This window comes from Ranitomeya variabilis, chromosome 8, assembly GCF_051348905.1.
Source record: "Ranitomeya variabilis isolate aRanVar5 chromosome 8, aRanVar5.hap1, whole genome shotgun sequence".
NCBI classification, from domain to species: domain Eukaryota; kingdom Metazoa; phylum Chordata; class Amphibia; order Anura; family Dendrobatidae; genus Ranitomeya; species Ranitomeya variabilis.
In genome coordinates this window covers 51,922,310-51,994,398 of record NC_135239.1, presented here as the reverse complement: position 1 = coordinate 51,994,398, position 72,089 = coordinate 51,922,310, and positions in this window count along the sequence as shown.

The window sequence follows — 72,089 nt, the reverse complement described above, 5'->3', positions numbered from 1 at the left end:
GGCACTCTTCACAATTAGGTAAAACTTGTGGTCTGGACAGGAAGTTAGGCAGAAGCTGGCTGAGCTCCGCTCAGGCAGTTGCTATCTGAGCTCCGCTCGGGTAGTTGGTCCCTGACAGGGAGGGATCCTGTTAGAGGCCTAGACAGAAGGCCACGGAGCTGCGCCTGCCCCACGTGCGGCAGCTTCCAGAAAGAGACATGAACAGAGAATTGTATTGTAGAGAGTGAGAAGAAGTCATAGCAAAAGGAGAGGAAACCAGAAGGAGTTCTGCCCTACACAGGCTGCCTCCTTCTGAGGCGCAGGATCCCGGTAGCCGTAACACCGAGGGAGCAACAGTTCTCTATGCCTTGCTCCAGAGACCGGCAGGACAGCTAACTCCACGTTACCTGCCCACCCTATACCCAGGAGGCAAGGTGGCACCCACAAGAGGCTGGGGCGTGATAGAGTCCCTGTAAAAAGTCTCACGCCACCGGTCATATGGGTTTGTCCTATCCATCTGGGGGACAGAGAGAGACACAGCATCTAGAACATCTACAACAGTTGTGAGGATCTTATGAGAGGCTCAGCAATAAGTTACTACAACACCCAGGCGCTAGAGGAAGGCTACTGATTTCTACCTGGATAAGGGGACTCTGGATTTGCCTCCAAACCGGCCGGACTCTGCCTGCCCTGTGATCTTTGCTCTTGACTGTGGATGCTGAAGCCTTCAGTAAAAAGGTAAAGAGACTGCAACCTTTTGTCCTCGTTCTTCACTTCGCCTCACACCATCCACCATCTACACTCTGGGAAGCCCTGGGGACACACTTCACCTGTGGGAAGGTATACCATCTAGCTGCCATAACATCACCCCAGTGGACCCCTAAGCAGCGTCGGTCACCCTGACCGAATACCACAGATGGTGTCACGAACAATTCCCCTTTAAAGACCTTTCCCTTTCACAACGGACCTCCCGAGGGCCACGGACCGGGTCAACCACTGTGACATCCCCCTTGAGAACTGAAGGACCTGGTACCGAGTACCCCACTGCCCACGGGGGTGCTCCACAAGCATTAATTCTTTCATCAATGACTGACTCCTCATAATGTGCCCAAAGTAGGCTCATTTTTGTTTGGTTATCTTATCTTTTTGGCTTGACTTGGTCCAAGACATCTCTGTTGGTGATCCTCACTACTTGTACTAAACAGGACAAATAACTATCTCTACTGAAGCTTAGCCACAAACTGTTCTTCATAGGAGTTCAAAGATGGCAGTGACAGGGGTCAGAGATTAAAAGCTGAATTGGAGGTAACTCCGGTAAAAGCTAGAGGTAGGTGCTGGCTGTATGAAACAGCAAGCTTATACCCTGTCGAGAACGGGCTCAGCTCCTGAGCCTGCTCTGTCACCAACACCAAATATAGGACATACCAACCCATCCTATGCCTCGAAAGGGTTTAAAATAAGCTGCACTCCTATACAATTGATATCACAACATCAGAGACCCCTGAGTGCCCTTAGGGAAGCTGTCACAGTGGGTCCGCGTCTCCCCCACTCTTAATAATCTGGATCACCACAGGTTCTGCCAGGCACCTTCCCAGGTGCGCCTGTTACTGGTGCTAACACAGCACATTATAATATCATAAAACATTCTGCCATCCCTACTACAAAGACGGTGAAAAAAAAGCATAATATTATATTTGAAAACCTTACATTTGCTTTATTATTTTCTTTATTGTTATTTGTGTATTATAGAATGTACTCACATACTCCAAAAAGAAGCAAATGTGATTGCAGCAAATAATCTGATTGTTATCTTCTTTGAGATGCTAAGGGTACAGTATGATGATATAGTTGTACATTCAGCTTTCATCTGTAACCTTTGAAATAAATTGGAATATCCTCTCCCTCTACTTTAGCACAAATACTCACACACACACACACTGGGAGATCATAAACAATAATTCCAGAAAGGTCACTCATACAGGACGAGCTTGCAGCTTACAGCAATGATTGCACATGACTATTAAAAGGTCAGGTTTTGTGAATCATATTTTTTTGTATTAAAAACATATTGCAGGTAACATCGCTGTGTTTCAGATAAATTCACATTTAGAACATTAATTTGGCTAGATTTCTATTTTACAGATAGCAATTCAGCAGACATAGCAGGGGCTGTGTAATAAAGCATTGTATAAATGGGGAATGTTTTGTCACAAAATAAGCCATTGTTGAAATCAGGTTTGTATGTTGTTGTTTTTTATTCTAGATGTGTTTCTTATTTTTCATATCACTATTATATTAAAAAATAAACAATCTTGCAATTTTCGCACTGGCCACTAAAAGATGTGAGCAGATCAGGCCAAATTTGAATTTGTTTGTTCGCGCCAATTTTTCCAGGAAATTTGATTTGCAAAGAAGTTGGCTCAAGGAATGGAGCACCTGCTAGGGCCGTGGGGTACTCGGGCCGGGTCCGGCGGTTCTTAAGGGGGTTGTCACGGCAGCAGTGACCCAGTTAGTGGCCCTGGGCGTCCAATAAAAGTGAATTAGATGGGAAAATAAAGTTTATAGGTGGGTGTGTTAGTGACGCCACCTGTGGTGTTCGGCAATGGATGGCCGACGTTGCTTAAGGGGACTGCTGGTTAAGCAGATGGGATGGTTATGCTCCCCACAAGTGGAGCGAGGCCCCAGGGTGACCGGTATAGTTGGTAAGGGATCGTAGATGGTGGGGTGCAGGACTGAGGGTGCAGGAAATGACTGGAGGACACAAGGACTGCAGTTTCCTTTACCTTTACTTGCTAGTTGCAAGTGCAGTCCGGGGCACAGGTAACAGGTGATGATGGGGTCCGGGCATCCTGGAAGCAACTTGGGTTCCACCTAGCCAGGTGGGTTTGGAGGCCTTCTTTCTGCGCTAGTCTCTTAGGTCCTTGCTGCTTTAAACTCTGCTCAAGTTTACCTCCCCTGCGTGTTGCTTCTAACCTGTAAGGCAGACAGTGTGAGTCTATCACGGGCACTGCCTATTTACTGGCAACTCAGCTCTTGATCTGCTGCGGTGCCTCCAGGCGTTCAGTGTGGCCAGGAAGCTTGCAGTTCCCTTCACTTCAGATTCGGCTGTTGGGGTGTACTGCACCCACGCAGCCAAGGACTCAGGCATCCTATTTTGTCAGCGCTCTCTTCTGGGGTGAGCGTGGCTACAGCACTATTCCCCAGGTTCTCCTCGACTTGCCTCCTCTCCACTCACTCTCAGACTCCTCGCTAGACTGACTAACTCCGTTTCCAGGCCAGAACTTATAGGGAAGCTCCACTGAAACCGGGTGTTAGAGCTCCCCCTTCTGGTCTGGAGTCAGGAAGGTGTTGGATGCTGGTATTATCTGCTAATGGGACCCCTCCTTGCTTACAGGCATGTCATCACCCCCTGTGAAGGAAGCAATGCCACTGTGGCAACCGGACTCCTGGGTTGCCACAGGAAGGTTTTATGAAATTAAACGTTACTATTTGGGCTTAATAAAGTCCATTTTTTATTTTTGTCTTGTTTGGAGTGCTGCCTTGTATTGTTTTTTTGTGATGATAAGGAGACACCTGAAATGTCATCTGTACTGAACAGAAAGTTTCAGTCTAAATTTCTCAGTACCAGTGTAAGGAGATGGACATATTGCTCATGTCCCTCTTAAAGAAAAGAATGTTGTTGTAATGTGAATTGTGATGTGCATTAAATATGTTAGTAATGTTGATAATGTAAATTGCCTGACAATAGGGATAGCAAGAGTTAATGTTTGGGGCTATCACAGAGTGGGAGGAACTAAGTTGAGGGGAGAGTGACAGTTTCCTAATAGTGAGTCAGATAGGGCCTGGAATGCATAGAGAAAGGACCTAAAATCCAATGGGAGTAGTGCTGCATCATTAGATGTCTCTAAAGTGAACAGAGACTGAAGGTAAGAGATAGTATGATCTGGAGTGGAGCAGTAAAAAGGAAGAGTAACTGAGAGACAGAGTAATTCTCTGGAGACAGGTCCTGAGAGAAGATGCTTAGCAGTAAGGCCCAGAGTTTATCACTTCTGAAGATATCGGGCCTAGACAGGACTGATTATGCAAGATGAATAGAGTACCCCTGGCGGTAATTCCAGGGCATGAGCATTAGAGAAGATAAGCACCCGCCATACTGGCACCATAGCTCCCCTAAGGGGAAAGAAGACACAGAACTGCAGGTTGAGTTAAGGACTCTTGCTAAGATGAACTGTAGTGTTGAGCTGGGTTGTGGTGAAGTATTGAGAAGCAGAGAACACAAAGAGCAAGTAAAAAAAGTAGAGAGGAAGGAATTGAACATGTGTGCAAAACCCACTTTCTCCTGCATACTAAGTTCCCATTCTGTAAAAAGTTTATTTTTGAATGGTGGTCTCCCTGATTGTACTGTGAAACATCTGGCCCTGGCAAACCAGCATCATTGGCTACATGTGGCCGGTAAGAGTGTAGTGCCCTCACAGCACAAGTCCACACACCCAGCCAGGAACCCCATTTTTATGTAACATGACGGGGCGTACGAGATGAGTACTTCACCCACGACGACCGCCCTGTGCCACATTACACCAGCAACCTACACAATAAATTTTGAAGGCTGCTCCAAACTTACTGAAGGACATTATAAAACAACTAAAGTGAAATTTTTGTTTGTGCCAAGCAGAGGTGTACTGTAGCTACAGGTGGTACAGAGGTGGTGGATCGCCCCCACGTAAGGGCAATGGGGTACTCGGCACCGGGTCCTTCGGTTCTCAGCGGGGATGTCACGGTGGCCCGACCCGGTCCGTGGCCCTTTGAGGGGCGTCCAATAAAGAAGAGAGTTTTTATGGTTTTTGGGAAAGGTCTTTAAAGGGGAAGTGTTCATGACGCCACCTGTGGTATTCGGTCAGGGTGACCGACGCTGCTTAGGGGTCCGCTGGGGTGATGTTATGGCAGCTTGATGGTATACCTTCCCACAGGTGCAGTGTATCCCCAGGGCTTCCCAGAGTGTAGATGGTGGATGGTGTGAGGCGCAGTGAATAACGAGGACACTAGGTTGCAGTCTCTTTACCTTTACTGAAGGCTTCAGTGTCCTCAGTCCAGGGCACCAGATCACAGGGTAGGCAGAGTCCAGCCAGCCTGAAGGCAAATCCAGAGTCCCCTTGTCCAGGTGTAATTCAATAGCCTTCCTATGCGCACAATAACACTGTAGGTCCTCACTTGCATAATCTCTAATAAGGTCCTCACTGTTATTACTCCTCTCTCTGTTCCCCGTGGTCGGATAGAACAAAACCCGTATGACTGATGGCCTAAGGCTTGTTTATAGGGACCCTAGAGACGCCTCAACCCCCACAATTTGCCACCGTGTCTTCTTAGGCATTAAGGTCGGGCAGCCAACTTGGAATTGACTGTCCTGCCGGTCTCTGGAGCAAGGCTTGGAGACGGTTGCTCCCTCGGTGTTCCGGCCACCAGCTACGCGCATCAGAAGGAGGCAGCCTATTACAGGGCGGAACTCCTTCTGGTGTTATCTCCTTGTGCTATGACTTTGTTTCTCACTCACTGCAAAACACTTCTCTTCTATATCTCTTTCTTTGGATGCTGCCGCACGTGCGGCAAGCGCAGCTCTGTGGACCCTCATCCTCCTCAGACCGTAATCTGGATCTGACTGGAACTCCCTCCAGCCAGATCTGTCTGGAGACCTTTCTGTCTCGGTCCCCAGCCAGGAACTCTCTAACTTTCCCTCCAACTACCAGTTTTACCTAACTGTGAGGAGTGGCCTAGTAGATAGAACCTTTGCTCCCCCTGGTGGCTGGAGTGTGAAGTGTGTTGTGTGTGGTTGTGATACCTGGACAGAAGATCTCCTTTATTGCCTTCAGATGTAATATCGCTCCCCCTGGTGGAAGAACAACATTACTGCAACGACCAGGACTCTGGGGCGCTGCACTGGCACTCGCTTCTTGGCTCTGAAGTCTACGTCAATGGATGTTTTGCCACATAGGATGATACCTGTATTTCAAACGGTATATTTTTGGATTCTTTTTCAAATAGGGGCCCTTAGGCTTCCAAATACATCTTTTTGACTAAGTATGTGAACCATATAAACACATATCCTTAAAACCTTTGTGAATATATATATATATATATATATATATATATATATATATATATATATATATATATATATATATATATACTGTATATATATATATATATATATATATATATATATATATATATATATATATATATATATTTATATATATATATATATACGATACATATAGCATATTAGTTCTAAATACATAAAAACACTCTGTATAGTCACGTCCTGGCAATTTGTTCATAGTTACTAATAAAGAACCTTTCCAATTAGGTAATGAATGCACATCATTCTATTGTATAATTTAATGCGTGACTGGTACAAACAATTATTAATTATTAATAACTAGCTCCATAATCTCATCTGTTTACTTAATATCATTGTCACCAGCTTTGGCTCTAGGTGCACGGCATATTTTATTTCTAATTAAAACCGAATAAAAGCTTCCTGCTGACATCATCTGCTCTAATTGTATTTAATATGAAATAATCTCCATGCTTAAGAGTTGTAAGCGTTTCCTTGATTTTATATTTAGAAGAACGAAGTTCCAGCTGTTCGGGTCCCCTGCACTACATTACCTGTGTGGGTTTGTTGTGTCTTAAATTGTGTTATAATTGTTTCCGCAAGTGAAAAAATATGTAAAGGCTCCATGCTAAACAGAATATTTTATCAGGACGTATATTCGTATTTACAGTTAAACATATCATTGGGGATCACGAGGCAATGTTACATGGAGTTTACAACTCTGCACACTCAAATTTCATTAGACATACGTTAGTTAATATTTTATTATTTTCCTGAAGCTCTTTAGGCAAATCAGACAGATGAACGGTCGCAATCAATAGACCTTTTTAAAGGGATTGCATCGTCTTCAGGCTTCAGGAGTTCATAATTCCCCTGCCAACTCCCAGCTTTCTTCTCGCCGCCGGTGGTGCGCTCTTGCTTGATTGGCAGCTCAGACCAGCATCATGGTTACACCAAAGGAAAAATGTATATACAACATCAGCTCACCGCAAAACCGTAGGCAATATCAGCATAGCTTCAAGAATGGTGCTCGGATGTCTCGTGGTATCTGTGGTATCTCCAACAAACAAAAAGAGATGAATCAAGTAGAAGTAATCCAGATGCAAAACATATTCAAAAGTCTAATGTATTTCAATCCATTAAAATAGGTTAGTGAATTAAAATAAGAGTCAAAAATGGAGTTCCACAAGTGGAAACCTTGTGCATTGCGAACATACAAGTCTTTACACATAGGTATGACTAATGAGTAAGGACTAGTGTTGAGCATTCCGATACCGCAAGTATCGGGTATCGGCCGATATTTGCTGTATCGGAATTCCGATACCGAGATCCGATACTTTTGTGGTATCGGGTATCGGTATCGAAACAACATTAATGTGTAAAATACAACATTAATGTGTAAAAGAAAGAATTAAAATAAAAAATATTGCTATACTCACCTCTCCGACGCAGCCTGGACCTCACCGAGGGAACCGGCAGCGTTGTTTGCTTAAAATGCGCGCTTTTCCTTCCTTCCTTCCGTGACGTCACGGCTTCTGATTGGTCGCGTGCCGCCCATGTGGCCGCGACGCGACCAATCACAGCAAGCCGTGACGTAATTTTCAGGTCCTTCTAGGCATTCAGTATTTTAAAATTACGTTCCGGCTTTGTGATTGGTCGCGTCGCGGTCACATGGGCGACGCGACCAATCACAAGCCGTGACGTCACGGGAGGCTGGACACACGCGCATTTTAAAATGCGCGCGTCTCCTGCCTCCCGTGACGTCACGGCTTGTGATTGGTCGCGTCGCCCATGTGACCGCGACGCGACCAATCACAAAGCCGGAACGTAATTTTAAAATACTGAATGCCTAGAAGGACCTGAAAATTACGTCACGGCTTGCTGTGATTGGTCGCGTCGCGGCCACATGGGCGGCACGCGACCAATCAGAAGCCGTGACGTCACGGAAGGAAGGAAAAGCGCGCATTTTAAGCAAACAACGCTGCCGGTTCCCTCGGTGAGGTGAGTATAGCAATATTTGTTATTTTAATTCTTTATTTTACACATTAATATGGTTCCCAGGGCCTGAAGGATAGTTTCCTCTCCTTCAGACCCTGGGAACCATCAGGAATACCGTCCGATACTTGAGTCCCATTGACTTGTATTGGTATCGGGTATCGGTATCGGATTAGATCCGATACTTTGCCGGTATCGGCCGATACTTTCCGATACCGATACTTTCAAGTATCAGACGGTATCGCTCAACACTAGTAAGGACTTGTCCGTAATGCGCAAGATTTCTTCTTTTGAAACTCCCATGTTTTGTCTCGTTTTTAATATTCATACCTTGTGAAATTTTATGCATTTTATCATAATACAGCTACAAGGTCCAAGCAAAGTGGATGTGATTTCAAGAAAACCTCTGCAGACACCTTCAGAAAATGGGCTGAAAAAACAAAACAAAAAAAATGCAGTATTTATGCTATGTGTGAACACAACCTCAGCGTTACATTTTTATTAGAAATTTTTATGGGTATAATAGAGAAAAAAATAAATCATGCCATTTTCTTATGCCATTTACCAATCACCATGAATATATAATTGGATCACTGTATTGTACAGGTTGTTATGATTATAGGAACACTAAATATATCCATGTTATTTCCTGATTTGTGATTATTTTTTTAAAAAGGCACATTCAAAATTACATCTTTTTTTGTAATTTTATTGGAAGAAAAAAATGTATTTATTTTTTATTTTCCATCTAGAATTGAGAGGCATACTGTAGAAATACACTGCTATATAGAGATATATCCGTATACAGCACTACAATCTGCCTGTGGGGTCAGAGCCTGCAATGCAGCTTCAAGTATACAAAAGTCTTCCAGTCATGTCTGTGGTAACTGTGGCTCGTAGCTTAAGTTGTTGTTTGTCATCGAGCGTGTTCAGATAAGGTGTTATCTGAGCATGCTTGGATGCTAACCGAGTGTCTTTAGCATGCTAGAAAAATATGTTTGAGTCCCTTGTCAGTATTCTGGGTTTTCCAAGTCACATTGTTAATGATCTTGCCCTTTCTTAAGATGGAGTTTGCTGTTTTTGTCTGCCATACTTCCTGTTTGTTTGTTTAAAACCCGGCTCAGGTGTCAGCTTCCTTGCTGGAGTACTCTGCTTCCAATCCTCTTCAGCTCAGCTGCTTGTTCTACTGTGCTTCTACCCATGGCTCTGGACATTCTCTGTGTATGTAAGCTACACTCTAAGTTATCTTTAGTCTGTTGTCTTTGGAACTTAACCCTTGGTTCACTCCTCCTGGTAAGAACTCTGTTTCTGAACTGTGTTTTTGAACTATGTTGCTGACTGTGTTTTGCTATTTAATCCTTCATTTACTCCCTCCGGTGGGAGCTGCTGGAATCTACATTAGTATAATACTTTAATGTGAACTTGTTTCTGGACTTACCCATGTTTATGCCACAACTGAGATCAACCTGAGAACTAGTTTCTGGACTTACCTGTGTTCATGCCACACCTGGGATTTACCTGAGGACTTGTTCTGGACTTCCCCGAGTTTACTGCATACTTGGATTTGACTCTTTCTGTACCGACAGTGTTTTGGATCTGCACCACGTCACCTGTCACACTCGCCTTTTGATCACCTTGCTGAGGAAACTGCCTTAAGTACTCTGCCGATTTGCTGTATATGTTTCAAGGACTTGTTTTATTGCAGGTCACTGCGGGTAATCAGCATATTGTTTTGGGTGTTATTGCTGTGATACAAAAACACTATTTGCACTAAAGAAACCCGTCTCTGTTCATTGCCCCACGCTACCAGAATTCTCGAGTTCCTACAATAGCATTACATCCCTGCACCTTCATGTCTTATCGCTGTTTGACAGCTGCAACAGATGCAGGGATTGCCTGCTTGTTAGGCAATCCCTGTATGTCTTGCGGCTGTCAAACAGCTGCAAGACTTACGGGGACTCAAACATACTTTTCGAGCTCACTGAAGACACTTGGTTAGCATCAGAACATGCTTGGATAAAGCCTTATCTTAGCACGTTCGCTGATTACTCCTGGAGAGATCAGATCTTAAAAAAAGGAGATAAATGTTTTATTAATTAATGTAAGTGTGTGCAGAACAGAGATGCCCTGCCCCCGAAGAGCTACTGAAGTGATGGAGACACCGAGAAAAGACATTGCATGGAGAGAGAAGTGAATATTTGAAATCAGGACATAGGCCTGACATGCTGAAACAGCAGGAATGCCCCTTTAAATCAGGACAGTCCCTCTGAATCCGGGACAGATTGGCGACATGAAGTTACATACTGTATATTTAAAGGGAACCTGTCAGGTTTCCAAACGCTATTAACTTGCAGATGTGTGATTAATCTACATGTTAATAGCGTTTTAAAGCTGTGTGGTGCCCACACTGAAAGCCCAGTTCCTGGTAGGAAATCAACTTTATTTCTCCAGGCAGTCTCCGGATTTCAGTCATAGAGGCACAGCTGGTGCAGCTGTAAGCACACACCGACACTGGCAGCTGGCTTAGCATTGCACCAGTTCTGAGCTGGCTGTCAGTTGTGAGGCTTGGTTTTAGCCACCTCCCTCTATGTTCTGAGTGGTTACTGAAGCTGCACTGGCCACGCCTCCATGAGTGAAAGCTGGAAGCTGCTGGGAAGAATAAAGTTCACTTCCACCCAGTAGCCGGCTTTCAGTGTGAATGCAGCACAGCTTTAGAAAGCCATTAACCTGTTGTTTAACCCCATATGTGCAGGTTCACAGCATTTTTTGACATGACAGATTCTCTAATGTATTCTGATCCCAAGGTCCACTATTGCCTTTTTACAGACCCCTCTTATCATCTGTCTCTATGCTCCGGTCCCAGGCAGTGGCTGTCATCTACCACAATATTAATAAACCTCACATGGGATGAGGAGAGTCAGCTAATCACAGTATTTTCTATATAATGATAGCAGTACTCAGACACAATTGAACTGGAATAACAGCATAAATATATCATTATGGAAACCCAGTGGTCCCAGATTTTCCACTACGGCTTCTGATGGCAGGTGTTCTGTGTTGTCCTCCCTGTTATAGAATAATTAGAAAAACATCAGTTAAATTACATTAATCCATCCAGAGCTATTTAATTCTGCTGGACAGAGTATACCGCTGTGCATAAATGGTTTATAATAATAGTATGAGCTATATACTGTGGGAATATTAATAAAAAGTGCTTACGGTAATATGATGTGAAGAATTCTTATAACTTCGGAGTAGCTGATGCAGTGTGTACCTGCGTGATATCTATCAATGCTATAGAAGTAAATGTTACTAACTAGTTTTGAGTGATACAATTTATATTCATATACATAAATGTTATATTTTTTATAAGGATCTACTTCAGTAATATTTGCCCCTGTCACCAGGAACCACCACATTTACTCTATAGAACGTGCTGGTGATGGAGGAGGCAGCATTGCCAGTATAACTGGTACCTTGTTTTATGGTAGTTTTTTCAGTAATTTTTGAGCAATCATAATCAGTTTTTGAATAAAAGCTTGGGTTATTACGATGTTAAAAAGCAAGAATGGCGCATAAAAATTACATCATTTGACCATTAAATTATATAATGCCATTTGTCCCATTAAGTCGTAATGTGTTGTTCACAAGAGTTGTGTTAAACCAGAAGGGAACATATGCATTATAACTTGGGAACATATGCAGGTCTTTAAAGGGAATCTGTCACCCCATTTTTCGCCTATAAGCTGCGGCCACTGCCATCAGGGGCTTATCTTCAGCATTCTGTAATGCTGCAGATAAGCCCCCGATGTAACCTGAAAGATAAGAAAAACAAGTTAGATTATACTCACCCAGGGGCGGTCCCGGTGTGGTCCGGTCCGATGGGTGTCGCGGTCTGGTCCGGCGCCTCCCATCTTCATGCAATGACGTCCTCTTCCTTGCTTCCTGACAGCTCCGGCGTAGGCATATTTTATCTACCCTGTTGAGGGCAGCGTAAAGTACTGCAGTGCGCATGGGCTGGGCCTCTCTGACCTTTCCCGGCGCCTGCGCCCTGCAGTACTTTGCTCTGCCCTCAACACGGCAGATAAAGTATGCCTGCGCCGGAGCCGCGACAGGAAGCAAGGAAGAGGACGTCATCGTAAGAAGATGGGAGGCCCCGGACCGGACCGCCACACCCATCGGACCAGACCGCAGCGGGACCGCCCCGGGTGAGTATAATCTTACTTGTTTTTCTTATCTTTCAGGTTACATCGTGGGCTTATCTACAGCATTACAGATGCTGTAGATAAGCCCCTGATGGCGGTGGCCGCAGATTATAGGCGAAAAATGGGGTGACAGATTCCCTTGAAATCCAACTGGGGAATCTACAAAAACATATAAGGTTTAGTGATGAGCGAGTATGTTCGTTACTTGAGTTTCTCCGAGCATGCTCAGGTGGTCTCCAAGTATTTCGGTGTGCTCTAACAAACAGGCAATTCCTGCATGTATTCAAGCTGTCTAGCATCCACAAATCATGCAGCTGCGTCAACATAAACTAATCTCCGAGCACGCCAAAATACTCGGAGACCATCCGAGCATGCTCAGAGAAACTCGAGTAACGAGCACATCACTAATAAGGATGTTTCAAAAACTGCATTGAAAGATTAATATGTTCTATGTGTTAAGTAACTAAATTTTGCCACTGCTCTCAATTTTAGCAAATGCGTACTCACCTCCCTGATTATCCCACTTGGCAGACGGTCATACATAGTTTGTCCTTGCTTTTTCCTATTGTTTTGCTCACTTTCCAGTTCCAGCATTCTGCCATCAGCGCCACTAGGCCTTGTGTTACTTCCACCAAAGTGTACATGAAGGTCTAAATGGTCTAATTTATTAATTTTAATGTATTAATTTTATATATAAGGATTTCACTTCCTTAACAATTTATATGCATATAGGCCATGTAAAGGCTGGACTTGTCTTTGATAACCTCTATAATGTGTGACTTCAGGTAAAGAAACAGTCAGTCAAGCTGGAGACAGCGCTGGGCAAGGAATAGAGCTGGAGTGACAGAGGCTTCAAATCTACCATAGCCATTTGCATATCAGTTCAGATGCTGATTTCTCAGTAATGGAGGAACGGACTGGCCATGTAAAGCCCCCGTCTCACATAGCGAGATCGCTAGCGATATCGCTGCTGAGTCACAAGTTTTGTGACGCAACAGCGACCTCAGTAGCGATCTCGCTATGTGTGACACGTACCAGCGATCAGGCCCCTGCTGTGAGATCGCTGGTCGTGTCGGAATGGCCTGGACCTTTTTTTGGTCGCTGAGGTCCCGCTGACATCGCTGAATCGGTGTGTGTGACACCGATCCAGCGATGTCTTCACTGGTAACCAGGGTAAACATCGGGTTACTAAGCGCAGGGCCGCGCTTAGTAACCCGATGTTTACCCTGGTTACCAGCGTAAATGTTAAAAAAAACAAACACTACATACTCACCATCTGATGTCCGTCAGGTCCGTTGCCGTCTGCTTCCTGCTCTGACTGAGATCCGGCCGTACAGCGAGAGCAGAGCGCAGCAGTGATGTCACCGCATCGCTCTCGCTGTACGGCTGCTCAGTCAGAGCAGGAAGCAGATGGCAAGGGACCTGACGGACATCAGATGGTGAGTATGTACTGTTTGTTTTTTTTACATTTACGCTGGTAACCAGGGTAAACATCGGGTTACTAAGCGCGGCCCTGCGCTTAGTAACCCGATGTTTACCCTGGTTACCCGGGTGCTGCAGGGGGACTTCGGCATCGTTGAAGACAGTTTCAACGATGCCGAAGTCGTTCCCCTGATCGTTGGTCGCTGGAGAGCGGTCTGTGTGACAGCTCCCCAGCGACCACACAGCGACTTACCAACGATCACGGCCAGGTCGTATCGCTGGTCGTGATCGCTGGTAAATCGCTATGTGAGACGGGGCCTTAAAGGTATTGCTGGACTTGTCTTTGAAAGAGGCTGCATGTGCGTACAAATAATTGTGAGGATGAAATCCTGCTGACAGATTCCCTTTAATTACCATATTTTATTAACAGAAAACACAGGACATATACATGATTTTGCTCTGTAAATGTGACCTCCAACAGGGCATATTTTAAAGAGTGAGGTGTACTTCGAAATGCAGTTTAGAGTAGAGTTGTGAGCAGTCAAATGATCTGAAATGCTAGACTGCCAATTCTGCGTCCAATAAATGAAAGTATTCTTGATCTGTGGAAGGCAAAGGGAAATTAGCTGGGAGTTTGGTGTAGGCTAGAACATACACATTTTCTATTTAGCATTTTTGTGACATTCACAAAGTGCCATTTGTTCTTTACTAGCGCTTTTTTTTTCTAACGCCTGAAAAAAAATCTCATATCTGGAATATGTTGTGTATTGAAAAAAAATGTCAATAATGATGAAATTAGACAAGCACAACAAAAAATTGCTACAAGAAACACACTGTAGTGCCATTCAAATTTCCTTCTTGAGGAAAGCAGATTTTTTTGGGGGGAGCTAAAAGTAATTTGTGTGAAACCGCCCTACTAATCAAATATTACTGACCAGGGATTTAGACAATGCCCCAAAAGACCTATATACACATAATTGCATTGCATTACTCTACATTGGGTTTGATAAAAAAAATGCAACCAACTAGAGGAGCCCATAGGGCAGACAGACGTACCCATGTGCATGACAGAAATTGGGCACAATCTGGGGTGTAAATCATACAGGCCTGGAAAAAAATGTTGGTTGAATTTGCTATTTAATAGCAGCATTTTTTTTTTTTTCATGTAAAAATAAGTCAAATTAAAACCTAATTAGCTTATGGTAAGAATCACAAAAATCATAGAATCATAGAATGTTAGGGTTGGAAGGGACCTCCAGGGTCATCGTGTCCAACCCCCTGCTCAATGCAGGATTCACTAAACCAGGACCTCCAGGGTCATTGTTTCCAACCCCCTGCTCAATGCAGGATTCACTAAACCGGTGCCTCCAGGGTCATTGTGTCCAACCCCCTGCTCAATGCTGGATTCACTAAACCGGGACCTCCAGGGTCATTGTGTCCAACCCCCTGCCCAATGCAGGATTCACTAAACCGGGGCCTCCAGGGTCATTGTGTCCAACCCCCTTCTCAATGCAGGATTCACTAAACCGGGGCCTCCAGGGTCATCGTGTCCAACCCCCTGCTCAATGCAGGATTCACTAAACCGGGGCCTCCAGGGTCATCGTGTCCAACCCCTGGCTCAATGCAGGATTCACTAAACCGGGACCTCCAGGGTCATCATGTCCAACCCCCTGCTCAATGCAGGATTCACTAAACCGGGGCCTCCAGGGTCATCCTGTCCAACCCCCTGCTCAATGCAGGATTCACTAAACCGGGACCTCCAGGGTCATCATGTCCAACCCCCTGCCCAATGCAGGATTCACTAAACCGGGACCTCCAGGGTCATCATGTCCAACCCCCTCCCCAATGCAAGATTCACTAAACCGGTACCTCCAGGGTCATCATGTCCAACCCCCGGCTCATTGCAGGAGTCACTAAACCATCTCAGGCACATTTCTGTGCAGCCTCTGTTTGAAGACTTCCATTGAAGGAGAACTCACCACCTCTTGTGGCAGCCTGTTCTACTCATTGATCACCCTCACTGTTATAAACTTTTTTCTAATATCTTATTTGTGTCTTCTCTCTGTATTGTCTCCCTGTATCTTATGTACTTTGAAAAACAGAAAACATCCTCACAAATGTCCACCAGATTTTTTGATTTTCACAACAAATCATCACATTAAGTGCCAATTTATGAGTCAGTAGTCAGTGTGATTAGTAACTTAGGGCATGTAACACTGTTACCATACTGTATTCATTTATATGTCAGATTTGTCTGCCTAAAGTCTGTGCTTACTTGCCTGAGTGAATATAAAACCTAAATTAGCTGCTGATGCCATTCATAAAGGGTCCATCAGGAGGCACTACAATTCTTCAGGTCAAAAATGTTGAAATTTCTCCCCCAGCGTTCTGTGGTTTTACATCAATATACATTCAGAGTCAAGAGCTGCATATCAGTGGCTAAGAACCAAAAGGCAGGAAACTATGGAAAATCACGGATAAGGTCAAAACCCATGGATCTGATGACATTCCACCTGCATAAATGATACAGGGCCTGTCAATGTAATTTAGACAGTTTAATGTCTCAAAGTGGGTTTCACTAGAGTCAACAGAACTAACATGGGAATGTGAATCTCTAAGCAGAAGATAAAATCAACTTTTCTAACAAAACTCCTATCTATATGTCATTTCTAATAACCTGATAGTAAAAAAAAAAAAGAGCTCGAATTTGAAAACATTGAAAACCCTCAGCTGATAAACTGAGCTACGAAGCTAACTGCAGGCTGAAAATAATCTAATACCACATTTGCAAAACAACATAAAGGTTTTATAGATAAAAACAATAAAACAAAGCAGCTTTAAAATTCTGAAAGGTGAAAGTAACCGATATGTAACTGGAGGGTTAGATTTGCATGCGCTAGGCTTTGTCTATATTCAGAGATTTTCTTTTTGGTAATGTGATTTTTCCTATAAAAATAATAGTTAGGGCGTGATAAGTTCAAGGCAAGACTGACTGCCAGCACAGTGAGGTGTCTGGTTACACAGAATATTGAAATTTAAAGTAAGGGGATGGAAGAGGAGGAGTGAGGAGCAGAGAAATGAATTGTGCATATTCCAGCACATTTAACCCAGGGCTGGATTCACAGCGACACTGCTCAGTACTGCTGTATAATTCACTCTATGCTTTTGCTGTTTCTAGCTATTTGTATCCCTAGGAAAGAAAAGAGGAAACCCTTTTTTCTTTGTGTTTTATGTACAGTACAGACCAAAAGTTTGGACACACCTTCTCATTTAAAGATTTTTCTGTATTTTCATGACTATGAACATTGTACATTCACACTGAAGGCATCAAAACTATGAATTAACACATGTGGAATTATATACTTATGAAAATATGTCTTATATTGTAGGTTCTTCAAAGTAGCCACCTTTTGCTTTGATGACTGCTTTGCACACTCTTGGCATTCTCTTGATGGGCTTCAAGAGGTAATCACCGGGAATGGTCTTCCAACAATCTTGAAGGAGTTCCCAGAGATGCTTAGCACTTGTTGGCCCTTTTGCCTTCACTCTGCAGTCCAGCTCACCCCAAACCATCTTGATTGGGTTCAGGTCTGGTGACTGTGGAGGCCAGGTCATCTGGCGTAGCACCCCATCACTCTCCTTCTTGGTCAAATAGCCCTTACACAGCCTGGAGGTGTGTTTGGTGTCATTGTCCTGTTTAAAAATAAATGATGGTCCAACTAAATGCAAACCGGATGGAATAGCATGTCTCTGCAAGATGCTGTGGTAGCCATGCTGGTTCAGTACGCCTTCAGTTTTGAATAAATCCCCAACAGTGTCACCAGCAAAGCACCCCCACACCATCACACCTCCTCCTCCATGCTTCACGGTGGGAACCAGGCATGTAGAGTCCATTCATTCACCTTTTCTGCATCGCACAGGACACGGTGGTTGGAACCAAAGATCTCAAATTTGGACTCATCAGAACAAAGCACAGATTTCCACTGGTCTAATGTCCATTCCTTGTGTACTTTATCCCAAACAAGTCTCTTCTGCTTGTTGCCTGTCCTTAGCAGTGGTTTCCTAGCAGCTATTTTACCATGAAGGCCTGCTGCACAAAGTCTCCTCTTAACAGTTGTTGTAGAGATGTGTCTGTTGCTAGACCTCTGTGTGACATTGACCTAGTCTCTAATCTGAGCTGCTGTTAACTTGTGATTTCTGAGGCTGGTGACTCGGATAAACTTATCCTCAGAAGCAGAGGTGACTCTTGGTCTTCCTTTCCTGGGGCGGTCCTCATGTGAGCCAGTTTCTTTGTAGTGCTTGATGGTTTTTGCCACTGCACTTGGGGACGCTTTCAAAGTTTTCCCAATTTTTCAGACTGACTGACCTTCATTTCTTAAAGTAATGATGGCCACTCCTTTTTCTTTACTTAGCTGCTTTTTTCTTGCCATAATACAAATTCTAACAGTCTATTCAGTTGGACTATCAGCTGTGTATCCACCAGACTTCTGCACAACACAACTGATAGTCCCAACCCCATTTATAAGGCCTGAAATCCCACATATTAAACCTGACAGGGCACACCTGTGAAGTGAAAACCATTCCCGGTGACTACCTCTTGAAGCTCATCAAGAGAATGCCAAGAGTGTGCAAAGCAGTCATCAAAGCAAAAGGTCAAGCAAATAAGGCAGCACACTGTAGCGCTGAAACATGCAAACATGAAACACAAAAATTGAACTGCATTACTGCACTAGAAATATGAAAAATGAGAGCGTTTAGCGCATAAAAATGGCCAATTTTATGTGTACCTGGTAGCCACTTTACGGCATCTCTCTTATACCAGGTCCTACGCTTTTCTTTCCTCGCTGAGAATAAACGTCTCCATCTGAATGGGTACCTATGAAAACCTCTTCTTAGACTAGCAATCTCACTCTCTGTGGAGGGTTAATGGGCCTGCTGTAATTAAAACACCTCTGACTAGGAGGCGGAGTGCTCGGTCAGAAGGCTAAATAATACATTTGAAAAAACTGACTGTCACATCCAAACATAGACTAAGTGTGAACAGGTGCTAAACCTAGAGTCACCAACTCTTATATAGTCAAGCAAATAAGGCAGCACACTGTAGCGCTGAAACATGCAAACATGAAACACGAAAATTGAACTGCATTACTGCACTAGAAATAAGAAAAATGAGAGCGTTTAGCGCATAAAAATGGCCAATTTTATGTGTACCTGGTAGCCACTTTACGGCATCTCTCTTATACCAGGTCCTATGCTTTCCTTTCCTCGCTGAGAATAAACGTCTCCATCTGAATGGGTACCTATGAAAATCTCCTCTTAGACTAGCATTCTCACTCTCTGTGGAGGGGTAATGGGCCTGCTGTAATTAAAACACCTGTGACTAGGAGGCGGAGTGCTCGGTCAGAAGGCTAAATAATACATTTGAAAAAACTGACCGTCACATCCAAACATAGACTAAGTGTGAACAGGTGCTAAACTCTTATATAGTCAAGCAAATAAGGCAGCACACTGTAGCGCTGAAACATGCAAACATGAAATATGAAAATTGAACTGCATTACTGCACTAGAAATATGAAAAATGAGAGCCATTTTTATGCGCTAAACGCTCTCATTTTTCATATTTCTAGTGCAGTAATGCAGTTCAATTTTCGTGTTTCATGTTTGCATGTTTCAGCGCTACAGTGTGCTGCCTTATTTGCTTGACTATATAAGAGTTGGTGACTCTAGGTTTAGCACCTGTTCACACTTAGTCTATGTTTGGATTTGACGGTCAGTTTTTTCAAATGTATTATTTAGCCTTCTGACCGAGCACTCCGCCTCCTAGTCACAGGTGTTTTAATTACAGCAGGCCCATTACCCCTCCACAGAGAGTGAGAATGTTAGTCTAAGCAGAGGTTTTCATAGGTACCCATTCAGATGGAGACGTTTATTCTCAGAGAGGAAAGGAAAGCATAGGACCTGGTATAAGAGAGATGCCGTAAAGTGGCTACCAGGTACACATAAAATTGGCCATTTTTATGCGCTAAACGCTCTCATTTTTCATATTTCTAGTGCAGTAATGCAGTTCAATTTTCGAGTTTCATGTTTGCATGTTTCAGCGCTACAGTGTGCTGCCTTATTTGCTTGACTATATAAGAGTTGGTGACTCTAGGTTTAGCACCTGTTCACACTTAGTCTATGTTTGGATGACGGTCAGTTTTTTCAAATGTATTATTTAGCCTTCTGACCGAGCACTCCGCCTCCTAGTCACAGGTGTTTTAATTACAGCAGGCCCATTACCCCTCCACTGAGAGTGAGAATGCTAGTCTAAGAAGAGGTTTTCATAGGTACCCATTCAGATGGAGACGTTTATTCTCAGCGAGGAAAGGAAAACGTAGGACCAGGTATTAGAGAGATGCCGTAAAGTGGCTACCGGGTACCCATAAAATTGGCCATTTTTATGCGCTAAACGCTCTCATTTTTCATATTTCTAGTGCAGTAATGCAGTTCAATTTTCGTGTTTCATGTTTGCATGTTTCAGCGCTACAGTGTGCTGCCTTATTTGCTTGACTATATAAGAGTTGGTGACTCTAGGTGTAGCACCTGTTCACACTTAGTCTATGTTTGGATGTGATGGTCAGTTTTTTCAAATGTTTTATTTAGCCTTCTGACCGAGCACTCCACCTCCTAGTCGCAGGTGTTTTAATTACAGCAGGCCCATTACCCCTCCACAGAGAGTGAGAATGCTAGTCTAAGAAGAGGTTTTCATAGGTACCCATTCAGATGGAGACGTTTATTCTCAGCGAGGAAAGGAAAGCGTAGGACCTGGTATAAGAGAGATGCTGTAAAGTGGCTACCAGGTACACATAAAATTGGCCATTTTTATCCGCTAAACGCTCTCATTTTTCATATTTCTAGTGCAGTAATGCAGTTCAATTTTCGTGTTTCATGTTTGCATGTTTCAGCGCTACAGTGTGCTGCCTTATTTGCTTGACTATATAAGAGTTTGTGACTCTAGGTTTAGCACCTGTTCACACTTAGTCTATGTTTGGATGTGACGGTCAGTTTTTTCAAATCAAAGCAAAAGGTGGCTTCTTTGAAGAACCTAGAATATAAGACATAATTTAAGTTGTTTCACACTTTTTGTTAAGTATATAATTCCACGTGTTAATTAACAGTTTTGATGCCTTCAGTGTGAATGTACAATTCTCATATTCATGAAAATACAGAAAAATCTTTAAATGAGAAGGTGTGTCCAAACTTTTGGTCTGTACTGTATGGTAGACATAAAAAAATCTAGTTTGCACCTACTAACTCAGAGTCAATTGCAAATTAGAGTGTCATGATCCAGACCAGGTTTTAAGTCCTGTTTTCCCTTTTTCCCGGTCTGGTCATGTCCAGAGTTAACCTTTCCCAGCGTCAGTCTGGGCTCAGGTTGGCTATTTATCGCTGCTGCTGCAGGCGATGTCAGTTATAGTTTTTGCCTAGTGCTGCTGTAGCTGACTCCGATTGCTCTGATTTATCCTGCTGCATTTGCTGTCTGAACCCGTGTCTATGTTTTCCCCTATTCCCGTCTTGACTCAATGTTTCCCTTTAGTGTGCTGACTCCCTGGTTTTGACTTGGCTTGTATCCTGACCTGCTTCTGTCTTTTGTCTTCTGGCTTATCTGCTCCTGACCATTACCATTCCCCTGGCTTTTCTCTGACCGTGAGTTTGCTTATTCCTTTGGTACTGCGCTACAGTCTAGGATCTGACCCGGGTTGTTTTACTATTCTGCTGCCTCTCTGCTGCACTGCAGGCCAGCTCTGTTTAGGTGTTGTCCTGCTTCCACTCTACTGCCATCTAGTGGAGCCTGCACCTACCTGCATTGCAGCAGTGTGACATAGAGATTAAGCATGTGGTGGAGGGGAAAATTGGTGGCAAATTGACCCTTCAAAATATATAATGGCAAGAAATATTGACGTCACTGAGTTGCGTCATTATCCCCATGTGAGTTATTTGACCTCAGAAGCAAAATGGAGTTCCAAAAGAACAGCAGACAGCATGGAAAATTGGGGAGATGGGACAGACCCATAATGATAGGTGTGATTCTAGCACAAGTAAAGATAATGTATTTTATTAACCTATATACTGGTGTATAAGCCAAGATTTTCAGCACATATTTGCACCATAGGCGTGGTGTGCATATTCATTGTTTTAATGAGCAGTAACATGTGACTGTTCAGCATAGGAGAGCTGCCAGTGCCGCTCGGGGTCAATGGAGATGCAGGGACCTGCAGCAATGGACCAAGGAGGGTGAGTATGACGGGGGAGGATGGGGAAGCCACGCATACAACTGGGGTGGATGGGGGAGCCATGCATACAGCGAGGGGACCAGGAGAGCAATGAATATTACGGAGGAGGACGGGGATGTCACACATATGATGGGGCAGGAAGGGGGAGCCACACATATGATAGGGCAGGAAGGGGGAGCCACACATATGACAGGGAGGATGGGGGAGCCATGCATATGATGGGGGAGGTTGGGGAGCCACGCATATGATGAGGCAGGAAGGGGGAGCCACGCATATGATGGGGGAGGAAGGGGGAGCCACAAGTACAATAAGGGGAATGGGGAGCCATGCATACAATGAGGGGGCCGAGGGAGCCACACAAAGCAGGACAGGATGGGGGAGCCTCACAGAGCAGGACAGGGATGAGAGGACAATGCGTACCCGGCTTATACTCGAGTCAATAAGCTTACCCAGTTTTCCATGGCAAAATTAGGTGCCTTGGCTTATACTTGGGTCGGCTTATATTCGAGTATATATGGTATTGTTAACCCAATCCCATACATCTGTTTACTAATACTATGCTTTGTGCTCTGGTGATCAGAGTAAAATAAAATGCACTTTCACAAAAATTGTGAGACCTTCAATTTGGACCAATTTTATTTGGACAGAATCAAATTTTCCAGCCAAATTGAACTAATCTGTCTGAAACAAATTTTGTGAAATCCGTTTATCTCTTGTGTTGAAGTGATTTGGGAAAAATGAAGAAAAGGCAAATGGTGTTTTATCTGGTAGTAAAAAGCTTTGTTGCTGAAGTAATAAATTCTCACTACCACTGTTCTATCTCTGACATCTAATCTGTTATATCTGATTATTTGTTTACATAATTTTGCAGTTATTTATTAGTATCAGTATAGAGAAACTTGCATATTCATAATCCTTAATTTGTCTGTACGGTTGTGGCTCCCTTTAGCGGCCAGAGTTATGTTTGCAGCCCTATTTTCTATTTTTTATCTCTCATGTCTGGTTCTCCTCCCCTTTTGCAATGCATTATAGTAGCTCAGCCTCCATTTTCCTTCACTGAGCTTTCAGGAAGGGACATCTCCATTTTAGTCCCTCTTGCGATTGCATTGCCAGTATATATTATGTGTTCAATGGTAAATTTCTACTCTAATATTAGCCTAGCTTAGACAATTGTATCCCTAGGTCAGTTACTAGCTTTGTAAATGTTCATGCATAATGTACAACATGTGTAGTATGTATTTCTGCTGTACCATGCTCTTATTTGTATGTATTTGATTGTTTACAGTTTCACCGCACCATATACTATCACATTCAATAAAAGCACAGACTCAACCACAGTCTCCTTATTGGACTCCAGTATAGCGGTTTGGCTGCCTGTATAGCTACATGAGCCTGCTTCATTTAGTGAGGACAGAACAATCACTACTCAAATAATTACACTACTAAGCAATAAGTATAAAATTGATATCCCAAAACGTTAAATTCCAAAAGGATAACTGTCCAAAATTTTCACAATACAAACGGCATACTTATTAACCATATTTTCTCGACCTAATAAGGCTGGTGTACTTTTCATGATGGATCAGCTATATAATCTATTTTGAAAGCTCTATTGTATAATTAATGTTTTTATGTTAAATGTATTTTTTTTAAATGTTTCATTTTTCCCTCTATTTTTCAATATCACAATATTGCAATTTTCACTAAACAAAATACTAGACTCATTCTTCCTGAATACATTTCAGAATTATAATGAAAAGTAACAACTAGTGTTGAGCGATACCGTCCGATACTTGAAAGTATCGGTATCGGAAAGTATCGGCCGATACCGGCAAAGTATCGGATCTAATCCGATACCCGATACCAATACAAGTCAATGGGACTCAAGTATCGGACGGTATCCCTGATGGTTCCCAGGGTCTGAAGGAGAGGAAACTCTCCTTCAGGCCCTGGGAACCATATTAATGTGTAAAATAAAGAATTAAAATAAAAAATATTGCTATACTCACCTCTCCGACGCAGCCTGGACCTCACCGAGGGAACCGGCATCGTTCTTTGCTTAAAATGCGCGCTTTTCCTTCCTTCCGTGACGTCACGGCTTCTGATTGGTCGCGTGCCGCCCATGTGGCCGCGACGCGACCAATCACAGCAAGCCGTGACGTAATTTTCAGGTCCTTCTAGGCATTCAGTATTTTAAAATTACGTTCCGGCTTTGTGATTGGTTGCGTCGCGGTCACATGGGCGACGTGACCAATCACAAGCCGTGGCGTCACGGGAGGCAGGAAACGCGCGCATTTTTAAAAGTACGTCACGGCTTGTGATTGGTTGCGTGCCGCCCATGTGACCGCGACGCGACCAATCACAAAGCCGGAACGTAATTTTAAAATACTGAATGCCTAGAAGGACCTGAAAATTACGTCACGGCTTGCTGTGATTGGTCGCGTCGCGGCCACATGGGCGGCACGTGACCAATCAGAAGCCGTGACGTCACGGAAGGAAGGAAAAGCGCGCATTTTAAGCAAAGAACGCTGCCGGTTCCCTCGGTGAGGTCCAGGCTGCGTTGGAGAGGTGAGTATAGCAATATTTTTTATTTTAATTCTTTATTTTACACATTAATGTTGTTTCGATACCGATACCCGATACCACAAAAGTATCGGATCTCGGTATCGGAATTCCGATACCCGCAAGTATCGGCCGATACCCGATACTTGCGGTATCGGAATGCTCAACACTAGTAACAACTCTATGTGCAGTAGAAAATACAAGATCCACCATTCACAATAGGTGACTAAGTAGGGGCAGAGCAGGACCCAGATAAGAATAGTAAATCACTTTACTTAAGAAAATGTATTAATACCATAAAATGCTAGCACGAAGGAGTACCTTGCTGTTTACTGTCTGTTAGCTTAGATCCGTTGGATCATCAGAAGTGGAGACTTTGCTTCTTCTAGCTTTTAGCTCTTGTCCATCCTGTCCTCAATCTCTGCACAGTCCACAACTTTTACTTCTCGTATAGTAATTAATGAAGTCTTTGTCCTCCAACTTGCAGGCTAGCCCTCCTGCACCATCATAATCAACTCTTTGTAAGGTGTCACACTCTCAGGTAAGCAGTAGGTAATGTTTACCAAGGCACTGGATTCTTGCATCAAAACAATGTAACGTTTATTTTTCACTGGTTGTACAGTATCAAACAAAACCATAAACATAAACCCTAGCCTTGTTCACCCACTATCTAAACAACACAGCCCCTGGCTACTCATACTGTACACAGCTGAGCTAGTCCCAATCCAGTCAAACAAAAGAGCTATTGTCCATAGCAACCAGCAATATTTGCAGTTTGGAGCACATGGCATGTACAGTCTTTTCTTAGAGAGAGAGATTCTGGCTTGTCCCTCTCTTCATCTCCAATGCAAATCCACTCTGGTCAGCTTCCCTGAGCTAACTGACAAAGGAGAACAGCTGGCCTAGTTATATGCAGGGATTATCAGGTGATCTATTCAGAACCTGTAGAGCTAGGATTTAACCATAGCTTACCTGACTTTGCTACATCTTCAATTTCTCGATGCAGCTGTAAACTACTTTTAACACTAGTTATTTTTATCCAATAAAGGAATCACTTTTAGAATACTTTTATCTTTTTGGGCATAAAATAATTTATATAGAATTTTTTGGCTAACATGGTACCACAATATAATTTTTTTATTTTATATCAACAGTAGTATACATAACATTTCACTTCCAGTACCAGCAAATGTGTCTAATAACATACACAAGGACATATTATATATATATATATGGTACACAGCAAAAGTTTGGACACATCTTCTCATTTAAAGATTTCTCTGTATTTTCATGACTATGAAAATTGTACATTCACACTGAAGGCATCAAAACTATGAATTAACACATGTGGAATTATATACTTTACAAAAAAGTGTGAAACAACTGAAATTATGACTTATATTCTAGGTTCTTCAAAGTAGCCCCCTTTTGCTTCAATGACTGCTTTGCACACTCTTGGCATTCTCTTGATGAGCTTTAAGAGGTAGTCACCGGGAATGGTCTTCCAACAATCTCGAAGGAGTTCCCAGAGATGCTTAGCACTCGTTTGCCCTTTTGCCTTCACTCTGCGGGCCAGCTCACCCCAAACCATCTCGGTTGGGTTCAGGTCTGGTGACTGTGGAGGCCAGGTCATCTGGCGTTGCACCCCATCACTCTCCTTCTTGGTCAAATAGCCCTTACACAGCCTGGAGGTGTGCTTGGTGTCATTGTCCTGTTGAAAAATAAATGATGGTCCAACTAAACACAAACCGGATGGAATAGCATGCCGCTGCAAGATACTGTGGTAGCCATGCTGGTTCAGTATGCCTTCAATTTTGAATAAATCCCCAACAGTGTCACCAGCAAAGCACCCCACACCATCACACCTCCAGGCTGTGTAAGGGCTATTTGACCAAGAAGGAGAGTGATGGGGTGCTACGCCAGATGACCTGGCCTCCACAGTCACCAGACTGTTGTGAATTTGGATTCTGGGCTCCCCCGGTGGCTACTGGTGGAATTGAACTGGTGTCTTCATCTTCTCTGTTCACCTGTTCCCATCAAGATGTGGGAGTCGCTATATAACCTTGCTTCTCTGTTAGTTGCTTGCCGGTCAACAATGTTATCAGAAGCCTCTCTGTGCTTGTTCCTGCTCCTAGACAACTACTAGATAAGTTGGACTCTTGTCCATGTTTGTTTTTGCATTTTTGTTCCAGTTCACAGCTGTAGTTTCGTTACTGTGTCTGGAAAGCTCTTGTGAACAGGAATTGCCACTCTGGTGTTATGAGTTAATGCCAGAGTTTTAAAGTAATTTCTGGATGGTGTTTTGATAGGGTTTTCAGCTGACCATGAAAGTGTCCTTTCTGTCTTCTGCTATGTAGTAAGTGGACCTCAAATTTGCTAAACCTATTTTCATACTACGTTTGTTATTTCATCTTAACTCACCGCCAATACATGTGGGGGGCCTCTGTCTCCTTTCGGGGTATTTCTCTAGAGGTGAGCTAGGACTAATATTTTCCTCTGCTAGCTTTATTTAGTCCTCCGGCTGGTGCTGGGCATCTAGATTCAACGTAGGCATGCTACCCGGCCACTGCTAGTTGTGCGTTAGGTTTAGTTCATGGTCAGCTCAGTTTCCATCTTCCAAGAGCTAGTTCCTATATATGCTGATGCTATGTTCTCTTGCCATTGAGATCATGACAGTTTGACCGGCCCACAAAGTGTTAATTGTTTGGGCTGAAGCAGGAGATAGAGAAGTGTTTAAGGGAAATTTTTTTTTTTTTTTTTTTTCTTTCCCTTCAGAGTTTTGCTGCCTAGCCCTTAATTGCTGTCTAGCTGCTTCTTACCTCCTCTTAACCCTTGAATGGCTCTGTGTCCACCTGTTTGTAATGGATCTTCAGAGTGTAACTGCAGGTTTGAATAATCTCGCCACGAAGGTACAAAAATTGCAAGATTTTGTTTGTCATGCACCTGTATCTGAGCCGAGAATTCCTTTGCCGGAATTTTTCTCGGGGAATAGATCCGGGTTTCAGAATTTTCGAAATAATTGCAAATTATTTTTGTCCCTGAAATCTCGCTCTGCCGGAGACCCTGCACAGCAGGTCAGGATTGTGATTTCCTTGCTCCGGGGCGACCCTCAAGACTGGGCTTTTTCATTGACACCAGGGGATCCTGCGTTGCTCAATGTGGATGCGTTTTTTCTGGCCTTGGGGTTGCTTTATGACGAACCTCATTTGGAGCTTCAGGCAGAAAAAACTTTGATGTCCCTATCTCAGGGGCAAGATGAAGCGGAAATTTACTGCCAAAGATTCCGTAAATGGTCTGTGCTTACTCAGTGGAATGAGTGCGCCCTGGCGGCGACTTTCAGAGAGGGTCTCTCTGATGCCATTAAGGATGTTATGGTGGGGTTCCCTGTGCCTGCGGGTCTGAATGAGTCCATGACAATGGCTATTCAGATCGATAGGCGTCTGCGGGAGCGCAAACCAGTGCACCATCTGGCGGTTTCCACTGAGAGGTCGCCAGAGAGTATGCAGTGTGATAGAATTCTGTCCCGAAGCGAGCGGCAGAATTTTAGACGGAAAAATGGGTTGTGTTTCTATTGTGGTGATTCTACTCATGTTATATCAGCATGCTCTAAGCGCACTAAAAAGCTTGGTAAATTTGTTTCCATTTGCACCTTACCGTCTAAGTTTATTCTATCTGTGACCCTGATTTGCTCTTTGTCATCTATTACCACGGACGCCTATGTCGACTCTGGCGCCGCTTTGAGTCTTATGGATTGGTCCTTTGCCAAACGCTGTGGGTATGATTTAGAGCCTTTGGAGACTCCTATTCCTCTGAAGGGGATTGACTCCACCCCATTGGCTAATAATAAACCACAATACTGGACACAAGTAACTATGCGTATTAATCCGGATCACCAGGAGATTATTCGCTTTCTGGTGCTGTATAATCTACATGATGATTTGGTGTTAGGATTGCCTTGGCTGCAATCTCACAACCCAGTCCTCGACTGGAGAGCTATGTCTGTGTTGAGCTGGGGATGTAAGGGGGCTCATGGGGATGTACCTGTGGTTTCCATTTCATCATCTATTCCCTCTGAAATTCCTGAGTTCCTGTCTGACTATCGTGACGTCTTTGAAGAATCCAAGCTTGGTTCGTTACCTCCGCACCGAGAGTGCGATTGTGCCATAGATTTAATCCCGGGTAGTAAATACCCAAAGGGTCGTTTATTTAATCTGTCTGTGCCTGAACATGCTGCTATGCGAGAATATATAAAGGAGTCCTTGGAAAAGGGACATATTCGTCCATCGTCATCTCCCTTAGGAGCCGGTTTTTTCTTTGTGTCAAAAAAAGACGGCTCTTTGAGACCATGTATTGATTATCGGCTTTTGAATAAAATCACTGTTAAATATCAATACCCATTGCCGTTGCTGACTGATTTGTTTGCTCGCATAAAGGGGGCCAAGTGGTTCTCTAAGATTGACCTTCGGGGGGCGTATAATTTGGTGCGAATCAGGCAGGGGGATGAGTGGAAAACCGCATTTAATACGCCCGAGGGCCACTTTGAGTATTTAGTGATGCCTTTTGGTCTTTCAAATGCTCCGTCAGTTTTCCAGTCCTTTATGCATGATATTTTTCGCGATTATTTGGATAAATTTATGATTGTGTATCTGGATGATATTCTGATTTTTTCGGATGACTGGGACTCTCATGTCCAGCAAGTCAGGAGGGTTTTTCAAGTTTTGCGGTCTAATTCTTTGTGTGTGAAGGGTTCTAAGTGTGTTTTTGGGGTACAGAGGATTTCCTTTTTGGGATATATTTTTTCCCCCTCTTCCATTGAAATGGATCCTGTCAAGGTTCAAGCCATTTGTGATTGGACGCAGCCCTCTTCTCTTAAGAGTCTTCAGAAATTTTTGGGCTTTGCTAACTTTTATCGTCGATTTATTGCTGGTTTTTCGGATATTGCTAAGCCATTGACCGATTTGACTAAGAAGGGTGCTGATGTTGCTGATTGGTCCCCTGATGCTGTGGAGGCCTTTCGGGAGCTTAAGCGCCGTTTTTCCTCTGCCCCTGTGTTGCGTCAGCCTGATGTTGCTCTACCTTTTCAGGTTGAGGTCGACGCTTCTGAGATCGGAGCTGGGGCAGTGTTGTCGCAGAAAAGTTCTGACTGCTCCGTGATGAGGCCTTGTGCCTTCTTTTCCCGTAAATTTTCGCCCGCTGAGCGGAATTATGATGTTGGGAATCGGGAGCTTTTGGCCATGAAGTGGGCTTTTGAGGAGTGGCGCCATTGGCTTGAGGGGGCCAGACATCAGGTGGTGGTATTGACTGACCACAAAAATTTGATTTATCTTGAGACCGCCAGGCGCCTGAATCCTAGACAGGCGCGCTGGTCATTATTTTTCTCTCGGTTTAATTTTGTGGTGTCATACCTACCGGGTTCTAAGAATGTTAAGGCGGATGCCCTTTCTAGGAGTTTTGAGCCTGACTCGCCTGGTAACTCTGAGCCCACAGGTATCCTTAAGGATGGAGTGGTATTGTCAGCTGTTTCTCCAGACCTGCGGCGGGCCTTGCAGGAGTTTCAGGCGGATAGACCTGATCGTTGCCCACCTGATAAACTGTTTGTTCCTGATGATTGGACCAGTAGAGTCATCTCTGAGGTTCATTCTTCTGCGTTGGCAGGTCATCCTGGCATTTTTGGTACCAGGGATTTGGTGGCAAGGTCCTTCTGGTGGCCTTCCCTGTCACGAGATGTGCGAGGCTTTGTGCAGTCTTGTGACGTTTGTGCTCGGGCCAAGCCTTGTTGTTCTCGGGCTAGTGGATTATTGTTGCCCTTGCCTATTCCTAAGAGGCCTTGGACGCACATCTCGATGGATTTTATTTCAGATCTGCCGGTTTCTCAGAAGATGTCTGTCATCTGGGTGGTGTGTGACCGTTTTTCTAAGATGGTCCATTTGGTTCCTCTGCCCAAGTTGCCTTCTTCTTCCGAGTTGGTTCCTCTGTTTTTTCAAAATGTTGTTCGTTTGCATGGTATTCCTGAGAATATCATTTCTGACAGAGGGACCCAATTCGTGTCTAGATTTTGGCGGGCATTCTGTGCTAGGATGGGCATAGATTTATCTTTTTCGTCCGCTTTCCATCCTCAGACGAATGGCCAGACCGAGCGGACTAATCAGACCCTGGAGACATATCTGAGGTGTTTTGTGTCTGCTGACCAGGATGATTGGGTTGCTTTTTTGCCATTGGCGGAGTTCGCTCTCAATAATCGGGCCAGCTCTGCCACTTTGGTGTCCCCGTTTTTCTGTAATTCGGGGTTTCATCCTCGATTTTCCTCTGGTCAGGTGGAATCTTCGGATTGTCCTGGAGTGGATGCTGTGGTGGAGAGATTGCATCAGATCTGGGGGCAGGTGGTGGACAATTTGAGGTTGTCCCAGGAGAAGACTCAGCTTTTTGCCAACCGCCACCGTCGTGTTGGTCCTCGGCTTTGTGTTGGGGATTTGGTGTGGTTGTCTTCTCGTTTTGTCCCTATGAGGGTCTCTTCTCCTAAGTTTAAGCCTCGTTTCATCGGCCCGTATAAGATATTGGAGATCCTTAACCCTGTTTCCTTCCGTTTGGACCTCCCTGCATCCTTTTCTATTCATAACGTTTTTCATCGGTCATTATTGCGCAGGTATGAGGTACCGGTTGTGCCTTCCGTTGAGCCTCCTGCTCCGGTATTGGTTGAGGGTGAGTTGGAGTACGTTGTGGAGAAAATCTTAGACTCCCGTGTTTCCAGACGGAGACTCCAGTATCTGGTCAAGTGGAAGGGATACGGCCAGGAGGATAATTCTTGGGTGAATGCATCTGATGTTCATGCCTCTGATCTGGTTCGTGCCTTTCATAGGGCCCATCCTGATCGCCCTGGTGGTTCTGGTGAGGGTTCGGTGCCCCCTCCTTGAGGGGGGGGTACTGTTGTGAATTTGGATTCTGGGCTCCCCCGGTGGCTACTGGTGGAATTGAACTGGTGTCTTCATCTTCTCTGTTCACCTGTTCCCATCAAGATGTGGGAGTCGCTATATAACCTTGCTTCTCTGTTAGTTGCTTGCCGGTCAACAATGTTATCAGAAGCCTCTCTGTGCTTGTTCCTGCTCCTAGACAACTACTAGATAAGTTGGACTCTTGTCCATGTTTGTTTTTGCATTTTTGTTCCAGTTCACAGCTGTAGTTTCGTTACTGTGTCTGGAAAGCTCTTGTGAACAGGAATTGCCACTCTGGTGTTATGAGTTAATGCCAGAGTTTTAAAGTAATTTCTGGATGGTGTTTTGATAGGGTTTTCAGCTGACCATGAAAGTGTCCTTTCTGTCTTCTGCTATGTAGTAAGTGGACCTCAAATTTGCTAAACCTATTTTCATACTACGTTTGTTATTTCATCTTAACTCACCGCCAATACATGTGGGGGGCCTCTGTCTCCTTTCGGGGTATTTCTCTAGAGGTGAGCTAGGACTAATATTTTCCTCTGCTAGCTTTATTTAGTCCTCCGGCTGGTGCTGGGCATCTAGATTCAACGTAGGCATGCTACCCGGCCACTGCTAGTTGTGCGTTAGGTTTAGTTCATGGTCAGCTCAGTTTCCATCTTCCAAGAGCTAGTTCCTATATATGCTGATGCTATGTTCTCTTGCCATTGAGATCATGACACCAGACCTGAACCCAATTGAGATGGTTTGGGGTGAGCTGGACTGCAGAGTGAAGGCAAAAGGGCCAACAAGTGCTAAGCATCTCTGGGAACTCCTTCAACATTGTTGGAAAACCATTCCCGGTGACTACCTCTTGAAGCTTATCAAGAGAATGCCAAGAGTGTGCAAAGCAGTCATCAAAGCAAAAGGTGGCTTCTTTGAAGAACCTAGAATAATAGACATATTTTCAGTTGTTTCACACTTTTTTGTTAAGTATATAATTCTACATGTGTTAATTCATAGCTTCGATGCCTTCAGTGAGAATGAACAATTTTCATAGTCATGAAAATACAGAAAAATCTTTAAAAGAAAAGGTGTGTCCAAACTTTTGGTCTGTACTGTGTGTGTGTGTATATATTATATATATCTATATATATCTATATATATATATATATATATATATATATATATATATATATATATAGAGAGGGAGAGAGGAAAAAAAAACCCAATCAGCACTCCCAATGTGAACACGTGCAAGCTGCAAACTGCAACACATAGATAAAAAAAATCACAGCAGCACATGTGCATGAATCGGCCATGTGAAAACACAGACAAATATACATTTCTCAAAAATATTTTTTCAGAAAAAATTTTTCAAATTTTTTTTTTATAAAACTTACAGTTAAAGATGAAATGGAGATTCTTAGCGCATAAATTGGCCAATTCATGTGTGCCCATCAACCACGGCAAGGTGATCTCCCCCTGATGGGTCCTACTCTACCATAGATGCCACTCTTGGGCCACCAGCCTACAAGTCTGGACAAAACATGTCACTCTGGGCTAAACCTACAATTTATGGGCAGGTAGAGTTGATTACCGCCACCTGCAAGGTCAATGGGAGGAGTGCAAGATAAGTCTGTGGATGCTGCCACATCCATACAAATAGAGGAAAAAAAACCAATCAGCACTCCCAATGTGAACACGTGCAAGCTGCAAACTGCAACACATAGATAAAAAAAATCACAGTAGCACGTGCATGAAAAAAAATTTTTTGAAAACATTTTTATGAAAAAATAATTTTGAGAAATGTATATTTGTCTGTGTTTTCACATGGCCGATTCATGCACATGTGCTGCTGTGATTTTTTTATCTATATATATATATATATATATATATATATATATATATATATATATACATATATACTGTACAAGTAGAAATGTAACTGAATTTAATCAAACATAAAACAGTAACCATAAGTTTTCATGCTGCTGTCTCTCAGCTGGATCTCTTCTTTCTCACTATGCTGTCAACTCGATCTCCTCTCTATCTCTCACTGTGCTGCTGAGTGTAAACTCCACCTCTCCTCTATCACAGCTGGCTTCTCATTGGTCACTGGTTTAAAGACAGAAGTTGCCGATTGGTCAGTCTAGGTGCCCTCCCACTTAAACAGCATGGATGACTGGTAACTGTGCAGTAGTTTAGGGGCTCTCTGCATGAAAACTCCCCAGACATGTTTTCCCAAATCACTCATGACATAACGGGAAGCACCAAAGCTATAGGTTTACTCATTAATTTAATATTTTGAAGAAATAACAGGTAATTTTATTATTTTATTCCCTGTAAAAGACACATTTACCTTCAGTAGGTTGCACCAAAATATTTACACAATTAGTTGATTGCTCAGTTTTCAAATAGAAAAATAAACAACATATATTAAAGACAAATTTTTACTTTATTTAGGAACTTAAGTTAAAACATTTTAGCTAAATAATGATATAACATTTTTAGTAATCAACAAAATTTAAATACCTACTTATGTACTAAGAAAAAAAAAACAATTATTTGGCACAAAAACCGAATATTTTCTTGCAATTATTACATTTGGTTTAGCTTTTTGGTCAGTAGATCTCATGACGCTGTGTCTCGCGATGCACTGAGGAGGGAAGGGATCCCTAGCTAGGAAGCTACCGAAACTGACTGTTACCTATGTTCTACACTTGCAGAAATATGATGAAGACAAACTCTCTTGGGATCCAATGGACCCCACGTGACTAATTAAAGGTTAAAATATCAAGCAGGAACACTTTTCGAGAGCCATGCTGACTTTGATTTTTATAGTAAGTACAACAGCCTCATTGGGTCTAAGAGATCTATTAATGTATGCAGTTTGTATGGTAATTACTGGAGATTTCTACAGATGAGAGAAGTCAATTTTTTTCATTCCAGTCTCTAAATACACATTGATTTGTATCTTGAACTGGTTCTGGTCACTCCTAAGTTTACTAAATAATGGACTTAAATTTCAAATATATTTTAATTAAGAACTCTGGTATCCTTCATGTTCTGTAATGATAATTACAATCATATTCTTTACAATTTTGTGTGGGCGTCTTCTCAGTTTCTTAATGGCTGGATCGAGCTTGCTCAGCTTAATATTCTTAATACAGAATCAAAATATTCATTGTAGCTTTCAAAATCCATTGTTTAGCTTCGTAAGTAATTTACTTCCATAGACAAGAGTTGCAATATTTTCAGAACATAGGGCACTTGAGGGACATAGCACTCGACATGAAGGAGAGTAGAATCTTGAAATATAAATGTATGTATGAATATGGAGGTGCATGATTAAGTGATACGCAGCATAATAATTCATCTGTTCATTTGTATTCTGAACAGACACTGAGATATTATGACTTATGGAGGTTAGGAAGCCATGGATTGAAATATTTAGCCTAAATTTTACATGGATTTAAATAAAAGAAGAAGTAGGTGAGTTTTCAAGCACTTCATGTGAAGCTTTGGTCAGCTGAATTGCACACTGTAAAGGAATAGTCTTGGTAAAATGCATGGAAAAAATATATAAATCTGACATTCTTCATTACCTTATGATGTGGGGAAATAAGTCCAATTTCTAAATGATGCACATTTTCTATAATAATGTTCCATGTCGCAAACTGAAATAAACTTTCTTATATGACCATTTGTCAGACATTGTTTTATGCCACAGCTTGATCTGAGTTGGATACTAGTCACTAATATTTCATTTTTGGTGTTCTCAGAGTTAAAGCTCAGTCAAACTGTCATGATCCAGGCAGGGGTATGTTTCATGTTATTTTCTCCCCGGTCTTGTCATGCTGGGGTTAACCTTCTCTGCCTTGTTTTGTCTTCGGTGTGGCTATTTCAGTCTGCGGTGCCTGCAGACCTATGTCATTGATAGTTCATGCTCCCAGGCTAGAGCAGCTGACCCCTTGATACTGTGTGTTGTCCTCTGCCCGTGTACTCTGTTGCCATGACTTCCCTTTCCTACCATCCCGCTTTGTCTTAGTGTTCCCTCCCTGTTCTTGGACCTCTTGGTACGTGACCCAGCTTGTTTTCTGACCTGTTTTACTGTCTCTCATCTTGGTTATATCTGCTCCCGTCTGGCTCTGACTTCTGGCTTGTATTTGACCACTTGTATTGCTGTGACCTATGGTACTTCTTGTCCAGACTCGGCTCGTCTGACCACGCTTTTACCACTTGGTGACACTTGTGCTGCTGCTCAGTGGTGTTACGCTGTGAGTGCTGCCTCTCTTCCCTCACCAGCATCCCCTGGTGGAGGATGCACTATACTGCACTGCAGCAGCATTACACAAACTTCAGTTTTTCTCGAACGAGTGCTATTCATTCTTTTCTCAGACAGCACTCATAATTATGATTGTCTATGGGGTAGTTCACGTGCTTGATTTATTTGTCGAACCAAATGGTCCTCTGAAAAGCTTGGACACTTGTCCGATATTGATCCGAGTCTTAGATCAATCTCACATCAATCTCGCAGGTCTATGGGTCCATGAAAAAAGTGGGCAGTACTCGGATACCATCCGATGGGAGATTCCAAAAAAACCCAAAACTGACCAGAACCTATGCACAGAATAAAGCAAGTGTGAACAGTTGCAAGCTACTATGACTGCACAATACACAAGCAAAAGAAAAGTATTACTATTGGAGGTTTTGGCTGCCCCCTTTTCTGACTGAGCACTCCTCCCATCAGCCTAAGGACTATTTCATATGTCCTGGTGATTCCTGTACAGGAATAACCAGTACCGGTGTTATCCGTGGTTTGTGTGTCATCTGTGTGGCCATGTGCTCCATCCGTGTTTTCATATTTCCATGTCCGTGAGACATCTGTATGTCTGTGTGCAACGTCCATGTGCCATCCGTGTGGCATCCATTTGTTCATATGTCCATGTTTGTGTGCAAAGTTGGTGTTTTGTCCTGGAAAAAATGTATGATAGTTAATCCATTGATTTAATCTGTGTAAGCTGAGGAAAATGGCCTAGGTTCCTTTATAAACCATCCAATTAAAGCAATAGTGCAATAATGTTTTTTTTTCCTGTACTTGAATTTATTGGATCAATGGATAAATACATTTATATAAAATAGCGTTGTGGACTCCCTCGTATTTTTTCAAACTAGGAGAGGGAAAGCTGACGGCTGGGAGCTTCTCTTAATAATCTGTGAAAGGGGCCAGTAGCCCAAAATGTTTCCAGGCTATTAATAACATCTCACAGCTGTTTGCTTAGCCTTTACTGGTAAGTTCACAGGGTGACCTCCGAAAAAAAAATACGTAAGGTACCCATATAAATTCTAACCAGCAAAGACTAAACAGACAGCTGTGGGTGAATATTAATAGCAAGGGAAAGCGCCATGTATATTGGCGCCCCTCCCAGGCTAATGACATCAGCTCTCTGTGGCCCCAAAAATGGTGCATCAATAAGAAGCGCCAAATCCTATCAACCAATATGACAGCAATTCCTGTTGTCACTTTTCCCAAAAAGGCTGTTATAAATGCGTAAGGAATAGTGTTGAGCGATACCGTCCGATACTTGAAAGTATCGGTATCAGAAAGTATCGGCCGATACCGGCAAAGTATCAGATCTAATCCGATACCGATATGCAGCGCCCCAGAGTCCTGGTCGTTGCAGTAGCATGGTTCAGCCACTAAGGGGGGCCATGCTGCGTTTGATGGCACGGAAGGAGTTCTCTGAGCAGGTATCACAGTCACCAATACATTTCACAGCTGGGCCTCCGGGGGGAGCTAAGGGTGCTATTCATTAGGCCACTCCCCACCATAGTGGGTAAACTGGGGGTCAGGCAGGAAGTTAGAGAGAGAACGCTGACGGGATTGAACGGAGCAACACCTGGTGGCAGAGGGTGTTGTGAAGGGAGAGACTGTAGGGTCTCTGCCAGGGGTGGGATCCTGGCAGAGGCTTGGCATGGAAAGAACGTAAAGGGACCGTGCCTGCTCAGCATAGCGGCGGTGCCCAAGGAAGGACTAAGAAGCGAGATAGATTGTGCTGAGTGAGAAACGAAATCAAGCGAAAGGAGATACCAGTGAGGGTTGTGCTGAAAGAGGCAGCACCTTACTGAGGCGCACTACCGGTGGCCGGAACGCCGAGGAGGTAAAGAGTTTCAAGCCATACCTCAGACCTACGGCAGGGCAGTTAGCTTGAGGCGGACTGTCTCACGCATCACCCAGGAAGGCAAAGGGGGGTACCAACAGGAGAGGGGCGCAGATAGAGTCCCGGAAGATCTCCGAGCCTCCCCGTCATACGGGTGCGTTCCTACCATAGTATCTGGAGGGACGAGGAAGATCATTGCGAATTAAGTTGTTGTGAGGGAACACGAGAAACAGACACAACAGTTGTGGGGTACTTTCCGTAAGCACAGCAGGGAAGGACTGCAACACATAGCGCTAGAAGGAAGGCACCGATTTCCACCTGCAAGGAGAGCTCTGGAAGTGCCATTGGACCGGCCGGACTTGCGCAGCCTGGTGAGCCGTATTACGGACTGAGGACCCAGAGAGCTTCAGTAAAGAGGTAAAGAGACTGCAACCTGGTGTCCTCGTTATTTACCGCGACCTGCACCCCACAACTGCACCGCTACAACATCACTTATTGCACCGGACGTCCCCCACTGACAGACAGGGCCACGGACCGGGTCTAGCTACCGTGACAACCCCAGGACTGAGACCTAGAGGCCCGGCTCCGGGTACCCCTCGGCCCTGCGGCGGTGTGGGGGCGCTCCAGATACCCGATACCAATACAAGTCAATGGGACTCAAGTATCGGATGGTATCCCTGATGGTTCCCAGGGTCTGAAGGAGAGGAAACTCTCCTTCAGGCCCTGGGATCCATATCAATGTGTAAAATAAAGAATTAAAATAAAAAATAGGGATATACTCACCTCTCCGGCGGCTCCTGGACTTTACCGCCGTAACCGGGAGCCGTTGTACCTAAGAATGCGCGCTTGCAGGGCCTTAGATGAGGTCACTGCGCTCTGATTGGTCCGTAGCGGTCACGTGACCGCTACGCGACCAATCACAAAGCAGTGACATCACCTAAGGTCTTTCAAGCGCTTGAAATACCTTAGAAGACGTCCGCAGCTTCTGATTGGTCGCGTAGCGGTCTCGTGACCGCTACGCGACCAATCACAATGCAGTGACGTCTTCTAAGGTATTTCAAGCGCTTGAAAGACCTTAGGTGACGTCACTGCTTTGTGATTGGTCGCGTAGCGGTCACGCGACCGCTACGGACCAATCAGAGCGCAGTGACCTCATCTAAGGCCCTGCAAGCGCGCATTCTTAGGTACAACGGCTCCCGGTTACGGCGGTAAAGTCCAGGAGCCGCCGGAGAGGTGAGTATATCCCTATTTTTTATTTTAATTCTTTATTTTACACATTGATATTAATCCCGATACCGATTCCCGATACCACAAAAGTATCGGATCTCGGTATCGGAATTCCGATACCCGCAAGTATCGGCCGATACCCGATACTTGCGGTATCGGAATGCTCAACACTAGTAAGGAAATGCTCAAATATTTCTAGCTAATTTACTAATATTCTAATTTAAAGGTGTTTCAGCTACATTCAAGGTCCACTTGGTCCACTAAAACTTTTGTTTTCAACTTGTGTAAACATGGAAGCAGAACCATTCCAAGCAGAAAAAGAGAAATAGCACCTCCGCACTGCTGTGATACGTTAGACCCTAATGCCTCTAACCCTACTTCACTCTGTAGCCGCAATGACACCCCTTTTAAACCACCCGGGTGCTGCATCCATAAAAGACCATCACATGAGCATAAAAAAGTGAAAAAGTGGAGCGCACTCACCGGTGTTGAAATGTCAAACTTTTATTCGAACATAACGTGATACAGCAGGGAGGGGTGTGAATACAGACAGACGATGGCCGTTTCATGCATGCCGCACTTCAACAGGTCAGGACCTGTTGAAGTGCCGCGTGCACGAAGTCGTCCGTCTGTATTCACACCCCTCCCTGCTGTATCACGTTATGTCCAAATAAACATTTGACATTTCAACACCGGTGAGTGCACTCCACTTTTTCGCTTTTTTATGCTCATGGAAGCAGAACCACTTGTGTAAACAGGCAAGCAAAACAAGATACCTGGTGCCCAAAACAATAAATTCTATGTACATCATATTAACTATCGTTCAGAATGCAATAGAATTTTGGTCAACCTTTTTACAAAAGCCATTAAATGAATAGTGGTTGGATTGCATATAGTTGAGCAACAATCATTTAATGGAGGCGATTAGCAGATGTAAATGTATCGCTAGCCTTTATCAAGTATATATAATTCTGAACCAATGCACTCATACAGTATGTACAGCAGAGTAAGAAAAAAAGATTAGTGAAATCAAGTAAGCAATATCAGGTCCTTTAAACCATCCAAGTATTGTGCATGATAAATAATAAAGTGTATATACAAATATAGGAGGCTAATTGGGGAAATGAATGCAAAAAAGCATGTAGTGAAGGTATGGCATGTTTGTCGTGGAAGATCTGGCAGTAGCAATCAGGAAAACCCCCAGTGTGCACTGTCTACATGTAGGTTTAACTCAATACAAAACTTCACTCTCTATAGTTGGCCTTTTATTACATATATCATAACCTCATATTACCCTTACTTCCGTAATGAGGGAATTTGACAGGTTTAGCTCTTTGAGAAACTTTAAAATAAACTGTACAAAAACAGAGGCCTTCAACATCTCTCTGCCAAAGAGAGGGTCCAAGTAGCCATTATGTCAGTATTCCGGGTTTTCCAAGTTACCTTGTGAATGATTTTGCCCTTCGTTAAGATGGAGTTTGCTGTTTTTGTCTGCCCTACTTCCTGTTCATTTGTTTAAAACCCGGGTCAGGTGTCAGCCTCTCTGCTGGAGTATTCTGCTTGGTTTCTCCATCAGCTCAGCTGCTTGTCTGCTGTACTTCTACCCGTGGCTCTGGACATTCTCTGCCTATGTAAGTTGCGCTCTCAGTCTGTTGTCTTGGGAACTTAACCCTTGGTTCTCTCCTCCGGGTAAGAACTCTGTTTTGGAACTGTGTTTGGGGCTTTGCTGCTGGACTTAGACTGTGTTTGCTACTTAATCCTTATTTACTCCCCCCGGTGGGAGCTACTGGAAATTACACCAGTATAATTCTTTATGTGAACTTGTTTCTGGACTTACCCGTGTTTATGCCACAACTGAGATAAACTTGAGAACTTGTTTCTGGACTTACCCGTGTTCATCCCACACCTGGGATTAACCTGAGGACTTGTTTCTGGACTTCCCTGTGTTTACTTCATACCCGGATTTGACTCTTTCTGCACCAGCTGTGTTAGGAACTGCACGTCACCCGTCTCACTCACCTTGCCAAAGACTTTGGCCTAAGAACTCTTCTGTTTTGCTGTATATGGCTAAGGGACTTGTTTCATTGCGAGTTATCAGTATTTTGTTTGTGTGTTTTTGCTGTGTTACAAATACACTATTTGCACTAAAGAAACCCGTCTCTGTCTGTTCATTGCCCCATGCTACCAGAATCTTAGAGTTCCTACAATAGTATTACACATTAAGACGTTCCCATTCCAATGGCAATCAAATGCAATCAAATACCTTGTAATTCTTATCCCGACTGACCATAACAAACTTTACACTAAGAACTATCACGGATTTAGAAAAAAGAGACATAAATACAAGACAAGAATCCTTTGTCCCTGTTTGAGCAGATGAAATTGTTTAAAATGAATGTCCTTCCCAGGCTCCTCTGTTTTAAGCTTCCTGGATCATCCACCCATCACCCTTCTTCAAGTAACTTTAGTCAGCGCTAATTAAGTTTGTATGGGGAGCCTCCCATCCAAGGATCCAAACATAGGCTTCTGTATCATTACTTGCACTAAATCAGCAAGAAGAGTAGACCTCCCAGACTTATGGCTTTACCACCAGATATCTCTGCTCATTCGCATACTTAACTCGTGCTTCCATTCAAAACCCAAACAGTGGGATTAGTAAGAACAAGAATGCTATCTGAACCTCTGAAATATTTCCCTTGGTTGTAGGCAAGGGATAAAATATAGATAGCCTGACAAGGATTCCTTCTTGGAGCCACCATGAACATTTGGGATCAGTTGAAGCAAAAAAATATCCTTTCTAGGTAGCGTAGCCATGTCACTCTGATATTTTCAAATGCCAGAGTTTTATACTGGCACATACCTCAAACCACTTCTATGCCTGAGTGGCAACAGGAATTCTCGCATTTGTGCCATGTGGAAGACTTATTGGCAGAAAGTTCTGGAGAAAATGAAACATTTGTGCAGATCGCTCAGCTGCATATGCTCTTTTGGAATTAATCTGGCTTTCAATCCTTTTTCATTTGAGGGTTCTCCGATTGTGACACTTTGACTGTACATGATTAGGGAAAGGGGCCCTGCCTTGTACCTAGGGCTGGGGCCCTAGCTATCCTAGCTCCCAAAGGTATTTCTGATGGTGAGGAGGTTCAGGCCATGTGCCTTACTGTTCTCCTGTTATACCCTATGTTGTCCCCTCCCACAGGAGGCCTGAGATGTAAATGCTAATGTATAAACATGTATGACAAACAGGGATAATAAAAATGCAACTAACATATAAAACACCAAACGTAGAGGGGTACATAGGGAAGGGTAGGAATGTACAAACCAAATGAGAATAGGACAATGAGGAAAGCATAAACTCAAAAACAGCATACAACAATCTCCAGTAACAACAATGATCTCCAACTCCGCACAGCAACTCCTGAGAACCCGGAAGTAAACGTTCACTGGTGAAGAAGAGAAGTGTAAGGATTCTGGACTTCCCTTGTGCCTGTTCGCCCTGATCCAAAATGGAGTCTTGGATCTCGCCCTGTCATGGAACTTCCTGTCTGTCCGGATTATTTGTCTGGGTCATGTGTTCTCCTGTGCCTGACTATTTTGTGGTGCTGGCTCCTGAGCGTCTGCCTGTTTGCTGGTTAACTCCCTGCTTCTGCTGCTCACTAGTTGGTGGTCTGCCTCACCCCATTCTGCTGCCTCTTACTTCAGGAACTGCTTCGACGGGCAGCTCCTTAAATGCCAAACTTTTCCCAGTGTTGTGCCTCTTTGCACAACTGTCATGATCTCAATGGCAAGAGAACATAGCATCAGCATATATAGGAACTAGCTCTTGGAAGATGGAAACTGAGCTGACCATGAACTAAACCTAACACACAACTAGCAGTGGCCGGGTAGCATGCCTACGTTGATTCTAGATGCCCAGCACCAGCCGGAGGACTAAATAATGCTAGCAGAGGAAAATAAGTCCTAGCTCACCTCTAGAGAAATACCCCGAAAGGAGACAGAGGCCCCCCACATGTATTGGCGGTGAATTAAGATGAAATAACAAAACGTAGTATGAAAATAGGTTTAGCAAATTTGAGGTCCACTTACTACATAGCAGAAGACAGAAAGAACACTTTCATGGTCAGCTTAAAACCCTATCAAAACACCATCCAGAAATTACTTTAAAACTCTGGCATTAACTCATAACACCAGAGTGGCAATTCCTGTTCACAAGAGCTTTCCAGACACAGTAACGAAACTACAGCTGTGAACTGGAACAAAAATGCAAAAACAAACATGGACAAAAGTCCAACTTATCTAGTAGTTGTCTAGGAGCAGGAACAAGCACAGAGAGGCTTCTGATAACATTGTTGACCGGCAAGCAACTAACAAAGCAGCAAGGTTATATAGCGACTCCCACATCTTGATGGGAACAGGTGAACAGAGAAGATGAAGACACCAGTTCAATTCCACCAGTAGCCACCGGGGGAGCCCAGAATCCAAATTCACAACAGTACCCCCCCCTCAAGGAGGGGGCACCGAACCCTCACCAGAACCACCAGGGCGATCAGGATGGGCCCTATGAAAGGCACGAACCAGATCAGAGGCATGAACATCAGATGCATTCACCCAAGAATTATCCTCCTGGCCGTATCCCTTCCACTTGACCAGATACTGGAGTCTCCGTCTGGAAACACGAGAGTCTAAGATTTTCTCCACAACGTACTCCAACTCACCCTCAACCAACACCGGAGCAGGAGGCTCAACGGAAGGCACAACCGGTACCTCATACCTGCGCAATAATGACCGATGAAAAACGTTATGAATAGAAAAGGATGCAGGGAGGTCCAAACGGAAGGAAACAGGGTTAAGAATCTCCAATATCTTATACGGGCCGATGAACCGAGGCTTAAACTTAGGAGAAGAGACCCTCATAGGGACAAAACGAGAAGACAACCACACCAAATCCCCAACACAAAGCCGAGGACCAACACGACGGTGGCGGTTGGCAAAAAGCTGAGTCTTCTCCTGGGACAACCTCAAATTGTCCACCACCTGCCCCCAGATCTGATGCAATCTCTCCACCACAGCATCCACTCCAGGACAATCCGAAGATTCCACCTGACCAGAGGAAAATCGAGGATGAAACCCCGAATTACAGAAAAACGGGGACACCAAAGTGGCAGAGCTGGCCCGATTATTGAGAGCGAACTCCGCCAATGGCAAAAAAGCAACCCAATCATCCTGGTCAGCAGACACAAAACACCTCAGATATGTCTCCAGGGTCTGATTAATCCGCTCGGTCTGGCCATTCGTCTGAGGATGGAAAGCGGACGAAAAAGATAAATCTATGCCCATCCTAGCACAGAATGCCCGCCAAAATCTAGACACGAATTGAGTCCCTCTGTCAGAAACGATATTCTCAGGAATACCATGCAAACGAACAACATTTTGAAAAAACAGAGGAACCAACTCGGAAGAAGAAGGCAACTTGGGCAGAGGAACCAAATGGACCATCTTAGAGAAACGGTCACACACCACCCAGATGACAGACATCTTCTGAGAAACAGGCAGATCTGAAATAAAATCCATCGAGATGTGCGTCCAAGGCCTCTTAGGAATAGGCAAGGGCAACAATAATCCACTAGCCCGAGAACAACAAGGCTTGGCCCGAGCACAAACGTCACAAGACTGCACAAAGCCTCGCACATCTCGTGACAGGGAAGGCCACCAGAAGGACCTTGCCACCAAATCCCTGGTACCAAAAATGCCAGGATGACCTGCCAACGCAGAAGAATGAACCTCAGAGATTACTCTACTGGTCCAATCATCAGGAACAAACAGTTTATCAGGTGGGCAACGATCAGGTCTATCCGCCTGAAACTCCTGCAAGGCCCGCCGCAGGTCTGGAGAAACGGCTGACAATACCACTCCATCCTTAAGGATACCTGTGGGCTCAGAGTTACCAGGCGAGTCAGGCTCAAAACTCCTAGAAAGGGCATCCGCCTTAACATTCTTAGAACCCGGTAGGTATGACACCACAAAATTAAACCGAGAGAAAAATAATGACCAGCGCGCCTGTCTAGGATTCAGGCGCCTGGCGGTCTCAAGATAAATCAAATTTTTGTGGTCCGTCAATACCACCACCTGATGTCTGGCCCCCTCAAGCCAATGGCGCCACTCCTCAAAAGCCCACTTCATGGCCAAAAGCTCCCGATTCCCAACATCATAATTCCGCTCAGCGGGCGAAAATTTACGGGAAAAGAAGGCACAAGGCCTCATCACGGAGCAGTCAGAACTTTTCTGCGACAACACTGCCCCAGCTCCGATCTCAGAAGCGTCGACCTCAACCTGAAAAGGTAGAGCAACATCAGGCTGACGCAACACAGGGGCAGAGGAAAAACGGCGCTTAAGCTCCCGAAAGGCCTCCACAGCATCAGGGGACCAATCAGCAACATCAGCACCCTTCTTAGTCAAATCGGTCAATGGCTTAGCAATATCCGAAAAACCAGCAATAAATCGATGATAAAAGTTAGCAAAGCCCAAAAATTTCTGAAGACTCTTAAGAGAAGAGGGCTGCGTCCAATCACAAATAGCTTGAACCTTGACAGGATCCATTTCAATGGAAGAGGGGGAAAAAATATATCCCAAAAAGGAAATCCTCTGTACCCCAAAAACACACTTAGAACCCTTCACACACAAAGAATTAGACCGCAAAACCTGAAAAACTCTCCTGACTTGCTGGACATGAGAGTCCCAGTCATCCGAAAAAATCAGAATATCATCCAGATACACAATCATAAATTTATCCAAATAATCGCGAAAAATATCATGCATAAAGGACTGGAAAACTGACGGAGCATTTGAAAGACCAAAAGGCATCACTAAATACTCAAAGTGGCCCTCGGGCGTATTAAATGCGGTTTTCCACTCATCCCCCTGCCTGATTCGCACCAAATTATACGCCCCACGAAGGTCAATCTTAGAGAACCACTTGGCCCCCTTTATGCGAGCAAACAAATCAGTCAGCAACGGCAATGGGTATTGATATTTAACAGTGATTTTATTCAAAAGCCGATAATCAATACATGGTCTCAAAGAGCCGTCTTTTTTTGACACAAAGAAAAAACCGGCTCCTAAGGGAGATGACGATGGACGAATATGTCCCTTTTCCAAGGACTCCTTTATATATTCTCGCATAGCAGCATGTTCAGGCACAGACAGATTAAATAAACGACCCTTTGGGTATTTACTACCCGGGATTAAATCTATGGCACAATCGCACTCTCGGTGCGGAGGTAACGAACCAAGCTTGGATTCTTCAAAGACGTCACGATAGTCAGACAGGAACTCAGGAATTTCAGAGGGAATAGATGATGAAATGGAAACCACAGGTACATCCCCATGAGCCCCCTTACATCCCCAGCTCAACACAGACATAGCTCTCCAGTCGAGGACTGGGTTGTGAGATTGCAGCCAAGGCAATCCTAGCACCAAATCATCATGTAGATTATACAGCACCAGAAAGCGAATAATCTCCTGGTGATCCGGATTAATACGCATAGTTACTTGTGTCCAGTATTGTGGTTTATTATTAGCCAATGGGGTGGAGTCAATCCCCTTCAGAGGAATAGGAGTCTCCAAAGGCTCTAAATCATACCCACAGCGTTTGGCAAAGGACCAATCCATAAGACTCAAAGCGGCGCCAGAGTCGACATAGGCGTCCGTGGTAATAGATGACAAAGAGCAAATCAGGGTCACAGATAGAATAAACTTAGACGGTGAGGTGCAAATGGAAACAGATTTACCAAGCTTTTTAGTGCGTTTAGAGCATGCTGATATAACATGAGTAGAATCACCACAATAGAAACACAACCCATTTTTACGTCTAAAATTCTGCCGCTCGCTTCGGGACAGAATTCTATCACACTGCATACTCTCTGGCGACTTCTCAGTGGACACCGCCAGATGGTGCACTGGTTTGCGCTCCCGCAAACGCCTATCGATCTGAATAGCCATTGTCATGGACTCATTCAGACCCGCAGGCACAGGGAACCCCACCATAACATCCTTAATGGCATCAGAGAGACCCTCTCTGAAAGTCGCCGCCAGGGCGCACTCATTCCACTGAGTAAGCACAGACCATTTACGGAATCTTTGGCAGTAAATTTCCGCTTCATCTTGCCCCTGAGATAGGGACATCAAAGTTTTTTCTGCCTGAAGCTCCAAATGAGGTTCGTCATAAAGCAACCCCAAGGCCAGAAAAAACGCATCCACATTGAGCAACGCAGGATCCCCTGGTGTCAATGAAAAAGCCCAGTCTTGAGGATCGCCCCGGAGCAAGGAAATCACAATCCTGACCTGCTGTGCAGGGTCTCCGGCAGAGCGAGATTTCAGGGACAAAAATAATTTGCAATTATTTCGAAAATTCTGAAACCCAGATCTATTCCCCGAGAAAAATTCCGGCAAAGGAATTCTCGGCTCAGATACAGGTGCATGACAAACAAAATCTTGCAAATTTTGTACCCTCGTGGCGAGATTATTCAAACCTGCAGTTACACTCTGAAGATCCATTACAAACAGGTGGACACAGAGCCATTCAAGGGTTAAGAGGAGGTAAGAAGCAGCTAGACAGCAATTAAGGGCTAGACAGCAAAACTCTGAAGGGAAAAAAAAAAAAAAAAAAAAAAAATTTCCCTTAAACACTTCTCTATCTCCTGCTTCAGCCCAAACAATTAACACTTTGTGGGCCGGTCAAACTATCATGATCTCAATGGCAAGAGAACATAGCATCAGCATATATAGGAACTAGCTCTTGGAAGATGGAAACTGAGCTGACCATGAACTAAACCTAACACACAACTAGCAGTGGCCGGGTAGCATGCCTACGTTGATTCTAGATGCCCAGCACCAGCCGGAGGACTAAATAATGCTAGCAGAGGAAAATAAGTCCTAGCTCACCTCTAGAGAAATACCCCGAAAGGAGACAGAGGCCCCCCACATGTATTGGCGGTGAATTAAGATGAAATAACAAAACGTAGTATGAAAATAGGTTTAGCAAATTTGAGGTCCACTTACTACATAGCAGAAGACAGAAAGAACACTTTCATGGTCAGCTTAAAACCCTATCAAAACACCATCCAGAAATTACTTTAAAACTCTGGCATTAACTCATAACACCAGAGTGGCAATTCCTGTTCACAAGAGCTTTCCAGACACAGTAACGAAACTACAGCTGTGAACTGGAACAAAAATGCAAAAACAAACATGGACAAAAGTCCAACTTATCTAGTAGTTGTCTAGGAGCAGGAACAAGCACAGAGAGGCTTCTGATAACATTGTTGACCGGCAAGCAACTAACAAAGCAGCAAGGTTATATAGCGACTCCCACATCTTGATGGGAACAGGTGAACAGAGAAGATGAAGACACCAGTTCAATTCCACCAGTAGCCACCGGGGGAGCCCAGAATCCAAATTCACAACACACAACCACACCAGGTGAGCAAGATTCAAGCTGTGCTTTTCTCTCCAAGAAAGATCTACTCATCTACTGCGCTTAGATAGCGCTCTCCTTTTTTCTCCCCTTGTCCTCTCTTTCCCAGGATGTCATTCACACAACGCATCATCTGTGAATTATTGGACTCCCACTAACAAGTACTGTGCACACATGTGATGAAGTTTTGCTGGACTTCCTCATTTAAGTACTGTGTGCATTAGCACTAATAACCTCATTGAACTTCCTCTTTTAAGTGTCTTGTTTGCTTCTACATCATTTCCTTGCTAGACTGGTTCATATTAGCGGTCGCGCCCCGCTACTCAGTTTGCTGTGATTTTCTATATAGAGCTGAGGACCTCGTTACTATTGCAGGAACATCTGTACTATGTTCTGTTCGCTATCCTGTTGGCTACTATTTTCTATATAGAGCTGGGGACCTCATTACAATTGCAGAAATATTTGTGTTAATTCTGTTTACATTTCTGTTTTGCGTAAATACATCTTTTGCCACAACTTTGCTCTCGGACAGGCTTTATCCATGCTATCAGATTCCGTAGTACCCATATACTTATTTCAAGAAGGTCTAGCCAGATTTTACAGAGAGAAGAAATGACCAGGTCAGGAGCATCTGTGAGATGGAGCTGCATGTTTCTAACCAGCATAGAAAAGGTCATTAACCTTTTCAGCACCAAAGGAAACAAAATCTATTTAATATGGGGCATGAAACACACAGGCTAAATGGAAGACCTGTGATTCACAATATGTAAAGATTTTCTAACCCCAGGAGGACGTGACACACTCGTGACAGCGATGTTCATCCTGTCAGGGCCCATTAGCAATAGAATGTTTTGTTTTGTACCACAGTAGTAGTGTGCATTCTTGATGTACATCAATTTGTACCTCTCCCCCATCCAACTTACCTAAAAGACCCCTTCCCCTCAACCCCATTTTATCCCTTCCACTCCTTCTGCCTTTTCTTCCTTGCCTTTGCTTTTTTTTCTTCTTATTCTAGTCCTTTTCTACTTAATATTCCATATGTCTTATATTGTACATATGTTTAGCTACTAGTGGTATCCTTCTGTAGCCTTCAGTAAGTGAGTCAAATGAGTCCGGTGTCGTAGAATGTTTCAGTCTCACATGTGTACCCTATTCATTCACCTGCATTTACCAACGGCAGAAGCTTCTTGATTTTTTGTGCTCTCTCGATGGATGTTACAACACTGCTGTGCAAATATGTGTGGAAACCAAGAGACATGGATTTGCTGTTAGTTCTTTATCAGCTTTTTGTACATGATTTTTACAATGTTTGGCCCTGTGTGGGTCAATAAAATATGATTACAAATAAATGTAGGACATAATTCAGATATATAAATACCATGAATGTTCCAGATTGCATGTACTCAATGGTCATGTGTGAACTGCCCTGCTATAGCCAATTGTATTGTAAATGAAGCCTGATCCTACTCTTACAATTCTTCTCCACACATGTGCAATCAGTATCCCATACAGTAAGCTAGTGAGCCTGAAAGTGTGTACTCCGGAGGACAGAGAATGAACTTCAATCCAATATTGCGGCCAGCATGCAGCCAGTGGGTAAGGAAAGGGTGAATCAAACACCCAAAAACCCCGCCCGTATGACCCAAAACTGGTCCCGCCAAATTCAGGTGACAGGTTCCCTTTAAGTAAGTGAAGAAGAAATTGTTTTTGAAGCTACCTTAGAGGAGATTCCTCAAGCACCACGCCAGCATTTTTCTTTTTTCATCTTTGAAATACAACCCCTGGCAAAAGTTATGGAATCACCGGCCTTGGAGGATGTTCATTCAGTTGTTTAATGTTGTAGAAATAAAGCAGATCACAGACATGGCAAAAAACTAAAGTAATTTCAAATGGCAACTTTCTGGCTTAAGAAACACTAAAAGAAATCAAGAACAAAAAATGTGGTAGTCAGTAATGGTTACTTTTTTTTAACCAAGCATAAGGAAAAAATTATGGAATTGCTCAATTCTGAGGATAAAATTATGGAATCACCCTGCAAATTTTCATACCCCAAAAAATAACACCTGCATCAAATTAGATCTGCTCATTAGTCTGCATCTAAAAAGAAGTGATCACACTTTGGAGAGCTGCTGCACCAAGTGGACTGACATGAATCATGGCTCCAACACGAGAGATGTCAATTGAAACAAAGGAGAGGATAATCAAACTCTTAAAAGAGGGTAAATCATCACGCAATGTTGCAAGAGATGCTGGTTGTTCACAGTCATCTGCTTCTAAAATCTGGACCAAATACAAACAACATGGGAAGGTTGTTAAAGGCAAGCATACTGGTAGACCAAGGAAGACATCAAAGTGCCAAGACTGGAAACTTAAAGCAATATGTCTCCAAAACAGGAAATGCACAACAAAACAAATGAGGAATGAATGGGTGGAAACTGGAGTCAACGTCTGAGACTGAACTGTAAGAAACCGCCTAAAGGAAATGGGATTTACATACAGAAAAGCTAAACGAAAGCCATCGTATGAAAGTCGTATTCAGTGATGAATCGCAAATTTGCATTGGGCAAGTGTTGTGAATTTACTTTTTGGCTCCCTCTAGTGGCTACTAGTGATTTGACTCTGGATATGTCAGTCATTCCTTTTATGCTCACCTGGGTCGTTAGGTCAGGGGTGTTGCTATATAAGCTCCCTGGACCTTCAGTTCAATGCCTGGCAACGTTGATATCAGAGCTAATCTGTAGTGCTCTTGTCTACTGATCCTGGTTCCTGCTTCATTAAGCTAAGTCTGCTTTTTTGCTTTTTGCAATTTGTTTTTGTTTGCAATTTTTGTCCAGCTTGTATATAATCTGTATCCTGACCTTGCTGGAAGCTCTAGGGCGGCTGGTGTTCTCCCCCCGGGCCGTTAGACGGTTCGGGGGTTCTTGAATCTCCATCGTGGATTTTTGATAGGGTTTTTGTTGACCATATAAGTTATCTTACTATATTCTGCTATTAGTAAGTGGGCCTCTCTTTGCTAAACCTAGTTCATCTCTGTGTTTGTCATTTCCTCTTACCTCACCGTTATTATTTGTGGGGGGCTTGTATCCTACTTTTGGGGTCTTTTCTCTGGAGGCAAGAGAGGTCTTTGTTTTCCTCTTCTAGGGGTAGTTAGCTCTCCGGCTGGCGCGAGACATCTAGCGACCAACGTAGGCATGTTCCCCGGCTACTTCTAGGGTTGGCGTTAGGAGTAGATATATGGTCAACCCAGTTACCACTGCCCTATGAGCTGGATTTTTGTACTTCGCAGACTTGCTGATATCTCTGAGACCCTCGCCATTGGGGTCATAACAGTTTGCCAGGCCAGTATTAAATGTTAAATGCATTGCAGAAGTGGGATTATAAGAAAGAAAGTTCTGAGTTTTTTTTCTCTCTCTCATTTTTTTTTCTTTTCCCCTTTACCTCTGAGTGGCTTGTGATTGCTGCAGACATGAATGTCCAGACCTTGATTACAAGTGTGGACCAGCTTGCTGCTCGTGTGCAGGGCATACAAGATTATGTTACCAGAAATCCTATGTCAGAACCTAAGATACCGATTCCTGAACTGTTTTCCGGAGATCGATTTAAGTTTAGAAATTTCAGGAATAATTGTAAATTGTTTTTGTCCCTGAGACCCTGTTCCTCTGGAGACTCCGCTCAGCAAGTGAAAATTGTTATTTCTTTTTTACGGGGCGACCCTCAGGATTGGGCTTTCTCGCTGGCGCCAGGAGATCCGGCATTGGCTGATATTGATGCGTTTTTTCTGGCGCTCGGTTTGCTTTATGAGGAACCCAATCTTGAGATTCAGGCAGAAAAAGCCTTGCTGGCTATGTCTCAGGGCCAGGACGAGGCTGAGGTGTATTGCCAAAAATTTCGGAAATGGTCCGTGCTGACCCAGTGGAACGAGAGTGCATTGGCTGCAAATTTTAGAAATGGCCTTTCTGAAGCCATTAGGAATGTGATGGTGGGTTTTCCCATTCCCACAGGTCTGAATGATTCCATGGCCCTGGCAATTCAAATTGACCGGCGGTTGCGGGAGCGCAAAACCGCAAATTCCCTCATGGTGTTATCTGAACAGGCACCAGATTTAATGCAATGTGATAGAATCCTGACTAGAAATGAGCGGAAAATTCATAGACGCCAGAATGGCTTGTGTTACTACTGTGGTGATTCTGCACATGTTATCTCAGCATGCTCTAAGCGTCTTACTAAGGTTGTTAGTCCTGTCGCCATTGGTAATTTGCAACCTAAGTTCATTCTATCTGTAACTTTGATTTGCTCACTGTCATCGTATCCTGTCGTGGCGTTTGTGGATTCAGGTGCTGCCCTGAGTCTTATGGATCTGTCGTTCGCCAAGCGCTGCGGTTTTATTCTTGAGCCATTAGAAAATCCTATCCCTCTTAGGGGTATTGACGCTACGCCATTGGCAGAAAATAAACCGCAGTTTTGGACACAGGTTACCATGTGCATGACTCCTGAACATCGGGAGGTGATACGTTTTCTTGTTCTGCATAAGATGCATGATTTGGTTGTTTTGGGTTTGCCATGGTTGCAGACCCATAATCCAGTCTTGGACTGGAAGGCAATGTCAGTGTCAAGTTGGGGCTGTCATGGAATTCATGGAGATTCCCTGCCCGTGTCTATTGCTACTTCTACGCCTTCGGAAGTTCCGGCGTATTTGTCTGATTATCAGGATGTCTTCAGCGAGTCTAGGTCAGGTGCATTGCCTCCTCATAGGGAATGTGACTGTGCAATAGATTTGATTCCAGGCAGTAAGTTTCCTAAGGGAAGACTGTTTAATCTGTCGGTACCTGAACATACCGCGATGCGCTCATATATTAAGGAGTCTCTGGAGAAGGGGCATATCCGTCCTTCTTCTTCCCCTCTTGGTGCGGGATTCTTTTTTGTGGCTAAAAAGGACGGATCTTTGAGGCCTTGTATTGACTATCGGCTTTTAAATAAGATCACTGTCAAATTTCAGTATCCTTTGCCGTTGTTGTCAGACTTGTTTGCCCGGATTAAAGGTGCCAAGTGGTTCACCAAGATAGACCTTCGTGGTGCGTACAACCTTGTGCGCATTAAGCAAGGAGATGAATGGAAAACCGCATTCAATACGCCCGAAGGTCATTTTGAGTACTTGGTGATGCCATTTGGGCTCTCTAATGCACCTTCAGTTTTTCAGTCCTTTATGCATGACATTTTCCGGAAGTATCTGGATAAATTTTTGATCGTTTATCTGGATGATATTCTGTTTTTTTCTGATGATTGGGACTCGCATGTGGAGCAGGTCAGGATGGTTTTCAAGATTTTGCGTGAAAATTCTTTGTTTGTTAAAGGCTCAAAGTGTCTCTTTGGTGTACAGAAGGTTCCCTTTTTAGGGTTCATTTTTTCCCCTTCTGCTGTGGAGATGGACCCAGTCAAGGTTCGAGCTATTCATGATTGGACTCAACCCTCGTCAGTTAAGAGTCTTCAGAAGTTCTTGAGTTTTGCTAACTTCTACCGTCGTTTTATCGCTAATTTTTCTAGCGTTGTTAAACCGTTGACGGATATGACCAAGAAAGGCTCTGATGTGGCTAACTGGGCTCCTGCTGCCGTGGAGGCTTTCCAGGAGTTGAAGCGCCGGTTTACTTCAGCGCCTGTTTTGTGCCAGCCTGATGTCTCACTTCCCTTTCAGGTTGAAGTGGATGCTTCGGAGATTGGGGCAGGGGCCGTTTTGTCGCAGAGAGGCCCTGGTTGCTCTACTATGAGACCTTGTGCCTTTTTCTCTAGGAAGTTTTCGCCGGCAGAGCGAAATTATGATGTGGGCAATCGGGAGTTGTTGGCCATGAAGTGGGCATTTGAGGAGTGGCGTCATTGGCTCGAGGGTGCTAAGCATCGTGTGGTGGTCTTGACTGATCACAAAAATCTGATGTACCTCGAGTCTGCTAAACGCCTGAATCCTAGACAGGCCCGCTGGTCATTGTTTTTCTCTCGTTTTGACTTTGTGGTTTCGTATTTACCAGGTTCTAAGAATGTGAAGGCCGATGCTCTGTCTAGGAGCTTTGTGCCTGATGCTCCTGGAGTCGCTGAACCTGTGGGTATTTGTTGTGAATTTGGATTCTGGGCTCCCCCGGTGGCTACTGGTGGAATTGAACTTGTGACATCATCTTCCCTGTTCACCTGTTCTGATTAGATCTGGGTGTCGCTATATAACCTGGCTTCTCTGTTAGATGCTTGCCGGTCAACAATGTTATCAGAAGCCTCTCTGTGCTTGTTCCTGCTCCCAGACATCTACTAGATAAGTTGGACATTCGTCCATGTTTTGTTTTTGTATTTCGGTTCCAGTTCACAGCTGCAGTTTCGTTACTGTGTCTGGAAAGCTCTTGTTGATCAGGAATTGCCACTCTGGTATTATGAGTTAATGCCAGAGTCCTAAAGTAATTTCTGGATGTGTTTTGTTAGGGTTTTCTACTGACCATGAAAGTATGCTTTCTGTCTTCTGCTATCTAGAAAGCGGACCTCAAATTTGCTAAAACTATTTTCCTGCTGCGTTTGTTATTTCTTCTAAAATCACCGCCAATATATGTGGGGGGCCTCTGTCTCCTTTTTTTGGGCATTTCTCTAGAGGTGAGTCAGGTCTTATATTTCCCTCTGCTAGCATTATTTAGTTCTCCGGCCGGCGCTGGGCATATAGGGATAAAAAGTAGGACATGCTACCTGGCTACTTCTAGATGATGCGGTAGGTTTAGTTCATGGTCAGTATAGTTACATCTTCCAAGAGCTTGTTCCTATAGAGGCTTATGCTAGTTCTCTGGCCATGGAGATCATGACAGTTTGACCGGCCCACTAAAGGGTTAAAATCCTTGGCTGAGAAAGGAGAGAAATAAGAAGTCTGCTGAGTTTTTTTTTTTTTTTTTTCTCTGTGCTCTTAATTGGATCACTTGCCAGTCTGTCTATGCTGCAGTCTTTCTTTTTTTTCTCTCTCCTTATAATCTTTGAATGGCTTTGTGTTCACCTGTTAATAATGGATCTTCAGAGTGTAACTGCAGGTTTGAATAATCTCACCACGAAAGTACAAAATTTGCAAGATTTTATTATTCATGCTCCGGTATCTGAGCCGAGAATTCCTTTGCCGGAATTCTTCTCAGGGAATAGATCTAGCTTTCAGAATTTTAGAAATAATTGTAAGCTATTTTTGTCCCTGAAATCTCGTTCTGCTGGAGACCCTGCACAGCAGGTTGGGATTGTGATTTCCTTGCTCCGGGGCGACCCTCAAGACTGGGCTTTTGCATTGGCACCAGGGGATCCTGTGTTGCGCAATGTGGATGCGTTTTTTTTGGCCTTGGGCTTGCTGTATGAGGAACCTCATTTGGAACTTCAGGCAGAAAAAACTTTGATGTCCCTATCGCAGGGGCAAGATGAAGCTGAAATTTACTGCCAAAGATTCCGTAAATGGTCTGTGCTTACTCAGTGGAATGAGTGTGCCTTGGCGGCGACTTTCAGAGAGGGTCTCTCTGATGCCATTAAGGATGTTATGGTGGGGTTCCCTGTGCCTGCGGGTCTGAATGAGTCCATGACAATGGCCATTCAGATCGATAGGCGTCTGCGGGAGCGCAAACCAGTGCACCATCTGGCGGTGTCCACTGAGAAGACGCCAGAAAGCATGCAGTGTGATAGAATTCTGTCCAGAAGCGAGCGGCAGAATTTTAGACGGAAAAATGGGTTGTGTTTCTATTGTGGGGATTCTACTCATGTTATATCAGCATGCTCTAAGCGCACTAAAAAGCTTGATAAATCCGTTTCCATTGGCACTTTACAGTCTAAATTTATTTTGTCTGTGACCCTGATTTGCTCTTTGTCATCTATTACTACTGACGCCTATATCGACTCTGGCGCCGCTTTGAGTCTTATGGATTGGTCCTTTGCCAATCGTTGTGGGTATGATTTAGAGCCTTTGGAAACTCTTATTCCTCTGAAGGGGATTGACTCCACCCCATTGGCTAATAATAAACCACAATACTGGACACAAGTGACTATGTGTATTAATCCGGATCACCAGGAGACTATTCGTTTTCTGGTGCTGTATAATCTACATGATGATTTGGTGCTGGGATTGCCATGGCTGCAGTCTCACAACCCAGTCCTTGACTGGAGAGCTATGTCTGTGTTGAGCTGGGGATGTAAGGGGACTCATGGGGACGTACCTTTGGTGTCCATTTCATCATCTATTCCCTCTGAAATCCCTGAGTTCCTGTCTGATTATCGTGACGTCTTTGAAGAACCCAAGCTGGGTTCACTACCTCCGCACCGTGAGTGCGATTGTGCTATAGATTTAATTCCGGGTAGTAAATACCCAAAGGGTCGTTTATTTAATCTGTCTGTGCCTGAACATACTGCTATGCGAGAATATATAAAGGAGTCCTTGGAAAAGGGACATATTCGTCCATCGTCATCTCCCTTAGGAGCCGGTTTTTTCTTTGTGTCAAAAAAAGACGGCTCTTTGAGACCATGTATTGATTATCGGCTTTTGAATAAAATCACGGTTAAATATCAATACCCATTGCCGTTGCTGACTGATTTGTTTGCTCGCATAAAGGGGGCCAAGTGGTTCTCTAAGATTGATCTCCGTGGGGCGTATAATTTGGTGCGGATCAGGCAGGGGGATGAGTGGAAAACCGCATTTAATACGCCCGAGGGCCACTTTGAGTATTTGGTGATGCCTTTTGGTCTTTCTAATGCCCCTTCAGTCTTCCAGTCCTTTATGCATGATATTTTCCGCGATTTTTTGGATAAATTTATGATAGTGTATCTGGATGATATTCTGATTTTTTCGGATGACTGGGACTCTCATGTCCGGCAAGTTAAGAGGGTTTTTCAGGTTTTGCGGTCTAATTCTCTGTGTGTCAAGGGTTCTAAGTGCGTTTTTGGGGTTCAGAGAATTTCCTTTTTGGGATATATTTTTTCTCCCTCTTCCATTGAGATGGATCCTGTCAAGGTTCAAGCTATTTGTGATTGGACGCAGCCCTCTTCTCTTAAAAGTCTTCAGAAATTTTTGGGCTTTGCCAACTTTTATCGTCGATTTATTTCTGGTTTTTCGGATGTCGTTAAGCCATTGACCGATTTGACTAGACAGGGTGCTGATGTTGCTAATTGGTCCCCTGATGCTGTGGAGGCCTTTCAGGAGCTTAAGCGCTGTTTTTCTTCTGCCCCTGTGTTGCGTCAGCCTGATGTGACTCTTCCTTTTCAGGTTGAGGTCGACGCTTCTGAGATCGGAGCTGGGGCAGTGTTGTCGCAGAAAAGTTCTGACTGCGCCGTGATGAGGCCTTGTGCCTTCTTTTCCCGTAAATTTTCGCCCGCTGAGCGGAATTATGATGTTGGGAATCGGGAGCTTTTGGCCATGAAGTGGGCGTTTGAGGAGTGGCGCCATTGGCTCGAGGGGGCCAGACATCAGGTGGTGGTATTGACTGACCACAAAAATTTGATTTATCTTGAGACCGCCAGGCGCCTGAATCCTAGACAGGCGCGCTGGTCATTATTTTTTTCTCGGTTTAATTTTGTGGTATCGTACCTACCAGGTTCTAAGAATGTTAAGGCGGATGCCCTTTCTAGGAGTTTTGAGCCTGATTCACCTGGCAACTCTGACCCCACAGGTATTCTTAAGGAGGGAGTTATCTTGTCAGCCGTTTCTCCAGACCTGCGGCGGGCCTTGCAGGAGTTTCAGGCGGATAGACCGGATCGTTGTCCGCCTGATAGGCTGTTTGTTCCTGATGATTGGACCAGTAAAGTCATCTCTGAGGTGCATTCTTCTGCGTTGGCAGGTCATCCTGGAATTTTTGGTACCAGGGATTTGGTGGCAAGATCCTTCTGGTGGCCTTCCCTGTCACGAGATGTGCGAGGCTTTGTGCAGTCTTGTGACGTTTGTGCTCGGGCCAAGCCTTGTTGTTCTCGGGCTAGTGGATTATTGTTGCCCTTGCCTATTCCTAAGAGGCCTTGGACACACATCTCGATGGATTTTATTTCAGATCTGCCTGTTTCTCAGAAGATGTCTGTCATCTGGGTGGTGTGTGACCGTTTTTCTAAGATGGTTCATTTGGTTCCCCTGCCCAAATTGCCTTCTTCTTCCGAGTTGGTGCCCCTGTTTTTTCAAAATGTTGTTCGTTTGCATGGTATTCCTGAGAATATCGTTTCTGACAGAGGAACCCAATTTGTGTCTAGATTTTGGCGGGCATTTTGTGCTAGGATGGGCATAGATTTGTCTTTTTCGTCTGCTTTTCACCCTCAGACTAATGGCCAGACCGAGCGGACTAATCAGACCCTGGAGACATATCTGAGGTGTTTTGTGTCTGCTGACCAGGATGATTGGGTTGCTTTTTTGCCATTGGCGGAGTTCGCCCTCAATAATCGGGCCAGCTCTGCCACCTTGGTTTCCCCGTTTTTCTGTAATTCGGGGTTCCATCCTCGATTTTCCTCCGGTCAGATGGAATCCTCGGATTGTCCTGGAGTGGATGCGGTGGTGGAGAGATTGCATCATATCTGGGGGCAGGTGATGGACAATTTAAAGTTGTCCCAGGAGAAGACTCAGCTTTTTGCCAACCGTCACCGTCGTGTTGGTCCTCGGCTTTGTGTTGGAGATTTGGTGTGGTTGTCTTCTCGTTTTGTCCCTATGAGGGTCTCATCTCCTAAGTTTAAGCCTCGGTTCATCGGTCCGTATAAAATATTGGAGATTCTTAACCCTGTTTCCTTCCGTTTGGACCTCCCTGCATCCTTTTCTATTCATAACGTTTTTCATCGGTCGTTATTGCGCAGGTATGAGGCACCGGTTGTGCCTTCCGTTGAGCCTCCTGCTCCGGTGTTGGTTGAGGGTGAGTTGGAGTACGTTGTGGAAAAAATCCTAGACTCCCGTGTTTCCAGACGGAGACTCCAGTATCTGGTCAAGTGGAAGGGATATGGCCAGGAGGATAATTCTTGGGTCACTGCATCTGATGTTCATGCCTCTGATCTGGTTCGTGCCTTTCATAGGGCCCATCCTGATCGCCCTGGTGGTTCTGGTGAGGGTTCGGTGCCCCCTCCTTGAGGGGGGGGTACTGTTGTGAATTTGGATTCTGGGCTCCCCCGGTGGCTACTGGTGGAATTGAACTTGTGACATCATCTTCCCTGTTCACCTGTTCTGATTAGATCTGGGTGTCGCTATATAACCTGGCTTCTCTGTTAGATGCTTGCCGGTCAACAATGTTATCAGAAGCCTCTCTGTGCTTGTTCCTGCTCCCAGACATCTACTAGATAAGTTGGACATTCGTCCATGTTTTGTTTTTGTATTTCGGTTCCAGTTCACAGCTGCAGTTTCGTTACTGTGTCTGGAAAGCTCTTGTTGATCAGGAATTGCCACTCTGGTATTATGAGTTAATGCCAGAGTCCTAAAGTAATTTCTGGATGTGTTTTGTTAGGGTTTTCTACTGACCATGAAAGTATGCTTTCTGTCTTCTGCTATCTAGAAAGCGGACCTCAAATTTGCTAAAACTATTTTCCTGCTGCGTTTGTTATTTCTTCTAAAATCACCGCCAATATATGTGGGGGGCCTCTGTCTCCTTTTTTTGGGCATTTCTCTAGAGGTGAGTCAGGTCTTATATTTCCCTCTGCTAGCATTATTTAGTTCTCCGGCCGGCGCTGGGCATATAGGGATAAAAAGTAGGACATGCTACCTGGCTACTTCTAGATGATGCGGTAGGTTTAGTTCATGGTCAGTATAGTTACATCTTCCAAGAGCTTGTTCCTATAGAGGCTTATGCTAGTTCTCTGGCCATGGAGATCATGACAGGTATTCTTAAGGAAGGAGTTATCCTGTCAGCTATTTCTCCAGATCTGCGACGTGTGTTGCAGAGATTTCAGGCTGGTAGGCCTGACTCTTGTCCACCTGACAGATTGTTTGTGCCTGCTAAATGGACCAGCAGAGTCATTTCTGAGGTTCATTCCTCAGTGTTGGCAGGGCACCCGGGAATTTTTGGCACCAGAGATCTGGTGGCCAGGTCCTTTTGGTGGCCTTCCTTGTCAAGAGATGTGCGGTCATTTGTGCAGTCCTGTGGTACTTGTGCTCAAGCTAAGCCTTGCTGTTCTCGTGCCAGCGGGTTGCTCTTGCCCTTGCCTGTCCCGAAGAGACCTTGGACACACATCTCTATGGATTTCATTTCGGATCTTCCGGTGTCTCAGGGCATGTCTGTCATCTGGGTGATATGTGATCGTTTCTCCAAGATGGTCCATCTGGTTCCTTTGCCCAAACTGCCTTCCTCTTCTGATCTGGTTCCTGTGTTCTTCCAGAACGTGGTTCGCTTGCACGGCATTCCTGAGAATATTGTGTCGGATAGAGGATCCCAGTTTGTTTCCAGGTTCTGGCGATCCTTTTGTGGTAGGATGGGCATAGATTTGTAGTTTTCGTCCGCTTTTCATCCACAGACTAACGGACAAACGGAACGAACTAATCAGACTCTTGAGGTGTATTTGAGGTGTTTTGTCTCTTCTGATCAGGATGATTGGGTGACCTTCTTGCCGTTGGCTGAATTTGCCCTTAATAATCGGGCTAGTTCTGCCACCTTGGTTTCGCCATTTTTCTGCAACTCTGGTTTCCACCCTCATTTTTCCTCGGGACATGTCGAGCCTTCTGACTGTCCTGGGGTGGATTCTGTGGTGGATAGGTTGCAGCGGATCTGGAATCATGTGGTGGACAACTTGAAGTTGTCACAGGAGAAGGCTCAGCGTTTTGCCAACCGCCGCCGCGGTGTGGGTCCCCGACTTCGCGTTGGGGATTTGGTATGGCTGTCTTCTCGATTTGTTCCTATGAAGGTCTCCTCTCCCAAATTTAAACCTCGATTCATTGGTCCTTACAAGATATTGGAGATCCTTAATCCTGTATCCTTTCGCCTGGATCTTCCGGTGTCGTTTGCCATTCACAACGTATTTCATAGGTCCTTGTTGCGGCGGTACGTTGTGCCTGTGGTTCCTTCTGCTGAGCCTCCTGCTCCGGTGTTGGTTGAGGGCGAGTTGGAGTACGTGGTGGAGAAGATCTTGGATTCTCGTCTCTCCAGGCGGAGGCTTCAGTATCTGGTCAAGTGGAAGGGCTATGGTCAGGAGGATAATTCCTGGGTGGTCGCCTCTGATGTGCATGCGGCCGATTTAGTTCGTGCCTTTCACGCCGCTCATCCTGATCGCCCTGGTGGTCTTGGTGAGGGTTCGGTGACCCCTCACTAAGGGGGGGGTACTGTTGTGAATTTACTTTTTGGCTCCCTCTAGTGGCTACTAGTGATTTGACTCTGGATATGTCAGTCATTCCTTTTATGCTCACCTGGGTCGTTAGGTCAGGGGTGTTGCTATATAAGCTCCCTGGACCTTCAGTTCAATGCCTGGCAACGTTGATATCAGAGCTAATCTGTAGTGCTCTTGTCTACTGATCCTGGTTCCTGCTTCATTAAGCTAAGTCTGGTTTTTTGCTTTTTGCAATTTGTTTTTGTTTGCAATTTTTGTCCAGCTTGTATATAATCTGTATCCTGACCTTGCTGGAAGCTCTAGGGCGGCTGGTGTTCTCCCCCCGGGCCGTTAGACGGTTCGGGGGTTCTTGAATCTCCATCGTGGATTTTTGATAGGGTTTTTGTTGACCATATAAGTTATCTTACTATATTCTGCTATTAGTAAGTGGGCCTCTCTTTGCTAAACCTAGTTCATCTCTGTGTTTGTCATTTCCTCTTACCTCACCGTTATTATTTGTGGGGGGCTTGTATCCTACTTTTGGGGTCTTTTCTCTGGAGGCAAGAGAGGTCTTTGTTTTCCTCTTCTAGGGGTAGTTAGCTCTCCGGCTGGCGCGAGACATCTAGCGACCAACGTAGGCATGTTCCCCGGCTACTTCTAGGGTTGGCGTTAGGAGTAGATATATGGTCAACCCAGTTACCACTGCCCTATGAGCTGGATTTTTGTACTTCGCAGACTTGCTGATATCTCTGAGACCCTCGCCATTGGGGTCATAACAGGCAAGGTGATGATGCTGGAACTTTTGTTTGGTGCTGTTCCAATGAGATTTATAAAGTTGACTGCCTGAAGAGAACATGCTAATTTCCACAGTCATTGATGATACGGGACTGCATGTCAGGTAAAGGCACTGGGGAGATGGCTGTCATTTCATCTTCAATAAATGCACAAGTTTATGTTGATATTTTGGACACTTTTCTTATCCCATCAATTGAAAGGATGTTTGGGGATGATGAAATCATTTCTCAAGATGATAATGCATCCTGCCATAGAGCAAAAACTTTGCAAACATTCCTTGAAAAAGACACATAAGGTCAATGTCATGGCCTGCAAATAGTCTGGATCTCAATCAAATTGAAAATCTTTGGTGGAAGTTGAAGAAAATGGTCCATGACAAGGCTCCAACCTGCTAAGCTGATCTGGCAACAGCAATCAGAGAAAGTTGGAGCCAGATTGAAGAAGAGTACTGTTTGGCACTCACTATGTCCATGCCTCGAAGACTGCAAGCTGTTATAAAAGCCAGAGGTGGTGCAACAAAATACTAGTGATGTTTTGGAGTTTTTTTTGTTTGTTTTTCATGAATCCATAATTTTTTTCCTCAGAACTGAGCGATTCCATAATTTTTTCCCTATACTTGGTTAAAAAAAGTAGCCATTGCTGACTACCACATTTTTTGTTCTTGATTTCTTTTAACTGTTTCTTAAAGGGAACCTGTCACCCCAAACAGTTACCTTCTGCGGCAGAGCAGGGAGAATCGATCTCCCTGCTCTGCTGCTGGCCGCTATGGTGCCCCTGAGCAGGTGGGGGGCCCGGTGCCAGCAGTGGGCCCCCTGCCTGTCATCGCAGGATCAGCTGTACCGGCATTTAGCCGATACAGCTGACCCCAATGATGAGGGAAGGAGCACTGCACTGCGTTCCTTCCCTCATCATCCCCCTGTTAGTGTCTGATGTCGGTGACGCTGACAGGGGGTGCAATGAGTCACTGGCCGGTGCCGAGATGAGCGGGAGCTCAGAGCAGCACAGGAACCAGGAAGAAGAGAGGTGAGTATTTAGTTATTTTTTTAAAGGGGTGCTGCCTAATACTACAGAATCTGCCTATGGGGGTACACCTAATGCTACAGGGTCTGCCTATGGGGGTCTGCCTAATACTACAGGGTCTGCCTATGGGGGTCTGCCTAATACTACAGGGTCTGCCTATGGGAGGGGGTCTGCCTAATACTACAGGGTCTGCCTATGGGGGGTCTGCCTAATACTACAGTTTCTGCCTGTGGGGGGTCTGCCTAATACTAAAGGGTCTGCCTGTGGGGGGTCTGCCTTATACTACAGGGTCTGCCTAGGGGGGATCTGCCTAATACTACAGGGTCTACCTATGGGGTAGTCTGCCTTATACTACAGGGTCTGCCTATGGTGGGGTCTGCCTAATACTACAGTGTCTGCCTATGGGGGTCTGCCTTATACTACAGGGTCTGCCTATGGTGGTCTGTCTTATACTACAGTGTCTGCCTATGGGGGTCTGCCTAATACTACAGGGTCTGCCTATGGGGGTCTGCCTAATACTACAGGGTCTGCCTATGGGAGGGGGTCTGCCTAATACTACAGGGTCTGCCTATGGAGGGTCTGCCTAATACTACAGGGTCTGCCTGTGGGGGGGTCTGCCTAATACTACAGGGTCTGCCTATGGGGGATCTGCCTAATACTGCAGGGTCTGCCTGTGGGGGGTCTGCCTTATACTACAGGATCTGCCTAGGGGGGATCTGCCTAATACTACAGGGTCTACCTATGGGTTAGTCTGCCTTATACTACAGGGTCTGCCTATGGTGGGGTCTGCCTAATACTACAGTGTCTGCCTACGGGGTCTGCCTTATACTACAGGGTCTGCCTATGGTGGTAGTCTTATACTACAGTGTCTGCCTATGGGGGTCTGCCTAATGCTACAAGGTCTGCCTATGGGGGGTCTGCCTAATACTACAGGGTCTGCCTATAGGAGGGGGTCTGCCTAATACTACAGGGTCTGCCTATGGGGGTCTGCCTAATACTACAGGATCTGCCTGTGGGGGGTCTGCCTAATACTACTGGGTCTGCCTATGGTGGGTCTGCCAAATACTACAGGGTCTGCCTGTGGGGGGTCTGCCTTATACTATAGGGTCTGCCTATGGGGGTCTGCCTAATACTACAGGGTCTGCCTATGGGGTGGTCTGCCTTATACTACAGGGTATGCCTTTGGGGGTCTGCATTATACTACAGGGTCTGCCTATGGGGGGTCTGCCTTATACTACAGGGTCTGCCTATAGGGGTGCTGCCTTATATTACAGGGTCTGCCTATGGAGGTGCTGCCTTATACTACAGGGTCTGCCTATAGGGGTGCTGTCTTATAATACAGGGTCTGCTTATGGGGGTGCTGTCTTATACTACAGGGTCTGCCTATAGGGGTGCTGCCTTATAGTACAGGGTTTGCCTATAGGGATGCTGTCTTATACTACAGGGTCTGCCTATGGGGGTGCTGTCTAATACTACAGGGTCTGCCTATGGAGGTGCTACCTTATACTACAGGGTCTGCCTATAGGGGTGCTGCCTTTATAGTACAGGGTCTGCCTATAGGGGTGCTGTCTTATACTACAGGGTCTGCTTATGGGGGTGCTGTCTTATACTACAGGGTCTGCCTATAGGGGTGCTGCCTTATAGTACAGGGTTTGCCTATAGGGATGCTGTCTTATACTACAGGTTCTGCCTATGGGGGTGCTGTCTAATACTACAGGGTCTGCCTATAGGGGTGCTGTCTTATACTACAGGGTCTGCCTATAGGGGTGCTGTTTTATACTACAGGGTCTGCCTGCGGGTGCTGTTTTGTGCTATAGAGTCTGCCTATGGGGGTGCATTATACAATATAGAGTAGGCCTATGGGGAGTGCATTATACTATATTGAGGACTATCAGGTGCATTATACTGTATTGAGGACGATCTGGTGCATTATACTATATGGAGGCCACCTAGAGGGGCATCATACGGTGTGGGGATTACAGTGTTGGAGCCATCAGTTTGGAGGCTACTAAGCGGTCAGTATACTGTGTATAAGAGAGCATCATACTGTGTATAGGGGAGCTGTACAGGGGGAGACTTGGGACATTATTAAATGTAAAGTGGGCATTTATTGTTATAGGTGAACTCAGGTTACTGTGACTATCAAAGGGGCACACAGGACAATATTACTTTCTAGGGGGCAAAATATGGGCACTGTTTTCTAGGGCACTTGCACCTGGCATTGCTATATTATAGAGGGGTGCCTTAGAATTTAGAGGGCACAGAGAATCACACAGCGGGGGCAGTAATAGGGACACGTATGGCAGCAGCGGCTCAGTATTGGGGTATCAGAGGCAGTAATAGGGACACATACGGCAGCAGTGGCTCAGTATTGGGGTATCAGCAGGATGAGGAGTTTGTGCTGGTTGGGAATAGATGGTGATGGGGCTGGAATGTGAGAAGTGAAATGTGTCTTTGTTGTATTCTCTGTAGCCGAGTTGTAGCTGGAAGAAGTTGTCATGTCGGTCTGGGCCAGATGGAAAAGATGGGAAAAGTGACGACTACATTATAAAGAATGTCAGCGGTAAGTCATTATCTGTAACTGTGCAGCGATCTCTTATATGTTCTGCAGAACTGGTATTTACCACTGACCATATGGCGGTAATATCCATGTTGGTCTTTATATAGAGATTATCTTCAGTAACAGCGCGGTCATCTGCTGAGGTTCTCCTCCAGTATTAGGGCGCGTCACCGAGTTGTAATCAAGGTTACCTGGTTAGGGGCCCACTCAGAAGTTTCGCCCCCCCTGAGCCCAAACCCTAGCTACGCCTCTGGTTAGGCTACTTTCATTTTCCTGTTCCGACATTTTGGAAAACTAATGCAGATGGGGTGCATTAATTACTATGTAGTCTGGGTTTTGTTATTTGTCAATTTTTAAAACAGAAAAAGTTCTGTTTCTTCCATTCTAAAAAAAGCACATAATGGAACCTAGTCAGACCCTAATCATTGGGGTCCTTCTCATTCTTTTTGCATCAGTTCTGCAACAGATCCATTTTGGAAATTAATTTTGTCTGTTCCTTAAGACTTAACAGAAACATGGAATGTTCTAATACAGTGTTTCTCAACTCCAGTCCTCAAGAACCACCAACAGGTCATGTTTTCAGGATTTCCTTAGTATGGCACAGGTGATAATTTCATCACCTGCTCAAGCATTAATTCCATCACCTATGCAGTAGTAAGGAAATCCTGAAAACATGACCTGTTGGTGGGTCTTGAGGATTGGAGTTGAGAAACACTGTTCTAATAGAAGTGTGAATGTCACCTTACTGGTTTTGTGAACCCTCTTCGCAGTGCACCTGTGTCTGTCATTTGCCTCATTACAAATCTTGGGGTCTAATTTTGCACAGGAAAATCGTTCACATGAATTGGGCCATTTATTGCTGTTTGTGTCTAATCCGCTGTGCACTGGAGCAGAATATAAACCAAAAATATGGTTTTATGAATAAGCCCTTCTAGTATTTCCCTTCCTAGTTGCCTGTAGCTGCCTATAAACATTGCAAAAAATGTCAGCCAGCAAATGATCTATGATAAAGAGCAGGTGCAGAGAGAGACATGAAAGGGCCCCCGTACAAGAACAACATATGGGCCCTTTGCTGTTCAATAGCTCATCTTAAAGAGGTTGTCGACTACTAATCACTATGTTTCCCTCCAGTAAAAAACAAGCGGTGGTGGCATTGCCTCTCCTGGGGCTTGCATGACATTGTTATGTCACGCAATCACTGTTGCCAGTCAGTGCTGGCTTCACTCTACTCTGCTTCGAACAAATCAAGATATTCAGAGGAAGTAAGAGCGCAGTTACAACACTCACTTCCTCCAGATGTCAGATGGCTGCAGTGATTGTGTGACATAGCAATGTCATGCAAGCCCCGGGAGAGGCAATGCCACCACCGCTTGTTTTTTACTGGAGGGAAACATAGTGATTAGTAGTCGACAACCTCTTTAAGAGGATACGCCGCTTCTGTCAGGAGACAGTGCATTAACTTTCTTCAGGATCAGGCCAGAGACTTCACGCATCACTTACGGCGCCACCGTGGAATTTCAAGCTTCGACAGGCCGGAAACCATCAGACTGATAAGTTTACCTATTTCATAACCGTTTGTTCCTACCCTGACATAATATCCAGTTTAACTCCCCTCTTAACCATTTCCCCCCCTGCTTGGAGTATCCCCTGTAATAAGCCCTTTAACTCTTGCTCTGCCTCCTGCTCATCACTGCATCCCGCGTCCCTGCTGTTCTACAGTGGGATTTACATGTCTTAAATTTTGCATTCTTACCGTTGTTAAATATGAAACCGTTTAAAAAAAAAAAAAAATCAGGATCAATTTTCATAAAACTAGTGGGAATGGTTTCTATTTCTTGAACAGTTGACCAATATATGCAAGTAAAATAATATGCTATGCACGCTGGGTGTGTAATTAACACATAAGGGTACGCGCTGTTTGACAATTTAGCACCTACCTGCTAACTATAATGTTGAAAAGAACATTTAAAGACAGGTTTTATGTCATTATGTTTGTGTCTTTCATATCAAGAATCAACATCTAAGATATTTAATGTTTATGTGCATTGAAAAAAAAAACAGATGGGAAAAAAAGCAGTACACAGCAAAATGATTAGCTTGATAAGTCTGTATTTTACTTTACCCCTGGTGTTTCCTTAACACTTAGCAAAAAGTGATAGCTGTAGTAAGAACACATTAAATGTAAGCTGCAAATTATGTTGCAAGTCTAGGTGAAAAACATTTATTCAATGGAACCTTGATTTGAAAATTAGCTTTTTTTTTATCTCCTTTTCATTCATTGAGAGCAAAGAACAGCATTTTAGCATGATCTGAGCAGTCTCTGCCTTTCCATCACTGACAGTTAATAATTAAATCAAACAGTATATTCAACAATAGAACATATGCATCAGCTTCTTTCAAATTGCATTTCCTTCCTGTTAGATCCATTAGCGTAAACCAGACTGCCTTTAGAAAACCCCTTATTGCGGCTGTCTTTTAGTATGGTTCCTGAAATGGATAATGCACTGCATATTATGAGCAATTACACAGAACTCCCTTGTGATGGAGTTTTGGAGATTTAAACGAAACAGCTGGAAATTGAAGAGTGCAAACTAACGAGGAAATAAAAAATGAAAATGGCTGGAACATTCACAATGAGACTTAAAAAAACAGGGTCTGAATGAGTGATAGGAAACACTAAGCTAGTAAAATGTCATTGTTTGTCAAGATTGTATTAAACCACCCATCTAGTCTGAGTGTTTTGTCAAAAGACGAAATGTCTCACAATTCGACCTGTACATTATTTCTGGAATATAGGGCTCATCACAGATTTACAACAGTCCTATGCATAAATAAATAATGTACTCATTAAATGGGTTGTTCAAGCTTGGAGTGCAAGTTTGCAGTTTCTCTTTGTGACTGCAGACTTGTAAATGCTCACAGTGTGCAGTGTGTGCGCTGATAAGATTCTCTGATGCCAGTGCTTGTGCCAGGAGCAGGCAATTTGAATACATGCAGTCACGTGCCAGCTAGACTTGTGTAGCCAGACACATGTGGCCGCAGGTATGCAAATCCCACACTTGCAGTCACATGATTGCCAGCTCCTAGCACATGGCTCCGGAGAATCCTCATAAAGCATACTGTGCACGCTGTGTGGATTTGTGAGTTTGAAGTTACATAGTCCGGAAAAGACCTTTAAACTTACACTGGGGAAAATAAGTATTTTATACACTGCCAATTTTGCAAGTTTTCCCACATACGAAGAATGGAGAGGTCTGTAATTTTTATCGTAGTTACAATTCAACTGAATCTAAAAATGAATACAGAAACTCACATTGTATGATTTTTGCATAATTAAATTTCATTTTATTGCATGAAATAAGTATTTGATCACCTACCAACCAGCAAGAATTCTGGCTCTCACGTGTTAGATTTTCTTTAAGAAACCCTCCTACTCTGCACTCATTACCTGTATTAACTGCAACTGTTTGAACATATTACCTGTATAAAAGACACCTGTCCACACACTCAATCAACCACACTCCAACCTTTCCACCATGACCAAGATCAAGAAGCTGTCTAAGGACATCAGGGACAAAGTTGTAGACCTGCACAAGGCTGGGATGGGCTACAGGACAATAGGCAAGCAGCTTGGTGAGAAGGCAACAACTGTTGGCACAATTATTAGAAAATGGAAAAAACACAAGATGACTGTCAATCTTCCTTGGTCTGGGGCTCTATGCAAGATCTCGCCTCGCAGGGTAAGGATGATTCTGAGAAAGGTCAATAATCAGCCCAAAACTACACAGGAGGACCTGATCAATGACCTGAAGAGCATTGGGACCACACACTACGCCGTTATAGATTAAAATCCAGCAGGGCATGCAAGGTTCCACTGCTCATGTCAGAACATGTCTAGGCCCATTTGAAGTTCGCTAATGGCCATCTGGATGGTCCAAAGGAGGCATGGAAGAAGGTGATGTGGCCAGATGAGACCAAAATAGAAGTTTATGGTGTCAACTTGACTTGCTGTGTTTGGAAAAAGAAAAAGGATGAGTACAACCCCCAAAACACCTTCCAAACTGTGAAGCATGGGGACAGGACAATTGCACCATATTGTAGGGAGGATAGATGGGGTTATGTATCATGAGATTTTGGCCAACAACTCCCTTCCCTCAGTAACAGCAGATCTTTGGAGGGAGCTGAAACTTAATGTTGCCCAGCGACAACCCCAAAACTTAAAAGATCTGGAGAAGATTTGCATGGAGGAGTGGGGCAAAATCTCTGCTGCAGTATGTGCAAGCTTGGTCAAGAACTACAGGAAATGTCTGACCTCTGTAAATGCAAACAAAAGTTTCTGCACCAAATATTAAGTTCTGCTTTTCTATTGTATCAAATACTTATTTAATGCAATAAAATGCAAATTAATTATGTAAAAACCATACAATGGATTTTCTGGTTTTTATTTTTACATAATGTCTCTCACAGTTGCAGTGTACCTACGACAAAAATTACAGACCTATCCATTATTTGTAGGTGGGAAAACTTGCAATATCGGCAGTGTATCAAATATTTATTTTCCATACTGTAGCTAGTAAATGCACTAGTAAAACTTGGCTCTGTCTTCTTGAATATTTAAAGCTTCACTGTTAGGTTGGGTCAGTAACTATAAATTAAAAATCTTTTGCTTAATTATATATCTTAAAGAAGTTTTTAAGTACAGAGAAGTAGTCACCTACACTTAACATAGATGATAACCTGGAGATCAGTGAGGGACCAACCTATCGGATCTCCATTGATCAGCAGATTTGGACACTTTTATCCCTACTTGAATGGAGACGCAGCGTTCACTCAATATATATGACGGTAGTCACAGTCTTTATCCATATGTTATATTACATGACATTGGTACACAATATGTATGTTTTTCTTACCACAGAGCAGATCAGTCACCATTAATCAGATGCTATCAGATGTTTCTTCCCATAGACTTGATGTCTCCCAGCTTCTGTGTTTTATCATGAATAATCTACGAGAAGCAAATGTGCACATTGTGTGGATTAAAATCACTTTCGTAAATGAACAGATGATTAAATATTCATGCAAATCTGCATAACTGGAGAACGAAATTGTACAAAAGCACTTTGTAATTGAAACAAAATATTTAACTGCCTTGTCACAAGGATTCGTTTCTAACCAATTTTAAGTAATAATATACGAACACAGTGGGGGGGGGGGGGTTATTTGTAAAGTATACATGCGCTTCTCACAAAATTAGAATATCATCAAAAAGTCAAAGTCGCGTTTCATATGACGCTGTCACCGCCGTTTTTCATCCAATGAAGGAGGACGCAGAGTGTGGGCAGCGTGATGACATAGGTCTCGGTCCCCACCATCTTAGAAAAGGACATGGCAGTGATTGGCTTGCTGTCTGCAGCATCACAGGGGCTATAAAGGGGCATGCACGCCGACCACCATCTTACTTCTGCTGATCTGAGCATAGGGAGAGGTGTTGCTGCAGTTAGTCAGAAGCAGGGACAGAGTTAGGGAGGAAATATAAACCCCCAAACCGCTTGTGCTGGAGCGATTTTCACTGTCCCACACCACCTTTTTGTGCAGGGACAGTGGAGGTCGTATTTTAGTGCAGCAGCTGCATAGCTGTGTGCACGGTGCTGTGCAAACCAACTGCTTTTTTAAAAGCAAAATTCCTGTTGCTCCTTTCTGCACAGTTACCTATCTTGTTTATTTGTCCACATTTTTGTGTTCAGCAGTCCTTTTTATTGCTGCCATACTTGTCCTGAGCTCATTGTAGGGAGCTTCCTTTTTTTTTTTTTTTTTAAATAATAATTCCAGCCACTTTCTGGCACGTTCATAGTGTTGTGTTATACCACTGGGCCAGAGTTGTGGTTCTGTGTCTCCCCCCCAAAAAAAGGGAGATTAAAATTCGCACACAGTGTATATTCTGCTGTACTGCTAGTGTGTCATATATATCAGGCAGCCACTTTCTGCCACGTTCATAGTTTACAGTTATACCACTGGGCCAGAGTTGTGGTTCTGTGTCTCCCCCCCCAAAAAAGGGAGATTAAAAATCGCACACAGTGTATATTCTGCTGTACTGCTAGTGTGTCGTATATATCAGGCAGCCACTTTCTGCCACGTTCACAGTTTACAGTTATACCACTGGGCCAGAGT